Raw genomic sequence first — 60,948 nt, 5'->3', positions numbered from 1 at the left:
ATGGTTTGATCCCTTCTGAAATCTGTCTAATTTCCTTGATACTGGTAGTCTATATCTATACGAGTAATCTATCATGAGTATATCTGCTGTTATATCGTTGATAAGCTTACTTCACTAGTGAGAAGTTTGTAGTAACCTGAAAGAGTAAATACATTTTTGGATGTTGCTGTTACATTAGTTGTTGTTATACAATTGATGGTTTCTATTATTGATTGCTGATAGCAATATATAATAACTTGATAGCTACACATATTCACTTCATTAACTTACTACTGGTGATTTCTGTGATAGTATGTTTGCTAGTGGTGACTTCTGTGGCATTTCTAGTAATCTGTAATAAAGCAGAGAAATTTAAAGGACAAAAGCTTATGTATTTTTGTTTGTTACAGACTCTGGCCAAACCACAACAACAATCTTGAAACACCCACTGTTCAGATAACCCTTGAGGTCATGACATTAATATGATAAAAGGAACAGAACAGTTAGCTGTCTGAGAACTACAGTTTTGACCTGTATCAGTTTTTATGTTTACTGTTTTCAATTTTTTATTCACAACTTCGAAGATCAGAATCCTTTTTTTTCTTTCCATCAGAATCTGAGATGGTGGATTTATCGTGTATTCCTGGACCTGATGGCCAAAGCTTCAGGCTTATGATGTACTCATATCCCAGCTCTGGCAATCTCTTATGCTTGTACACATCTTTTCTACAGGAATACATTTTATTGTATTTTAGTAAGATTTATGACAGTGATTCTTTTCACAGAGCTTCTAATCCTCCATACTTACTCTCAGTATAGGAAGGTGAAGGTAGAATAAAAGAAAACAAGAAAATGGCTTTAAACACTCATTTTGATAAAATGCACTTACCCTCTATATTTTTAAAATAACATATGCAATGTGTTACATGTGCTAAAATAACAAAAGTAAAATAATATGTAAACCTAATTTACTATCTATGTGTAATAATGGAAGAGTAATGCACTGCTAAGTTCCTTCCCAGACCTTAGTCATAACCTCACAGTGGTCAAGAGACATCTGACATAACCCAGCACACTCTGCCATCCAAGAAACTCCTGCCAAGTGTGAGTAAATAAATGAGAGCTGTTTCTGTAGAGTTTACAGAACATTTTACTGTCACATGCTGCAGAAAAAACTGTCAAGGTCGTGAGGTCTGTATTTCCGCTGTTATGATAAAAAGGACATATTTGAACAACACACAAACATACATGAACAATAGGCAACAGTTGTCTGTTTCAAACAAAAAATTCATTTTGTGTTTCAAATTAAAATCTTATGATGCATACATAGACTCTGAATAACAAGGAATGAAAATTCAGAGTATTATGATTCTGCTTAGAAAACAAATCATCTCATCAAAATTAATTCACAAAGAAATATCAGATCAGTTTAAAATGTATACTGACATTCGTACTTAAAATAAAATCTGGCACTGACGACTGAAATTAAGTTTCTTTCTCACCACATTGAACATCAACAGAGATGCAATGAAAACCTAAACAGCAGTTCTTAATCATGGATCTGGTAAACCAAGCAAAGAAATCAGTTTCAGAACTATAGCCTCTTGTTTGACTCTTTAACTTCTCAAACAACTGAACTGCAAATGTCGATGTTTTCTCATTATACACTTGAAGGAAAAATCCCAATCAATTTGTTAAAATGAGCAGTTGCCTGCACAAACATTGCACTTCAAAGTATTCTTCTTTGGACTTCGCAACAAATTAGCCCTTATTAAGTGCTTTGCAATTCATTTTTCAAAGCCTTTGAGGAAGTTGTTTCGTTACTGTGATTGTTCTAGAATTAATAATCAGTGTAATGCAACAGCTGTCATGTTTATATTATTTATTTTGGCACATTAGATTAATACACTGATTTAATCCACAGACAATTTAAAAGGAAAACTAAAGTCAGTACTACAAATGCTATTGTTAAGTAATATTTAATATTCTGGGCACATACAGATACCCTTTCCAAAGCTTTCATGAATGTGAAGTTGAATTAAAATTAAGTCTCTGACTGAAAGGAATAGTTGCTATTTTTCTGTACTTCCATACTGTTATTGTGTAGAACTTGCAAAATAATGGCTTTGACAGAGAACGCTAAGTGTGAATTTTTTTCTCAAAAAATTAAGTCTAACAAGACAGAGTAAACACAGGCAATGTGAATCTGTTTACTACAAAATACGATCATGAGCATGATTGTAGAATAGGAGATACTGTTACATGATGCCTGAAGTGCATGAGGTGCCTTAGTACCTTAGCCTTGGTAATGCTAAGAGAATGCTACTTGAAGCTCTGTAACCTTTCACCTATGCTGCTGTAGAAGTGCTTTACTGGAGCTTCTGTGGTTTTATTTTTCTTTTTGTTCCCACACTGTCGCTCTCATGGACTTGCAGCTGCCAATCCTGATAGTGTTGGTATAGTGGCTAGCACCAGCATGACGATCACTCCTCTTTACACCCCTATTCTTTCCTCTTATTTTGCAGATTTTAAGTATTTAAGGATTTTTATCCAGTTTTCTCTACTATTGATAGAACCAAACAGCACATGATAAAAAAGACAATAGTCCTTTAAATGCTTGACCAGCATTACCCTATAATACATGTGCACAGAAACTTAACAGGCAATCAATCACTGGTGAGAACCTCACTCAGAGGAGGATGTTCACCTGGCACCCTGCAGCTGCTCTTCCAGAGCAGCCACTGGTAAGAGTCTGCATTTTCCCTTACTCTTGCTCATTTTCTTCTGATTTCCTCTATTACTTCCCTGAAAATAGCTTTCACTATTAGAGCTGTTAAATGTTACCAGCTGTTGCCCCTGCTAATATATTTGTACTTGTGAACCTGCCTCTATTGTTTTGCACGTGTTGTGTTCAAGAATGCTTGGCTGAATTTGGTGAAAGTGTACGGCAAAATCCCACAGATCCCGAATCAAGTACAGGAAGCTGTTCTGTGGAGAGTGTTAATAGTCCTTGCTGGGTTCCTGCTTCTTAATACCTATTTAACTTTGCATTCTTGCTCTCTAGCCCTCTCCTCAGAAATATGTGATGTCCCTTTGGCAGTATACCTCTGAAAAACCAGTCTGCAAATAAAGAAGAAACTTCATAAACAGAATAAACAGATTAACTTAAAGCATGTGACCTGGGGCTACTGAAATCTTAAATTGTTCTTGAGACATTGACTTTGAAATCAGTGGGCTGCTCAAAGAAAGAAAATAACACTACCAAATCTTCCTTTAAATGTCTTTTATTTAAATCTTTCATTATCATGCTGACTTTGATAAAAACTCTTGGTTACTATTTATTTGAACAATAATAAATTTAGTGTTGAAGACTACAGTAATAGAATATTTTTTTGCCATAATACACACCAGAATTATAAGTTTCCCTTTGCTAATACTTAAAAGCATCCAAACCAGGGAAATTTTAGTTTCTCTTAAAAATGGTTTCTTGACAAATTAAATATCACTATTTGTATGTTCTGAGTCATTGTTTTCTGTTTTATTCATTTTTAAGGTCATTATTAGGTCAGGTCAAATCCCGAGATTATTTTCCATGGTTAAAAAGGGTAAAAAAAATTATGTTGGTCAGTTCCCGTTGTAAACACAATCACTCAAAGAAAATGTAAAGATAACTTTCATGTTATCATATGGAGGATTGTCTGGAGAAAGCTCTCAACCCTTGTTCACAGCAGGAGTATTTGGCCAGGTGCCATTTCTGCCTCTTCACTTCATTCCCTTTGTGTACTGCAGGGATACAATATAATAATGTAGGAGGTCCTGGCCCACTTTTTCTAACAGCAAAAGCACATAGCCTCAGTGACCAAAAAAAACATGAGAAAAAAATCAGTGTTATCCTGTTAAATTTGAAAATTGGTGTACTTTGGCTCTAATGAATAACTAATATATGCATGTAAATTAATACCAGGCTATATAAATAATTAAATAATAAAGACATGAAGGATGAGAAAGTGATGAGGAGTTGTCTTTCTGGACTGGACACATCAAAAATGTTCACTTGTTCAATATTTGAGGCATAGTTCTAGATTTGTGTGCATCCTGAGATGTTATCTAATCACAGATTATTCATGAGCTGGAAGAGGGGAACATTGCATGACCAAATTCTATTAACCTTTGGAGGCAGACTTCTTACTTCCTACATTTTAATGTAAGAAGGGAGTCTGTATGACCAAGAATTTAAATACCAAAGTGTTGAGCACTGCCACAGCATTGATCTGCACATGATATGGACTACCACAGAGAACACCTGTCGTGTAAGTGGCACAATTAAACAAAGGAATAAATGTAAATTACCTCCCATATCAAGAAAGGAGCACTGGGGTTAATAAGATGGAAAAATGTATGAAGTCCATCCAAATTAAAGGCGTTCTAAAATTAGAATATTTCCTGCTGCATTATTCATTATAAAAGAATTAATGAGGAAGAAATGCAGATTTCTTTAGATGAAAAAAATATTTTCTTTCATTTCTGTATCCATATAAATTATGTGACTTACGAATGTAGCTCATAATGTGTTTCTTATCATAGCAGTCATGACATTATTCCAGTGTCAGGGCCCTGAGGGAATGACAGGCCCTGCCTATTGATGTCCAGTTGTCTGCTGGGGCCCTCCCCTACCCTGTCTACAGCCCAGTTCTTGAGCATGAAACACCTAGTGACTCGGTATTACCCCAAATTGATCTGTTCTGACTTGCATTCCTTCTTTCTGCAGCACATGAAGGACTTCAGTGCTCTTACCATTGCACTTAAAGACAATTCTTTACAACATCTATTTATCTTAATGAAGGCTCCGACTGCTTTTGTATTTAGGTGTTTCTTCAGTAGCAATGCTTAGTGTGTATTACTGAATCACAGAATCACAGAATGTTAGGGATTGGAAAGGACCTTGAAAGATCATCTAGTCCAATCCCGCTGCTGGAGCAGGAACACCTAGATGAGGTTACACAGGAAATGTCTCCAAAGAAGGAGACTCCACAACCTCCCTGGGCAGCCTGTTCCAGTGCTCTGGCACCCTCACTGAGAAGAAGTTTCTTCTCATATTTAAGTGGAACTTCCTGTATTCCACTTTATATCCATTGCACCTTGTCCTATCGTTGGTTGTGACCAAGAAGAGCCCAGCTCCATCCTCATGACACTCACCCTTTACATATTTATAAACATTAATGAGGTCACCTTTCAGTCTCCTCCAAGCTAAAGAGACCCAGCTCCCTCAGCCTTTCCTCATAAGGGAGATGCTCCACTCCCTTAATCATATTTGTTGCCCTATGCTGGACTCTCTCCAGCAGTTCCCTGTCCTTCTTGAATGGAGGGGCCCAGAACTGTATACAATATTCCAGATGTGGTCTCACCAGGGCAGAGTAGAGGGGAAGGAGAACCTCTCTCAACCTACTAACCACCCCCCTTCTGGTACACCCTGGGATGCCATTGGCCTTCTTGGCCCCAAGGGCACAGTGCTGGCTCACGGTCATCCTCCTGTCCACCAGGACACCGATGTCCCTTTCCCCTATACTGCTCTCTAATAGGTCATTCCCCAACTTATACTAGAACCTGGGTTTGTTCCTGCCCAGATGCAAGACTCTACACTTTCCCTTGTTATATTTCATTAAAGTTTTCCCCGCCCAACTCTCCAGCTTGTCCAGGTCTCGCTGGATGGCAGCACAGCCTTCTGGTGTGTCAGCCACTCCTCCCAGCTTGGTGTCATCAGCAAACTTGCTGACAGTGCAAAGATATTCTGGAGGATAAATCTTAATTTTATAATTTCAGTTATGTACATTACAGAACAAAACTTGAAAATGCAAACACTTATGAATAGCCATACGTTTTTCAAACACAATGGGAGGGACTACAGGGTCTATCTTTGCTTTTGTGAAGGTTTCATTCTGAGTGCAGAATCACTGAATAACTGTAAAGTAATACATTTTTCTATACTGTCAATAGAGAAAGACTGATAACTTGCCTAGGCTCTCTGAATTGCTCCCTGGAGGTACCTAATTTTCCTTACTGAGTGTATAGGCCACATTACTGCCTACTAAGAGAACTTCGACTTGGCCAAGTAGAATAGAGTCTGCTGCCTGTGAATTGTAATACATCAGTTAGGCACCCAAAATAGAGCATCTGACTCCAGTTCAAAATAAATAACAGTACTCAGCCTGAGCTTTCTGACCAGGAAAAAATAAATTTTTTAAAAAAATCCATACTTAGTATTTTACAGTTCAAGTTCTACATCATCAACCTGCAGAAATTTTCCAGTCATCTGGTGAACAAATAGTGTTGCTTTGGAAGATACATAAATTTCAAATGTAGTCTTTAATGTGTTAAAAAAAAAAAAAAAGTAAAAATAAAAAAGAAAAAAAATCCTGTTTCTTCACAGAATCACAGAATGTTAGGGATTGGAAGGGACCTCGAAAGATCATCTAGTCCAATCCCCCTGCCGGAGCAGGAACACCTACATTTCTATTCATTTGAAAAGGAGATGGAAAAAAAAATATTAACAAACTCTGAATTTATGGGAAGTTGTGGCAGTTGCGCATTTCCCCCACCCCCACGTTTTCCTTTGATGTGGAAGGTGCATGCACATCTCCCTCTCCCTCAACACACCCCCCCTCTCCTTCAGTGGGGGAGTTAATAGCTCCTTTGTTTGACCTTCGTGTCTGTTAGCCAGGAGAGGAGGAGAGGCGCTGAGAAGTCGGGAAGATTCTGGGGCACCCATAGCCAGAGTGTGGGGTGCAGAGAAGCTGAGAAGCTTCTGGAATTCCCACAGCCAGATCTGACAAGACTATAAAAATGGGGTGCCTGCCAAGGATCCCCTTTGTGTGGTCCTCTCGGAGCCATGGGTCTGCTGCAGCTGATGAGCTTAGGCCAGAACTTAGGCCTCCCCTTAGGCCAAAACGCCACCTAAGGTAATGCCCCGGGACCGCCTCACCTCCACGTGTGTGTGAGTGATAAGTTATTAGATACATACTTGAATAATTCCTCACTGCGTAAGTGAGTGTAGGTCCTTGCTGAAATCAGGCAAGTGTATTTTCCTTGCTAAATAAGCAAGTGTATTTTCCTTGCTGGACAGACAGGTGTATTTCCTCACTAGACAAGTGAGTGCAGTATCCTGGAGTCAGACAGCTCTGGCGTTGCTTCTTGTGAGTGCGGGTATGCACGCTGTGGTTCTCCATTATTCTTATTTGCTGTACCCCAATAATTTCCTCAATTGATATCTGAACCTGTATTTGATGTTACCGGAGTGCTAACTGATTTTATAAACCCTGTTTCTAGTTGGTTATTTTGCCGGACTTTCCCAGACAGAATAAAAGTCTGTTTTGGACCTTGTTGTCACCTGAAACTGATTTTGGGGTGCCTCCGTGGCAGAAGTTCTTCCAAAAAATGATGAGAAAAAAACATTCTACAGTCTTGTGCTTGTACTGAGTGAAATATTGTTCAGGTTAACATTTTTTTTCAAGCATTGTGTAAGTGGAAGTGAATGTTACTTTACACCACAAATGTGCAAACTTCTGAACTGTGTCTCCATCACTGCAAGAGTGACCATAAATACTAAATAAATTATAGTGACCTCTCAAAACATAAAGAAAAATTCCCACAGCTGTCTTAGTATCATTTGGGAAAAGTATCACGGAAAACCTGAATATATAAAATATAAAATATATATAATATCCTATCATTATCTTCTCCACTGTTCCAGAGACTTAATAGATTTTTGGCATTCACTCCAGAGAAACTTTCATTTAATCATCCACATTAGCTAGATTAATTACAATTTTCAGTACCTGACACTCCCAGAACTCCAAACAGAATTATCTGGAAGTATTATTTGTACTGGGATCTTAGTATTCAGAAGAAGCTGTGTAATTTCTACCAGACTCCTGAGATTCAATAGCTATAATGTCTTTTGTCTGACTTCCATTTTCTTTCATAAAGAAAGTGAAGGAGTATTTTCTTGAGATGTATAAATCTATCAAAATGGATAACATCTGAGCAACAGAGGACTGGTACTAAAAAAAGTCAGAGGCTGTGTGATCAAAAATCTGGTAGGTATTAGTCAGTCATGCACATTACTTGTTGCAGAAATGTATATCAGGGTTAATAATTATTTCTGTTTATAAGCCTGGGACATTACATTGCAATATTCTTTAAGTTATTGACTCTAACTCTGAGATAACGCAGATGCCTTCAATATTAACATTTACAGGAGACAAATAAGTATCTGTGTTTGAAATGCTGGCACTGAAACAACAATTTAATAATTATCTTTTTCACTAAAGAAATTCTTACTGTTCAATTCTTTGTAGAATGGAATAGCATGATATTTAAACTGTGGAGTCTTCCATGCTGTGGATATTTCCAGATGGAGTGTTGCAATGAAAACTTTCAGAGTTACCGTGTCTTAGAGGAATACCTGGAGAGTTGGGTCATTCACCATACTTAAATGGTTAATGTGAGACTGCAGGTAGGGCAGTAAAAACAATAATATCTCCTAAAAATCTCCACTGCATTAGCTGGGAAAAATTGTATCGCTCAATTTTCAGACTTCCTGCATATTGACTGAGTTTCCCACTATTAACATTCACTTTCCCATATGTGTTCTTACCATTTTACAGCTCAGTCCACATTTTATGAAATAATTAAACAGTCCTCCATAACTTTATTGGAGACACCTAAAGCTTAGCCATAATATATCATTTAATGGCTGAACAAAGGGTTGCAAATTGCTTATGTGATACTGCAGGTGTTGTAAGATCCTCTTTTCAGATGTTCAGAAGATATTTAGGTAATATAATTTATTTTCCTTTGTGGTTAACTTTTAAACTGTTCTGTACATCCTTGATATGTTACATGGGGATTGCAACACAAGGTGACAGGCTGGGAAGGAAATCTGATCCTCTGTCAAGAAGGAATGCAGATTTTCAAAGCAGAGATTAGTCTTGGATTTAGGCCATCCTTCTTGAGTAATGAAGTGAGTCAGGGGCGTTGATGAGAATGACGTTGGTAATTTGTCAGCACAAGTCTGATATATGTTTACATAACTTTGTATGTGCTCTAAACTGGAGATACATAAACAATTGCTTTTATTTTTTCAATGTTTTCGGAATTAACTTTTTGTTGTCCTGCTTTCCTGGAGAAGATGTGTCATAGGTGAGTAGAGAACAAACATCAAATAAATTATGGAAATGACATGTGGGTTTGTAGGACATGGAAATGGTATTTACTTATTTAGCTAGTTTTATAGATGTCTGGTATCACTTATTCTGAATGTTGTAGAGCCACAGCTTCAGTATGTTGTATTTTTAACACTCAATATTTTGGAAAAATCAACATCCAAGTGCCATGAAGAAACTGAAGTTCTTAATGTAAATCTGGACAACTATAACTGAAATAAATATTAAAATACATTCGATAAGTTTTTAAAATTAAATTATTTTGGTTTTTGACACCTCCAAAATGTTATGAAGTGTTGCAGTGAAATTTTTATCTCAGAAGAAGACATTTGAAGATCAGCATTTTTTTTCTTCCTGTTTATATTTCTGTGAGCATTTATCTTGGACTGCACAAAAAGAATGAACACATGAAGTAAGTGCTAGATTTGAAGCAGTTTATCACCTTGGCCTTTTTCTTTTAAGGTTCATGTGATTTCTTCAAGTGAACTCACTGTCTAAAATGTAAGATTCTATAGGGACATTGTACTGTATAGCTAAAAGTAGTGTAGTTGCCCACTCTTTTGAGCATCACTTTTATTTGGAAGAAAAAAGAGAAGTATGCATCTGAAACATGAAAGGAAAATTTCCGTACCATTGTGCTTATGCTGTGATGCAGTGTAATCAAACATATTATCGGTTTGATAAGCATTGCATTCCATCTTCATTTTGCATGCTTTCATTTTCCTCCCACATACAAACTAATTCTGACAATTAGATGTCCTCTTTGTTGAAAGTTTTTGTCATATCTGAAGTCATTTGAAGAGCTGTCGTAAGTTTCATTTTAATGAACAGTGACCTTCTGGAAATTTTTGAGGACACTGTAGGAGCAATAGAAGGAATTTCCCATTTTCAAGCTCCCTAGCTATTGTATTGTTGTGATTCCTTTCACAGACACTACCTTGTTAACTCTGTGTATAATTATCACAGTTTCTGCCTTATGTAACAAGAATACAACTTTTCACAACATAGGAATTTAAAAGTCTCCAGTTTATATTAACGTCCAAGTACTTTTCTATATGTTTGTTTTGTTTATTGGCAAAAAAGGAAATAAAGTAAAAAAAAAAAAAAAAAAAAGAAAAGAAAAAAAACTGTCTTTACAAAACATTAAAACAGACTGAGCTTGTTTTATACACTGAAAGGCAATAATTATTTCCATTTGAGAAAATTTAGCACTGACTGCAATTAAAAGAAATACATATATTTAGAAATCATAATATTATACTTAAAATAAATTTTACAACATATAGAAATTCCTTAATTCAATTCATTTAAGTTCTGAACAATGGCTGTGATAGAAAACATAGGAAGTGTATCACATCTTCGGTTATATTTGTTTTTAACATAAAATCTGTGCATGAATGAGGATTAAATATACAGTGGAAATTAACATCTTATTCTAAAGAAAAGTAAGTCTAGCTTAGTTAAAGTGAGAGCATTTAGTAAAAAAATTAGACTCAAAATTAGCAATCAATCATCTAAGAGAAAGAGATTGAAAATGAATAAATTGAGTTTCACCAAGATTACTTATATTACATTTAGCATAAATAAAAACTGCAAAATGTTTAATTTTAAATTTTCTTCAATAGCTGCTCTGTTTGTTTTGTGAAAGAAACATAATTTATTTTAATCTATTTTTGACACTATTTTATTTCACACGCTGACTTGTATAATAGTATCAAGCATTCATTCTGCTGTATTTCTCTAATCTTTCACAGAGAAAGAATATCAAGCTATGAAATTCCCAAAGCAGATCTTTTATTAGTGGTCCTTTATTAAATAAAGGGTTTTTAAAAACTTTAATCTGTTTTCCCTTAATTAAACTAGATGAGAGAGCATTCTCTTGCTAGATTTCCCCCAAAATATTCCTTTAAATCTCTGTGATATCAAGTTGTCATTGTATTTAAACTGGTAAGCAGTTTAAGTAATTTGAAAGTCATTTGTCAAAGGTTTATGTTCACCTGGAAAAGTCCAAAGACTGGTCTCCAATTTTTACTCCAATATTTATGTCATCAGGCTGAGGCCATTGATTGAAATGGTTATTCAGAATTCATTCTGATGTAATTCAAATTCATAGTTGAATTTATTTATAATTATTTCCTCAACATAGGATTATTAATTCAATTTGTATAGTTTATCCATTTGCAAGTACTGAATTTTGATATATTTCCTGACATTGAATAAGACTTTAGTCCACAAATAGTCTTTCTGATGTTAATGCCACTGTTTAAACTGTAAATATTACTTAAGCTTAGTAAAATGATTGGCCACTCCAAAATTCAACTGTAACTGATCAGAGAAACAAATAAAACAAAAACTTCCTGCAAATTATCTGTTTTCCCAGGGGAAGGAGAGTGTGGAAATGGTATTCATTTTCCTGGATAGGTCGAGCCAAACTAATAACCTCTTATTAATCAAGAGACCTAGCAACATCTGAAGACTTTGATTGACTTAGGCCTGTCCCACCCTCACAATTTAAGCAAAGTGTGCTTAAAATCTGAGCTCAGTTATTTCAGTTTTCACTGTGACAAAAAACTGAGTACCCCTGAAGATCAGCCCAATCTTCCTGAGGTCTGAACCGCCCTTTGGAAGTGCTTTCTTTCCTCCATGGAGGGTCCATGGGTACACACTTCTGTGAAGTGCAGGTTAGCTGTTTCTTTGTTTAAAGTGCTACAGGACAATCACTCAGATTAGGCAGCATTAAACAGGGTCTTACTTTTTTTTTTTTTTTTTTATAAAATTAGATTTACTCACCTAATTTGCTGGGAAGAGATTAGCAGATTATTAAAAGTGATCGCTAGCATACTACATGAGAAAAACAAAAGTCTATGTGCAGATCACTGTACAGTTTTTAAATGTAACAACTCACATAATTTCAGCATTTTAGTTCTATGAATGTCCACCTATTTTACTTAATTGTATTCAGATTCACATTTCATTGACTGGCTGTTTTTCATATGTGTCTATCATGTTCACAAATCTGTTTAGATACATGCAAATTATATGCCAAAAAGAAAAGCAGAAAGGACAAGACAAGGGAAGGGCTGGGGTTTTTTGAATGGAAGAATGTATAAAATTGTAAAATACATAAAACTGAAAGCCAAAATTCCATTTAAAAGTTGATTTGGGATTTTGAAAGAATTACTTTGCTTTCTGATCTTTTTGGTTTAAAGGGAAGGCATATTGTAATATGTTCTGATCTATTTCATGTTCCGACATTTCTGGTGTATATTATTGGTCTTTATGTACGAGAAAACAAGGCATAAGTAAACAATGGACAAAAACAAATTAAGATTAAGATAAATAATTTCTACTTCAGCACAAGAAATATGTTATTGGAAGACATTCAACCTTGCAAACAGACTGTGCGAATGTGTTCAGAGTCAGCAAAGAAAAATGTACAGGTCATGTCAAACTACATTAAATTGTTTGTTATGAGCTAAATGAATGACGAAAAACACTTTAGAACCTCTAACACTTGAACAGCTTACATCTGACTTCTTTCTTACTATTCTGTTTGGCAAAATGACAGCCTAGCTCATTACCTTCTTCCTCATCACCTTTGTCTTGTGATGTGAGACCAAGCTACTTAATAAAGGTCAAACAAACTAAAAAGTATGGACTTAGGTCAAAGATTTATTTGACAAATTTGTAAAATAATTCTACGGTGGGGTTTTCATTGGTAAATTATCAACCCTTAAAAATCCCATAATTTGTGACATTCTTCAACAATTAGCATTGGAGTAGCTGGTTTTAGAAGACCTCGTACTACCAGCAGTTTATTTAAATGAGTGAAAAGTGGCCTAGGCAGACTGCACCTCTGGGTCTTCATTTAAGAAATGTACTTTAATTGTATCTGTTACATAGCCTCTTAAACAGACGTTGACACTTCAAACAGAATGTTGAAGCTGTTGAATTATCCTTCTTACATTATTCTTCTTTGCAGATTCAACCTTGTAGGATTGTACTCTTTATATGGGAGTCTCTGTGTGTGTCACAGCTGGATATTGCCCACAGAACATCTCCATTAAGACCACTTAAGTCCATGTTGGATGTAGGCACAAGCAAAGTTACCTAGGGCCAGTGTTCTGTACCACAGCACTGCTGATTTCTTCATCTCTGACAGGGCCTGTCTTGTTACTGCTGCAGGAACTGCTTGGGCGACATGGCTTTACACAAACTTCATTCTCCATTACTGCTTCTGCCATTCCTTTAAGACAGCCTCAGAAGTTCAGATGGGCCTTCATGACTCTGTCATCCCCTTTCCAGCCAAGATGCTTTGTCAAACCCTGCTTTTCTTTTGTGTAATGTGCACAGCTTACACTATGGGAAGGCAAATTTCAGTTTTGCCTGTGCTGCTGAAAATTCTTGAGCTGAATCTGCATAGCTCCTGTTTCATCTAAGATGCTTGTCTCTGTGGTTTCACAACAGACTTCATCCATGTTGGAGATTCACTGATTGTCTCTGTAAAAGCGAATATCACAGACTATTTGCAGTTACCATACAAAAAATGCTTCCACCTGCCAGATACTCCCAGCCTTCTTGCTATCAGAAGTGCTGTTAAATTCAACTACTGATTTAAGAATACACTTAGTAAAACATTAGCACTCAAGGAGTGTGTTAAGCTAAATGTTCATTACACCCCCTGATTCCCTATAAACATTATGTATTTTCTTAATAAACCATTCACCATTCTTATTCACTATCATGTACAAGCCAATGTTGGTTTCATAATATTGAGCAGCTGTGCTGTGCACTCTGAATGAGTTTAAGACCTTGTTGAATCAGCTAGCATATGCTCAATCCTGAGTTTTATATTTCTCAGTCATTTTAAGAGAAATTTCTCTAAGTACTGGTACTCCTCCCAGTGACTGATATTTTGCTGATTGTTGATATGCAATGTTTTCCATTGCTTAGAAACAATCATGCAAAACTAGATTCCTGAGTATTTGCAAACCTTATATTTAAGCAATGTCTCACAGTTTATTGATGAAAGCTGGACTGTGTCAATGATTACCTGAATAGTATACTGTGTCTTTTGTTAAATGATTCATTAAATCGAGGTAGGTAACTGTACCCCTCACTATGTTCTCTCCAAATTCCACTCAAAGAAACCAATTCCATTCTTCACTTCTCTTTTTATTTAATGTTTAGTGTATTTTTAAGGTGTCTATTCCTGTAGATATCTCAACAAATCATTTTGAATGTTGGTGTAATCAAGAATTTCCCAGCCATGGAAACCGTTTAAGTGCTGTCTATTCATTTAAAGGTAAATTTGAGATGGTGTCTCATGTAGATTCTTTAGAAATATTGTTAAAAGCCAAGAATTGTACATTACAGGGATGTACTGACTTCTTTGGAAATGTTCCCGGTATTATTCATGGTTATACCATTGGCCTTACTCCAGGAACCACACCAAAAAAAGAAAAAAAGTCTCAGGTTATCCAGGAAGATACTTTCATGTTAAGGAAAAAAGTGAGGTTACAAATGATCAGACATATTTTTCAGTTCCACATCTGGATGATCTGATGGAAGCACCACCACATGGCATGGAATGGAGAGGAATTTTGACACCGGAGTTCAGAATAAAAGACGTCTGCTCTTGACCAGTGAAGCAGTTCTTGATGGCAACTTATTTCCTTTATAACATGTGGGGTTTATTCTGGAAAGTTGTCATGTTGATGTGCAAGATCTTTGTTAGCTTATCCTGATTGTTGAATGATGTTATACAATGGCTGAGGCATGCACTTCATGAAAGAATCTGTTGTCACTGGTAGCTGATGATTGCCATGTCAAATGAAAAACAAAACAAATTGCTTATATTTGTTGTCATCTTCATAAAAATCCACAAAGTCAAAAAGAAGTCTTCTTAATTCTGACAGATTGTGACCTTTCCCACTAATTGGGAGCATACAGGCACAGTTGGATTTTTATTGGCAGGCAAAAGCCTGAAAAACTTTCTGGTTTGGCAGAAAATAAATAGATAAATAGTGTATACATCATCTGCTCCTGCTCTGCCTACGCATGAAATCCTTGACAATCATAGAATCATAGAATAGTTTGGGTTGGAAAGGTCATTCAAAGGTCATCCAGTCCAATCCCCCTGCAATGAGCAGGGACATTTTCAACTAGATCAGGTTGCTCAGAGCCCCATCCAGCCCGGCCCTGAATGTTTCCAGGGATGGGGCATCTACCACCTCTCTGCACAACCTGTTCGAGTGTTTCACCACCCTTGTTGTAAAAAATTTCTTCCTCACATCTAGCCTGAATCTCTCCTCTTTTATTTTAAAACCATTGCCCCTTGTCATATTGCAACAGGCAGTACTAAAAAGTCTGTCCCCATCTTATAAACCCCTTTTAAGTACTGAAAGGCTGCAATGATAGATGCTTTTACAGAAGGATTTTCTTGAAGCATCTGTGTAGCATTGTATATCTGTATCCTAAAGAAAAGCATTGTAAAAAGCTTTAAAAAGGTCTACAGATGACAGAGGGTACTAGAAAACTGCAGACACGTGATAAAAGAAAATGAATCAACTAGAAGACAGGGACTGTAGACATATTTTGTAGTACATGATTAGCTGGCTTTTGGGGCTGTACAGATGTTTTTGTTTTAGAAATTCAGGGAATTGTTCATGATGTGTATTGATATATCACCAAGAATATTATGCTTCAAAATAATGAGATCAACAATTATGAAATTGTAGAATATGCTCTTTTAAGAAATTAAGATTTGTCATTCCAGCAGAGTAGTTTAAAGAATTCTTTAAGAAGCTTGTGTAGAGCAGACATTCAAAACTTACAAAAGATTATGGGGCTAAAAGAGGCATCTGGAATATGTATTTTAAACAATACATCTGTCATATATACTGTTTATAGGTGATGAATGGTCTCTAAGAAGTGAAAACAGTAACATAGGAATATAAGCTCAATGACCACACTGAGAATATGAGAATTTTACAATGATTTTTTCTTACGAAATATAATGCATGAAGTGTTGTAGCAATGTGGCAAATCATATCATAAAACTATGCCTTAAACCTTTTACTTGTATCTTAATGATCCTCAGTCCAGGTACTGACATTTTCATCTACATTGAAAGAAGTGTTGGGAAAGAAGCTCCTGGAAAATGAAGAAGTCCAGAGAACAGGAAGGAAGACATCACAGCCACAGAGTTTTTTTAGAAGAGGGAGGAAAAAACAATTGAAGTACTAAGGTCAGAGAGAATTAAAAAGCCTTTCACAGCAACAGAAAATGTCATGTACTGCAGAACTAAAGTTCTGGAAGAACACCATGAAAATTCCAGGTTTGGAATTTTTAATTATTGTTTCTATTTCCAGCTCCTTTCCAAACACACAATGAAATGTTTAATGGTTTGCTAGAAGGACAGGTTTTTTTGGAGGTAGAGGGAAAGAAGTAATTTCAGATATACTTAATGTTTACCATGAGACACTAAGGTAAAATATGACCTGGGGAACATTTACATCCACAAAGATAACCAGTCCAGATAGATTAATGTTTGATTACAGGTCAGTTTCTGTGACAGAGCAAGTTTGAACCTCAGGAGTTTAACTACTTTGGAAGCTAGTATTTTCAAGTGCCAGGAAAAAAGTGAAGCTTACTTTCAGCAAAAGGCAACCTAGTCCACAGTGTCTGGCGAATTTAGTTTATTAAAATACTAGTGCATCGATCAGTAATGTTTAGGAAACACTGATGAAGAGAATAATGCAGTCAATCATGTGAAGGAGAAAAAGGTGAATGGGAACAACCAACATAGTTTTATCATAAGTAAATACTCCTTAATAACCTGATTGTCTTCTAGCATGAAATGATTGTATCTGTAGGAAAGAGGAATACAGTGAATATTGTCAACTTTGGCTTTAACAATGTTTTCAACATGACTTACAACAAGATCTTTGTATGGATTTTATAGTCTAGATTTATATGATTGTGTTGGGATGTTATAATCTAGATGGCTAGACTACTAGGTTGGTAAAAAACTGGCAGGATTATCTATACAATCACTGCAGGCTGGGTAGTGGTTAAATGTGCATACTTTACCTAGGGGCCAATTTCAGGTACTTCAAGAGCCTAACCTGGAATCTCCCTTGCTTCATATCTTTAGTAGAGACCTGCAAGACGACAGGGAGTGAAACCTTATCAAGTTTGGGAGGGGGGGCTAGTCAATACACTTGGGGCCAGAGCTTCTATTCAGTCTAATTCAGACAGGGTGGAGGGATGTGGCAGAAGGAATTTGGTGACAATCAAGGAGAATTACAAAGTCCTGCACATGGGAAAGACTACTTCCCTGAATGGTGCAGGCTGGGGTCAGAAGAACAGGGAAGAAGCTCTGTGGGAAAGGCCCTGAACGTGGCAGGCAGTGAGTTGAATGTGAGCCCATGGTATGCCTCAGCAGTGATAAGGGTGAACGGTATTGTGGATATCCTGGGCTCAAGAACAGGAGCACAGGCAGCAGATGGAGCAAAGTGACTACTGCCTTTTTCTCAGCACTCATTAGACCACATTTGAAGTATCACATCCAGCTTTGGGCGCTGCAAACTTAGGTTATTGAGCCAAGTACAAATGGCATTCAGTGCAACCTCCAATATTGGTCTTTGGATGAATCTACCAGTATTTTGTACTATGTAGGATCTCAATGGCACTGTGTACTTATGTCTAGGTAGCTGAGGTGAGTCTTTAATCTTCACTAGATATAATATGAGTTTGGACACTTAGCTCTTACATAAATACTATGCTTAACTGTCTTGTTCAGGACCTGAGTCACATTCTAGACGCCTTTTGAATAGGTGGCATTGGACTGGGAGTTTTGAAGGCTGAAGAATCTAAAGCAGAAGACAGATAAAACCCATGTTCACATGGTGGAAGCAGTCACACATAGGGTGGGAGTATATATGTGAAAAATCGTCATGGGAAATCTATATGAAGACCTGAGAACACTTAAATATCAGACCACTTGGTCATGCTGTATTGAGGAGTAGAAGTTAAATGAGTTTGCAAATCTGGACCTTGCCACTGACAGAAGGGCTGAAATTTGATCTGAATTGTTCAATAATTTAGTGAACGTGTAGACAAAGAGGTGGCTAGCAGTATGCAACTGATACTAAACTGCAACAAAGTGAAAAGATCAATGTTGACTGAGAAAGATAGCCTGGAGAGGTAAAACAAATGTGTACATGGATATTAAGTTTCATCTGTTAAAATATATGTAATTTTTCTTCTGAGAAAATATGCAAAAATGCATTAATGCAATTTTGTGTGGGAGTAATTATAAATGACTCCTAATGGGCATACTGACATAATGTTAAAATGGACATAGAACAATTAAAAGCATAGTTTCCAATGATGATAAGTATATGCAAAACTACATAGTCATAAGGAAACTACAGACAGGAAGATAATTATGATTCATATGAACATGGAATATAACTGTAATTTCATATTACATGTTGCTGAAAGATAATTAGTCCAGTGAGAAATTTTAATATGGATTATATGTGCTGGAAGAATTGCCTCAAAAGTAGAGCATGAAGTCTGAGTACTTTCTGACCAAATCCCATTAATCTTTTGAGGATCAGTGGATATGGACATTTATTGTTGAAAAGCTCCTCTAAGAAATTCAGCCTAAATATGTCTTGGGTGTTTAAGTAAAGGCAAAAGAGGAACATACCTATAATCTGATAACCAGGACAGAGAAAAAAATGATTAACATCCACAAGTATAAAGAACTATTAAAGGATAAAGTTAAGGAAAGTAAGGTTTAATCTGAAAAACAAATGCTATTTCCAGATAGTATTTGTTGATAGCTGGGAAAGAAGAAAGGTTTTTAATCCTGCACCCTATTACACATTAACAATACAATTCCAGTAGGAAAAAAAAAAATCTTGCTGTAGCAATAAAATATCTTCAATACTGTAATAGGTCTTTCCTACCTCTAACCTTACACTCCTATGACTCAACACTATTTTAGGAATAACATTTTAGTTGTATTCATATGGTACTTACTCAGAAAATATCATGAAGATTTCTAACTGAATAAATGTGATAATATCAGATTACATATACAGTTACAATATTACTAAAAGAAAGGTGTCCACATTCCAATATATTTTATCCAAAAATTAAAAAAATGTGTTCTATTACTGATACTCTTACAGTCTATGTTTCTGCTATTGCTGAGATTCAAAGCTACAGTTATCATCATATATTCTGGCTATTTGCATGATTAAGGCCATGGAATAAATGTTCTGTCCCAGCTTCAAAGCATTGCTGCATTTTTAAACACCACAGTATCATGAACAGCCATGAACTGCAGCTAGTTAGGAATATGTAAAGAACTGGCTGTTTTAAGCATCACAGTAGTCAAGTTTGCAGTGTACGAGTAGAGAAATTCAGACTCTATAGGCCAAATCATAATTGATTGCTTCACTCTCCCCTTCTGCTTTTGAAGAACTGTGAGCCTTAAGGAATACAAGAGATAGCTATCTGTGTACCCTTCTAAGTACATAGTGTATATTAGTATGAGTATTCTTTCATTTTCTATAGGAATAGCTTCTAAAGGTTTTTCACCCAATAAACTTCTTTTATGTAAGAACTTTTTGCTGGCTCAATAGACCCAGAATATGTGATTGCTGTAAGAAGGTATACTACAACCATGGTAAACACAGTAACGTGTACAGTTACTGTGTACAGCACTAGTAATTTGTTAACACAAAAATTAAGTCTTTGCCCATGCTTATATTCAGAATATATAAGCCTATACTTTTTTGGTGGAACAATAATGATGAATCAATTTGGTTAAAGATTTTCCACATTCTTCTTGATTGTGCTACAAAAAAAACAAACCGAAACAAAACAAAAACTAGTAGGAAGTTTTTTACTGACAATATTATGTTGACAATGTATTGATATTACTTACTTTGCAGAATCCTTAAAATGAAAGCTGTTTTCTTTGTTTTTATTTTCCTTTGAATCACATCTCATTCATCTAATTTACCGACTGCATTAGATGCAAGCATTTCTGCTGAGACAAAGTTGTTACAAATAAACCTAGCCAGACAATCAAGTCATATTTCCAGTTACTTTCTATCATTAAGAGAGGATATAAGGCATTACAAGTAGGTCAAGTCAATTGTTGCTCAGCCCTACCACTGCTAAGAGCAGCATAGAAACTCAAGAAACAATCTTCAGAGAAGCTGATAAGCATGTGGAGGAGTCTGGGAAGGGCTCACCATGTGTCCTACAGTGCAAACATCCAGTTTTACCAAGGAAAAGCAGAAGACTGTGTGCCTCAGAAATGCAAGCAGTTCCTCCTAGAGTACATTGAGTCATAGAATCAAAGGGCAAAAGGGAACCACAATTTCCAATCTAATAATCTGTGTACTGTAGGCTGTTCCTTAGTTCTTCCTAGAAATAGAGAAGTTATAAAAATTTGTAGAGTACAAACTCTGTAAAAAGATACAACATGATGGTCAAAATTTGCTCTATCTTTGAATAAAACATAATCCAATAATCAGAAGTTATTTCTCTTCTACTGAAAATTTTACAGATAAAGTAATCATTGTGAACATTTATATCCATGTCAAATTAGCAGAAAATAAAAAAGAATTAAATACCTTTTCAGCTTGAAAAACACTGTGTGTTAGTGACATTCCTAGACAAAAGGTCAGTTCTGTTTTCTGTTGTGTTTTTCCTGAGGAAATAATGCTTCCATGCTCTGGCAATGAGATTTTTGTAACACAGGAGTGAAAGCTTTGGTGCTGCTGTCAACTCTGATGAAGGAGAATAAGGGATTTCACCTTGAAAAGCAAGACGCAGATGAATAGGTAGTGATAACCAGGATAAATGAGAAGCCAATGCAGTCATACAAACACTTGTCCTAAGAGGCCTGACAGAAGCTATTAGGATTCACCCCACAGTTCTCATTTTCACACTAACAGGGTGAGTGAGCGCCAAAGTCTCATGTAACAAGCTACCGATGCAGCTTTCAGACATGGGCTTCACCAGCAGCACATTGGGTGTTATGAATTACTACTGTGATGTCTTCAGTGTGAATTCCAATAAAGTGTATCATGGAGAATAAGTCAGGGAAGGCAGTGCATCTGCTCCCTATATTAATCCTATATATACACAGTCTGCTGTCAAGTATATCTCACAGCAATAAATAATTGACAAATTAGGTCATACAACATTGCCTCTCCTCAATTCTACATCACAATCCTCTATCAATATTACAAGAAAATGCATGGGGATATGCATTTTGGAGGCCAGCTCTCAGCAGTCAGTCATGCTAAATCAGCAGAAAGCTTGACCCTTTGTTCTTTATAAATATTCAACTAGGTTGCTTGGCTATCCCATGGTGAAGAGGGTGTGAAGTAGCAGTTCTCTTATTTGGCAAGATACAAATCCAAGAATGTGAAGCAAAACTCCATAGAATAAAGTTATATTATGGACAAGATCTCAGCCCCAGTGCCATCCTACCAGGCCATTCTCTTTTTTTTTCTTTTTCTCTTTTTCTTTTCTCTTTTTTTCTTTTTCTTTTTCTTTTTCTTTTTCTTTTTCTTTTTCTTTTTCTTTTTCTTTTTCTTTTTCTTTTTCTTTTTCTTTTTCTTTTTCTTTTTCTTTTTCTTTTTCTCTTCCTTTTTCTCTTCCTTTTTCTCTTCGTTTTTCTCTTTCTCTTCCTTTTTCTCTTCCTTTTTCTCTTCCTTTTCCTTTTCCTTTTCCTTTTCCTTTTCCTTTTCCTTTTCCTTTTCCTTTTCCTTTTCCTTTTCCTTTTCCTTTTCCTTTTCCTTTTCCTTTTCCTTTTCCTTTTCCTTTTCCTTTTCCTTTTCCTTTTCCCTTTTCTCACTATCAGGCTTATGTAATGAAAAAAAAAACCACAAGCCACAAAGAAAGTTCAGGCTTTGATTTTATTGTTAGCAAAATAACTGTACTTCTCATACTATATTTACTGTGAGGTCTGTTTCATCAGAAGTTTGACACACCATAGCTATTGTACACATGTAGGGTACTTTTGGAACCTGATTTAACAGTAAGACTCTGTCCTTTAAGCCCTGTTTGACACTAATGCAATGACCATTACAGAACAAGCAGTGTGGGTTCAGTTGCAATGGAGAGATGAAATGCAAGAAGTCATACACTAGTAAGAGTTTCCTTCCAAGTGCCTCAACTCACTTGTCTCTGTGTCTCACTGACTTTTCAAAGGAAGTTGCTGCATGATTAGACTCTTAACACTTTTCTCCAAAGCCTGAGACTGAGTTCTAAGCCGTCTTTCTTCTTCCAGAAGGACACTTGAACGAGATGTTATTAGGACTGAATTAAAAGAAACAGAGAACTGACACCTAACCCAAAAGCAGTTATACCAGAAGAAAATAAGCACACCAGGATTACTGGAACCACAGGCACTGCTGAACAACTTCAACAGTCTTTCCTAGAATAAAGTCCTTACTACTACTCTACATATCTTTCTCCCAGATGAGTCTGCTCATACAGGCTTGTGCAAAGACACTTCAAAATTAGTCATCTTCAAAGGTAACCTATTTGAGTTTTTCTCTGCAAATTTGTGAGGCCTTCCTTCCTTCTGGAAATTATGCAGTAGGATTTCAGTTTTACTCTTTAAATTTTTCAGAGTTTAAAAGTGCTTCCCCACACTATTCTACTGCCTAAAGGCTTTAAACTGACAAGATTTTTTTCCATTGTGAGACACTGGCATAAAGACAAAGGATCAATTTTCAGCCCTTTTTGCAACTGGAAAAAGTTCATACACAGAATAAGTTTACAAGGCATAAATATCCTCTCTCTTATGCAAGCGTCCTGGTTTTGTTTAAAACAAGACTAATTCTCTTTCAGTGAATTTTACTTCCAGCTAAGCTCTTCTAAGTAACTGTATTTTACTGAAGTTGGCTGCATGATTTTCAGACACTGTTCACTCTGGAGCTGACAATGGTAGGAATGGTATGCATAAGAGGTCCAGGTCTATCCTTGTTGCTATGGCAGTCAAGGTCACTGTCACAGAGCAACCCACAGGTCAATTTTAGGGACCACAAGGTCCAAAACCAACTTTTATTAGACCAGTGAGGCACAGGGTTTTAGCACTCCAAATGTGACTTAAATACAGGTACGGATATCAGTGGAGGAAATTATTGAGAGGGGCAGCCACTAATACAACAGGAGGTCCACAGAGTGCATGCACGCGGCTTCACCAAAACAATGCCGGGGCCGTCCCCGAGTCCCGGAGGAGTACACACTTGCCTAAGCAAGGTGTGGGATTATTTTTATAGAGATACACGTACTCGCAATGAGTACGGAAAGTGTGCACTCGCGATGTCGCGAGAGTAAATTTATAATACGTTCGCAGTCCTGCGAGAGTTATTTTACACGTGCAAATGTGCACGGAATCCTACACGTGCTTAAGTGGAAGCACGGGAGGAAAATATACTCGCGATTGTGCGAGGGGCTTTCGGCCGCCACTCGTGATTGTGCGAGGAAATAAAGTACTTGTGCAAATGTGCACGGAAAGAAAATATACTCGCAATCCTGCGAGAAGTTTTACTTACACCGTGGTGGCGAGGCAAGCGGAGTCTCCATCCCGGGGAGGGGGGGCTCTCCTGGCGGCAGTGGCAAGCTCGTGCTCCAAGAGACCGCGGCAATGGGCGGAGTCTCGACGAGAGTCCCGTTTTGTTATCAGACCTGACTGTAGGCATTGTATAAGCTTTTCTGCACCCCCCACACTGAGTGTGGGTGCCCCTGAAGCCCTCAAACATCCCCCACACTGGGCACGGCCCAGTGTGCCTTGGCACTCCCTTCTTCTAATGTCCCAGAAGCCAGGGTGCTCTGGGCCAGACAAAAGAAGCTGTTAGCCTCAAATAGCAGAGGAAGAGGGAGACGTGCAGTTCTGCAGGAGGGCGGGGGAATTGCAATCTGTCACAGTCACTGATAAATTTTGTAGTGAGAGGGGTGTACTCACAGGGAGGGGCAGACAGAACAAGTGACCAAAATTGACCAGCTAAGTGTTCCATGCCATCCACATCATACACCATATAAAACTGGGAGATCACAAGGGTCTTACTGTTTTTGTCCATGGCCAGCATTTGAGGAGGACCCTGCCTGTTCTGCTGCAGTCCTAGGACTGGTTCCAGGTCATGAACCCTTGAATCCAGTTTCTGTCTACTGCTGAGTCCAGCTCAAGATTTCCTGGTGCCTGCCCTGCAGCTGCTGGAGCGAAGCTAGTTCTGCTGTGGGCTGCCGCTGTGCTACACTGAGAAAGTCAATATTGGTTTTGTATATTTTGTGTTATTTTCTCTTAGTTTTAGCACCATTAGTAAAGTATTTTTAACTTCCCAATTTGTAAGTCTCTTTCTCTTTTCCTCCTATCCCACTTCCTTATTGGGGTGGGCGGGGGGTTAACAGAGAGCATCTGCCACTGTTTATTGTCACCCTGCAATAAATGGTGACAGTTCACAAAAGTGCAAAAAAATTTCCTCCAGTGAAGTCAGTGAAATTGTATTACTCTAAACGCAAATTAAATGCAACAAGTTTTTCACCCTCAGGTAGTGAAACCTTGATGAGAACTAGCAGTTCATCTTAGTTGTTTTTTTAGTTGTTTTGTTGTTGTTGTTGTTGTTTTTCATGTATTTAAGATATTGGTGTCTTCTTCTCTATGACCTGGGTTATCTAACAGGCTGTGAATAATGGTATATACACTTCTGGTTTTGTACCAAGTGATATATTTCATTAGTCAAATCTAATTATTTGCAAAACCAACCAGATATAACTGGGTGAATTTTAATGCAAGCTATCAGCTGATTCATTATTTTCACACTTCCATCTCTAGAAAATCACACTTGGAGGATAAAAAGGCTATGAGAGTCACATGCCTACAACGGATTCAGTTTCTTTTATGTTTACATGTAGGAACAATTACATAATGCAATTACATTTTAATAGTTTAACTATACAGATTGATGAAGTCTGTGATTTAAATATTCAATATATTTCCAATATTCTTGGAAACAGGCTTTGACTGAAAGCTCAAAGATATTTTCTTGATGCAAAATGAAAGACAGATATTTTTAATTGTTATTTTTTTGTCAAAATAGATCAGGTTTGGTATGGACTGTGCTACATTCAGCATGAAATGAAGCTCATCTTGAATTTCAGTTTCCAATTCTCAAGAATATTGTTATGGTATAAAACAAGAACAAATAATTTCCCTAAGCTTTGGCTTTTTACTACCATTGTTCTCAAGCCAACATGTTACATTTCCTGAGTATTATTCTAGACCTAAAACACCTTGCCAGACACAGATTGGATACACATGTTGTCACAGAGGCACCACAAGGTTAGTTTAAGGGACAACAGGGTCCAAAACAACTTTTATTAAACCAGTGAGAAACAGGATTTTAGCACTCCAAAAGTGACTTAAATACACTTTCGGATATCAGTTGTGGAAAATTATTAAGGGGCAGCAACTACTAATTCAGGAGGTCCACAGTTTGCATGCATGTGGCTTCACCCAAAACAATACTGGAGCTGTCCCTGAGTCAGACAAGAGTACACACTTGCCTGAACACAGTGTGGGACTATTTTAAAGGGATACATGTACTCGTATTTAGTACGGAAAGTATACATTCACAATCCCACAAGGGTAAATTTATAATACACTTGCAACCCCGTGAGGAGAGATACATGTGCAAATGTGCACGGAATATTACACGTGTTTATGTGCAAGCACAGGAGGAAAATACACTCGCGAGGATTAATTTTACACATGCTCGTATTGAGCACAGAAAGTACACATCATATGTGCAAGGAAAGTATAAATACACTTGTAAATGTGCACGCAAAGTAGATACACTCACAATCCTGCGAGGATTAATTTTATACGTGCTCATATTGAGCACGGAAAGTACTCGTGCATATGTGCATGGAAAGTAAATACACTCACAATCCTGCAAGGGTTAATTTTACGCACACAAGTGACGGCAAGGCCTCGACAGCAGCGTCTCGCTTGTGCTCCAACAGATTCATGACAAGGGGCGGAGTCTCAACGAGAGTCCCGTTTTTTTATAGGTTGATCAGATCTGACTGTAGGCATTCCAGAAGCTTCTCTGCACCCCCACACTGGCTGTGGGGTGCCCCTGAAGCTTCCAAACATCCCCCACACTGGCCACGGGCGCCCAGCAGCTCCCTGGCCCCTCCGCACTCCCTTCTCCTTTCTCTTAATGGCCCTGGACAGAGGGTTCCTGAGGCCAAAAAAAAGAAGCTGTTAGCCTCAAGCAGCAGAGAGAGAGGGAGATGTGTCTACTCCTTCCATGATAAAGGAGGGAGGTGGAGAAAAAGGGGTTTGCGTCCTGCCACACATGTCTTCATAATGCATTCACAAAAATAGCTACATCTTAGCTGGAATTTGGATCACTTGACAATTCTTACAGTTTTGTAAAAACATAGGTGATCCGCTGCACCTGAAATGTTCCACCATCTATTCTAGAGGGAAATTTCCAACCATAACCTAGAGTTGCCCACTCACTAGATGCGGGGAGAAAATAAATTCTTGTTTATTTATGGTTTCACACTTTTGTCTTAAAGAAAGACGTCTGACACCACTTTCAGTCTAGGGTATCCGAAAGGCAGCCAACATTAATTTCTGTTCTCAAGAACATGCTATAGGAATAGTCTGCTTTCACTGAACTTTTCTCTTCATTGGTGCCTACAATACTTTACTGTTGTCAGCAGCCCTTTTTAATTAGGTGTTTAAGTGTGCTTCCACGTCATTTACATAACTATGTGTAAATAGTTACAACTATTTATCACTCACATTTCCTCCAACACTTCAAGAGTTAGTGAGAAAGAATCTTTTAAATAAAGCATTAAAGTAAGCCCATGGTTTCCAGGCCTTTTCTTTCTGTGGTGGTTGCTCTAGTGAAGCGGGAAATTCAGATTTCCTCACAACACAGATGATGACAAATGTAGGCTTCTACCTGTTGAAAACCAGTATTTGAAGTCAAATATAGGTGAAAATTGTTTTCTTCTTTTATGTGAGAACATCCAATTTTTATTCACTCGTTCACCCAAATGCACATTAACAGATAGCACACACAGAGTACAATAAAAAGGAAAATAATCCAGTTTTTCCTTACCTATAGAGGGATTGTAGAATATTTTGGATAAGGGGGTTGGCACAGAAGTGTATATGCACAAGGGGAGTGGATAAGATCCTCATACTTTCTGTGAGAAGGCAGGTTGCCTAGGTGAACTACTGATACAAAATCACATAGATCCTAGGAAATAAATGGGATGAAATGGAGCAGGAGACTGTAAGTCTGTATGAAATCTCAGAGCCATGCAGAAGTCTCATATCCATGCATCCTTTGAATTAAAAATGTGATGGTATAGTTTGCATGACTGGAGATCTGCAACAGGGGGTTACAGATTCTTAAAGAAACAATGGCAAAGAAGATGAGGAGTGGAAATGCACTAAACACAAACATGAAGTTAAAATTCATACAGATCTGCTATGGAATGGGCAACAGTCCTGTGGAGGGTTTATCCGTCAGGATCAGCTAAGAAAGCAACAAAGGTGGCGGGGGGGTGGGTCACGCATGTTAGGCATCTGATACGGATGCCCAATCAAGAAGAGGAAGCAAACAAAGCCTTTTTCAATAAATTGGAGTGTCACAATTACTGTGCTTGGCTCCCACAGAGGACTTAAGTAACCATGACATCTGCTAGTAGGGCAAGATAGCATGGCACAAAACATCCAGAAGATTTCTGAAATGTTGTTCTTTTTTGACATAAATTTTGCATGAACAGATTAAAGGACAAGATCTTCCTTGTCTGATACCCAGAAATAAAGGAGAACTAGTTGAGAATGTGATAGTCGATGGCACCTGTGTCCAAAGCAGATGATGGATACTAAGATCCTGTGAAAAGTGAGGATAACAACAAGCAGACCAAGCTCCTCACCTTTCAGAAGACCCCAGCTTGTTCAAGAAACTTACAATCCTGTGCATCAGAGTCATAAGTCTACCAATAGGCTTTATCTGTCCATCTGCTTCAGAGTCTGGCTGCCCATGCTCAGGACAGTTCTGGACAACCCAGCTGAGGGTCATGGGATTACACAGCTTGGAAAGAGCTGGGGTAGTAAGAGCTGGTAGATAGCCCACAAGGCTCCCACTTTGCTTTGGAGCTTAAGTTTTCGTCCCACCCTTTATTCTTTCCTTAAGATACATTGCAGGAATACATTCTCCCACGAGGTATCTCACTAATCCTTACCCTGACCTGTTTACTCGACTTGGCTGGATCTCAGACCTCCCCTGTCAACGTGGCTTTGCCAGGTGATCTTTGGGCTCTGGACCTGCCTTCTTGCTTTGCCTGGCTTCATAATTTCTGGGCTATTGTAAGGTCCTGTCCTGGTCCTAGCCCCACTGGGGTGCTGTGGGAGGGTGCCCTGTCAGTGGTGGCACTGTCCTGCTAGCACAGTGGGTACCTGTGGCTCCCAGCTTGTCCTTCTCTGTGAAACAGCCCCCCTCTGGCTGATCCTCAACAGCTGAAGTGGTTCTGAGGGTGAGAGGGCATCAGTGGATTTTGTTTACTTTGACTTTAGCCAGACTCTCGACATGATTTACCTATAACATCCTTGTGAATTTGGAAATTTGTAGACTAGTTGAGTGGAAAACTGACTGAACCATCAGACTGAAAAAAGGTAGAGGTCAAGAGTGAAAAGGCCAGTGAGCCATTTGTTAGTAGAGGTCCTCAACTGGCTGATGCTGTTTAAAGGCATAATCAGTGATCAGAGTGATACACCAGAATGCACCCTCTGCAAGCTGGTGAAAAAAAGTGTGGTGCTGTCGCTCAGAGATACTTTGACAGGCTGTACAAATGGACCTACAGAAGCCTCATGAAGCTCAAAGGTAAATTCAAAGTTCTGCACTTGAAACATCAGAAACCGTGCTTCAATATCAGCTAGGGACTGCCTGGATAAGAAAGCATCTCTGTAGAAAAGGACCTGGGGTTCCCAGGGGACAGCATGTTGGAAATGAGTCAGCAGTGATGAGGGCTAACTGCATACCATTCTGTATATTGGTCTGCAAGGCTGAAACCGGAATACTGAGGAAAATTATTATCCCCCATCTCAGCACTGGTAAGGCTGCACCAGGGACATTGGTTTTCTCTGGTTTTGAATCCACAGTACTAAAGAGATTTTGACAGAACCAGGATAGTCTGTCAGAGGGCTGCTACGCTGGTTGGAGAACTGAAGCATATGACATACATAGGCTAAGGAAGTAAGATATGTTCAGGCTGAAGAAGAGAAACCCTCAGGGGAGTCTAACTGCAGTTTCCCACCACAGTACAAGGAGTTTATATAGAAGAGTTTTCTAAGAAATACCCTTGCGTTCAGGAGGAGCAAAAGATGAGATTCAACTTCAAAAAAAGTAAATTCATATTGGACATACAGAAGAGAACCATTTTTCCCAGTGAGGGTGGTTAAACATTAGAATGGATTGCCAAGAGATATTAAATATTTAGAGCTTCTCAGAACTGAATCCTGATTGAACTTTGAAGTCCTGTTTGGAACAGGGCCTTGGACTAGATGACCTCCAGACATCCCCTCCAACCCACGATTTTCTTTGATCATATGATCAAGGTCAAATTGTATTTATTGTAAGTACTCTTCCTTCACTTAATAGGAAAGATAATACTCCTGAGACCTAATGAGCTTGTTGCCATTTAGATCTCTTCAAATAAGAGATCTGGGTGTTTGGGTGAGCGCTATAAATGTCTGACAGCTTCAGTCTATCACTGTAGAAGAGAGACAAACTTTTGCATTTAATTTTGTAGACATACAGCTCAGTAGCAGAAGTCATTAGGGTAAATTGACCAGGAAGACTCTGATGTTTGTCTGAGAATTAGTAATAAAACAGAATCCTGTAAGCACTTTCTGTACTGGAAAAAACATGCCTGATTGCTTACATGCAGACAAGAAGCTATTCCGAGAATTTATCAGCAACACAAAAGGTGTAGATCAAATTTAGAACTGTACAAGTTTTTACGGTTAAAGCTTCAGCAAGCAACCCTGTAATTTAGAGGCAGATCCTGAATTTCTTTGTGTGTAAAGGACAATTAGTATTTTTGTAAGGATGTAAATGACTATTAATGCGTATGGTTCATTTACAGTAAAACCCAAGCAATTCAGCAGGATTTATACCAATGATGGAAATTTGGGAAGAATCATCAAGAAATAAAATTATTTTAAATTTCTGTCTTTTTTATTGTTGGTTACATTTTCTTCCTTCCTTTCTACAGAAAACAGTAGCAAAAAAGTGCCAACAGGTATAGTCTGAAGTTAAATAACATTTTTTTCAATCTATATATTTATGACTATTCATTTAACTCAGCCAAATTACGATAAGCGATCCCAGAACTGGTTCATACCCTAGTAAGCAGCAAATACATGAAGAATGAGATTTAAAGCCATGAAATAAACAGCTGCCGAAATCCAAATAAGTGAGAGAAAAAACCTAAATCCAACAAGGAAACAGCAAACTATGTATCTCTGTTCCATCATTCTGCAGCAATAATCAGTTTGACAGATGAGAAATGTTTCAAAGATAATGCAATGACAGCTTCTCAGTGGCAGCTTAAAGGAAAATGGTAATAAACTATAGCAATAATCTTAATGAGGTGATCGTTCAGAAAGGAACATGGCAGGAAATCAAACAATAAGTTGCATAGTTTTAAGAGCCTTTAAGTATGTAAAATTAACTTACATTTCTTAATATTGTAATGGCAACAGTATGAAGTGGCAAGAACTGACTCAAAAAGCTACAGCATTGCAGAGTTAATACACATAAAGGCATTACTTGTCACATTTTTTCAAAGCATTCAATTAATTTTTCAAATATATTCAGCTGTCTAATCTCTTGTAATGATTTAGAAATATATATGGCATTTACTGATTCCCAAGGAAATCAGTAGGAAATGTGTTCATTTTACTCTCTGGTTTTCCAGTGAGGCTCTGGATTACATACGTGCAAGGTGACAATAATAGCTTTGAATAATGCAACTGCACATTTGAAGATGCAAAACATTTTAAGTACAAGATAAATATTTAGTAGATAGAGGAGATGGTGCTATAAATGCCTACAGCCTTAGAATCACAAACTGACAATGCTCAATTTAATGTTTTTGTAGGGCTGATTAATTGCTTGTGTTGAAGAAGGAAGGAACAAAGGAAGAAACGAGGAAAGAATCCAAGAGGGAACAAAGAAAAGTGCATATTATACACACTTAGCAAAAATTACAATATTGAATTTGATTTATCTTAAATTATCAGCAGACTAGTAAGTACAGCCGTATCTAGACTGTGTTGTTATGAAGCCTTGGAGACATTTTTCATTTACTCTTCATGATATCTATCTTGCTTCTACAGAGTACATATGGAGTAATGAATTTGCCCTGGTTAAAATGCCAAAGGAAAAAAAAAAGCAGCTTTGAGCACTCTATATGACCCAATAGATGAGAGTTTCCTACTCAGAACAGATCAGTTCTATAATACCAGAAAAATAGTTGTGTTTGGAAGAGAATATGGTAGAAGATCCAACTTCTCCACCTTTCACCCATGACATGACTTCACAAGCTGTATGGCTTAGGCTGAATACTTAGCCTGATATGCTCAAAATCTTCATAAGGACAAAAGAGATATCCCTTAAATATAAAGCCAACAATTTATTATTTGCATAACTGAAATCTCAGGAGGCTAGTCAAAGAATGATTATTAGTCCAGATGTAATTATTGGAATAAAAAGAAACAAACAAATAAATAAATAACCTGAAGAAGAGAATACTAGTAAAGGGGAAAAAAAAAAAAAAAAAAAAAGATTAGTAATAAAAAGAACTGAGTTAAGATTGTTACACACGAATTCATATTATCTGCTAATTTTTCTGGTGTTATGCTCACCTTTCAGGTGCCCCTTTCAGTCCTGAGGCTGACAGTGACAGTCTTCCTTAGACAGCATAGAGATGGTTGAAGCAGGTGGTGAGTTTTCTAGGTTCTTCATTGTTTCTTCTTCCTTCTCTCCTTTCTCCTTTTTAGATAAGATTCACCAGGGTTTATTTGTATGTATTTTCTGAAGTGCTTTTAAATCTTGTTCTTCATTGATTTGGAATTCCATGTTACACCTAAATTTACTAGACATGATATGTGTTTGTGTTTGCTTGGTTTTGACTCGTAAAACTGTTTGTGTTCAACTTCCGGTTTGCATTTTCATAACTCACCTTGGTGAACTGTTGATAAACTTTAGTTTCATCCTGTGCTTTGTTCCTTACCTTCTCGTTGCTGCACTTCTATACACCACAGCCTTATGTCCTGACTTCTCAAGGTCTCTGCTGTCAAATAGGCTTGTATTTCCATAAGCTGAAGCATTATATTGCAGTAATAAATAAACAGGGGGAAAATGGTAAAAAGTAAAAAAAAAATAAAAAAAAATAAAATAAAAATAAAAAAAAAAAGGCCAACGTAGTCATTAGGAAAAAAAAAAAAAAAAAAAAAAAAAAGAAACCAACCAAAAAAAAGAAAAAACAAAAACAAAACATGACTGAAACAAAACTCCAGGCAGATCAAGAAAGACTTATACAACATAACCCTGAGAAGCTTAAGTCCTGAGGCCTGGCAGATTCACTTGTGTCCTGATAGCAGGAATAGCAATGTATGACTGGGCTAGAGAGGCATAAATTTCAGTGAGACATATTGTCTTAACCACCCTCCTGTTCTCTTCTGCAGGCTTTATGATTTGCTTGTCCCGATCCTTTTTCTTTCCATAGAAGATCCAGTTCCCAGTAAGAATTTTTATGCTGTTTAACTGAAGTTTTTCTCACTGTAAGAACGTTTCTTAGAGCATGTGCATTCTGCTTTCAAATGAACTGGTCAGCACAGGCAGAAGTTGTTGCTACTTGAACGTTAAGCAAGTTTCACACTAGAAATTCCTCTCTGATTAACCTAATAACCACATATGACTTCGTCCCATTTCTCAGTCCTACCTTTTTTTTTTTTTCTGTAGTAGGTTTGTTTGTTTGTTTGTTTTTACTTTCTCTTTTAATAATTTGACACCCTGCCTCCTGATATCCTGCACCTTGACCAATATTGGTAGCATAGACAGTCAACAACCTGCCCCCTTACTAACATCAGCAGCATGAACAGGATGCTACCCACAGTATACGAGTGAGGTCTGATGCCCTCAAGTCGCACTGTCATTGCTGGAGCCAAGGGGTGCCATGACTCTAACCTGTATTCCAAAGTCATTTACATGACTGGTTGTTGCCACCACGTGACCCTGACACCAAGTGTCCCTGGATGTCCACTGGAACGACGGCATGGTTCTTAATCTGTTAGTATTTCAATTATACTAACAGTGTGTCGATAAGATATGTTTCCTTTTTGCCTGTAAGAACACATCAAACATAGCAGACTATGGAACCCATGTCTCCTTTAAGCTCTGAATGGGTCTTATAATGGATTTGTTACTTAAAAGATGATGATGGCATCACCATGCGAGTCTTCATATCATAATAACACCTGTGTACTGAAATGTAAGGATGCATTTGAATTGGTTTATTCTAGCTTGATACATGTACCTCAGAATGTGGACCAGAATATGAAGTTCCTTCTCTGGAATGTTTCCATTTCACTTCCTACATCACATCAGACTTGTGAAAAATTGGTTCTGAAATAGTAGCTTTGCCTTTGTTGAAAAAAGGGAACTTTGGTTCCAAAGTACCCTTTTTAGCATAAAATATGAAAGGAAAGGTTGGCAGAGGCTAGACTTTGCAATAATCAAGTTCCTTTACCTTAAATTCTTGTGTTTTTCTGTATATAGACTATGCTAGCCTAAGGGAGTACTTGCTTGCCAGCAAAATTATTCCTAGTTTTGCATGTTTATTTCCCCATCTCATAGAAAAATGTAGTGAAAATGACTACTAAGTGGCAGTGATGAGTGTGAACAGAACATGAAGTAGACGCATTCTTGGGTTAATGTGACATGAAAGTCTTACCGTAACAGTAACTTTCTATCATGTCTTATCAGTCTTGTTCCATGTTGAGTTAGCTGGTATTCTTTAACATTATTTGAAAGTCAGTAATGGAATGAGACTTTTCTTTTACAATAACAAAACCAATGTAACACAATGGTGGTGTGACACAATGTAAAATTGTTGATAATAAACTTTACAGCCCCATTTGCTAACTGAAGACATTTTTGGTACAACTGAACCTTTACTTTTCCAAGATCATAGCTGTATGTTTCTCAATGTCAGGAAGAGAAATTATTTCCAGGGACACAGAATTGTTTTTCCTCTTCTGACTACCTTTGAAACTTATTTCATGTTTTCAGTGTTTTTCTTTTTATTTTTTAAGATTATTTTGAGAGGACAAGTGTAAGAAAAAACATTAATGAAACCAACCATCTTGTAAATTATATATAACTATTCGTTCTTGGCAAAATAAACACAATCTAAACACATGTTAAAAAAGAAAAGTCTTAAAGATAGATTCTCTTACATAGACTGGATTTATTAAAGTAATTTTTCAACCTCAAATGAAGCTTGAATTTTTAACTGAACAGTTCTTTAACATTTGTTTTTGTAAAGCTATTAAATTCCAGAAAAAGTTGTTATTGGTGTGGGGTACAAAACTTAAAATACGTTGAACAACAACAACAAAAAACATCTCACCACAAAGCCATAATTCTTTACAGCAGATTTTTTGCTAGAATTGTATAACTTATTACCATTTTAATACTATTATCATTATTATTATTACCTGACTGCAAAAACTTTAGAGTTTTTATGGAATGGAACCATCTAATGAGTTCCAGTGTAGGTACATTAATTAAAAAAGTCTTGAGCGGCAAATTTGATTAGAGCTTTTCCTGTACTTTGAGCACTTGATTTTGCACCCTTATTAGAGTTTCTGTAAGACCATTTTTGTGTGTATAATCCATCATTAATGACAAATTTTCTCCCAGTGTGAAAACCTTTTATGAGATGTATATGTATCCCAGTAAGAAGAGATAACATTTCATTTTATTTCCATTAATTTTGATTCTAGAAATAATTATTAACTTTTATAGCATAGTACTTGAAATATTAAATTTGTATGGCTTTTTCTGGGAGAACTCTCTTTCAGACATATTGGTTAATCAGCACCTTACCCATGGGATTTAAGATTGCATTTGAACTTTCAGAACTCATCTTGAATTTTCTTAAATTGAAACTAATTTCACGACTGTGATCACTTATTTGATTCACAAGCACCATGAACTGATCAGAGAATTCACAATGGCATTACCAATTTGTTTATCACCTAAATGAAGTCATTATCAAACACCATCCACTTCCAAGCAGCCAGACAAGGATAAAAAGAAGATATTTTAATTTCAGCTAAGAAGGGAACAATCAAAAATTGATAGAACATGGAAAACCAGGTGATAGAAATATTACAATGAAACACGTTAAATATTCTGTGAGATACATTCTCATAACTTGGCATTGTTTAAATATTTGCATTATTTTTACTCTTTATTTGTATGTTTGAGATTATTTACAGCAGCATTTCCCTGAAACAAATATGCAACCATAAATGGAAAATTTAACTAAAAGTGGAATGAACTAACTTCAGACAATTCAAGTTCTACTGATGCCTGATGCCCAATAATTAGTGCAAACCTAAGGAGTTTTAAGAATGAGATTATTCTGAGCCACCTGGTATGCAGGGCAAGCAACTTGTGTAAGGTATAGAGTCAGCACCACAGCTACAGCCCTCACACTTATTTGACCCATGGAAGAGCACTGGAAAGTCAATTTATTGAACTGCTGCTACTGAGGAGCAAGTGGTTGGGCTATTCTATATGAAGCAATGGTTAGAGCAGGAAACGGAGAAAAGAAATGAGACTGCTTGGGAAGGGAAGGCAAAATAAGCAGGAATCAGAGCAGAGAAAGAAGAGAGAAAAAAAGCAGAAGAAGAAAAGAAAAGAAGTAGTATCCACTTAAAAAACTTGAACAAACTGAGTGCTTTCAAGTTGCTTTTGACTAGCAGTACCTAAATAACAGCTAGACATCTAGTCTCTCAGACACAAAGACCTTCTGTAATTCTAACCTGTAAGCGGTTTTCAAACCTTTCACTTACCTTTATCTTTAGCTGCCTACACACCTTTATCACAGCACTCTAAGCCTCCTTTAATTGCTTCTCTGAGTTTCCTATCTCACAACCATGCTAACTAAATAAATGTATGGAGGATTTGAAGCAGTCTGATACCTTGGTAATGAGAGAAGTAGAATAGAGATATCACAAATTGACAGGCTAAAGAAAGCATTCCAAAGTGCTTAAATGAAGCTTCCTGATTTAGACCCCCAGCAGCTTTAGTCTACCAGAGATTTTCCAGTGTATTCTTGAGTGCAGTTACTAATTAATACTGATGAAGGATAGTTTAATTTGGAACAGAAGGTTTTGTGTGAATGATATAGCCCAAGGGAATTAGTTCTCCAGGATTTATATTATAAAGTATTTATCTTATTTATCTTTTAAATGTTTCCTGAAGAGTTTAATTGTACTCTATTACTATATATATTATATATATATATATACTATATATATATATATTACTATATTACTATATAAAATATACTAAAATACATTTTTCCTACTAAAAATAGGGTTTCAATATGAATTATAACAGAAAGAAAAAAAAAGATATTTCAACAGCCTCTGACCAGCTTTAATAATACTGACAAACCTAGAACTAGAAACACACGGCCAGCAAGTCACAAAAGACTTAAAAAATATGGTCTAGCTCAAGTAAAATTTGACATATATTAAAAGCCAGCCACAGCAACAGGAAAATTTTAGGACCTACAAGATTTGTCTGTCCTAAGGTGTCTAAATCTTTGATAGTCTCTTTAGGTTCTCTTTGTTAACTGTAGTAAGAAATAAGCATTCTTAAATAATGTTTTATCAAAACTATTTTGCCAGTTTACACAAGAATAAGATAAATTGCACTCTGGAATTTCTCCTTCACACCCTGATCTATTGGGGAGTCCAGGTCAAATGCAAAAACTGGAAGAAATGAAACCATCTACTCTTTCCAGATTGTTCTCCCACACTTGAGGCTCACCAGAATCTTGAACTTGTGGTAAACATAGAGGCATCCTAGATTGCACACACAGTCTCTTCAGCTGACTCTGAAAACCACAACTGGTCCAAAGATGCCTCTCTGAGTCTTTCTCAAAGAAAAGCAGAGCAGATGGAGTGAAGGTTTCTGTGGAAGCACATTCATCCACTCTGAAATCTCCTCCTGCAGAGAGCCATGGTACTGAGTTGGTGGGCAGACTGCTGTCCTTCCCAGAATAAAACAAGCTTCTTTACTGGAGTAGCTGAAGACACAGAAAATATAAGGACCTAAGCCTTGTTCACTCTGAGAAGATCAAAATGCCTCTTTCCTACTCTCTAAGAGTCTTTCCAAGACAGCCATCTACAGAATAGTCTGGGTTACGGTCAAGGCGGAGGGTAGGTGCATTGTGTCTTTTAGAATGACCCAGGTCACTCTGCAGCCAAGAATCTGAAACTAATAAACCCAGACAGAGAACAAGCAGAGAGGAATGAGACTACTTCTCACTGGAAAGTCCTCTTCTTGAATTTATTTCCTTTCTCAATCACTTCGATGTGAAAACAGTCCAAGGAGCAGAGGTTGGCGCCCAGGACTCCTGCTGTTAGCTTTGTATTCTAGTCTGCCAGCTGCAAAAGCACAGCTTCTCCTAATAGGCACACAAATAGTTCTTTCAAGGCTAAAAACATATTAATTCAATATTTCATTCCAGTCTCAATAACAATTTTCTCTTTTCTCTTTCATCTTCTCCCATTTTTTCTTTTCGTTGTTGTTGTTTTTGATTTTTCCTCAATAGTTCCACTGAAAAGCAAAATACAGAGGTTGAAATACAGTTATAGAAGTAACATACATTTATAGCAAGACCTACATCTGTTTAAAATACAAGCTTTTCCTTTTCTAGGAAAATTTTTAAAAGGCATGTTTAAAGAAAGGGTTCTATTTTTTTGCCTGTAACACATGCATTTTTTGACTACAAAAACTTCTGTAGTAAGGAAGTCAGTTTTCACCTTTAGAAAAGGCTTGTGTAATATTCTAAGACTATAAAGTAAATGAAGAAAGATTTCAAACAATATTCCAAGGTTACTACTAAGATATAAGATCTTGCTGCTATGTTTGATGTTGGCTAGAAGACTCCGTTATTTCTCTTTTACTGCCTTACCACTAACATATCACCAATCCATTCAAGTAAAATGTCAAGAAAAGAGACAACACTATTATTTCTATATTACTATATTGATACTATGAATATATAGGTTGTAGCTTACTTTGGGAAGAATTTTACAAGTGATAGAATTTGGTTCTGAGCAGAAAATTAAGAGATGCTTATGTGATTCTTCCTATCTTCACAGCAGGTCTAGAATGACTCCAGTAAAAACATAGCTAATGTGATTCGCAAATATAATTTTCTAAAAATCCTTTTTAATAATTTTGCACATACGTGAATCCCTGCAAGGTACAGGACAAAGCAGTTTAACCCTTTTGGTAGACACTCAAAGAAAAATAGTTCTCAAAGGATGAATACTCTTCTGAGAACAAAATAGAAAATGTTTAGCTAATCTACCATCTATATGCTTTGAATCTCCCATATTACCTTGCAGGAAATGCTTATATATTTGTCTTTTGTTGACGTCGCTCCCACCACTTTCGTTCTTTCTTTCACTCTCTCACTCTCTCTTCTACATGCCTTTCCTTTGTTTCATTTTGTAAAAGTGAGAACTCCTTAAACATGAACATTTATGTGAGAGTGCATTGCTGTTTAAGTCATATGCATCTGTTCAGGCTCAGCACCTGCAAGAGGTCAAATATGTGAAGACCCCAAGAAGGTACTTCTACCCCGTTTTATGTAGCCCTGTAAGTGTCCCTGCACTGTTACATCTTTTAAATTATTTTTCTGTGGCTTCTTTATCTTTGAAAATCTTCAGAAGTTGTTTCTTCTTGATGTAATATAAGATTTTTTTTAGATCTCAGAATGTTTCACTTGCTGCAGCAGTCAACAATGACCTCCAGGTACACATTATTTTCTATTTCTAGCATTCTTTCAATACCTTTATTCATCTGTTTAATGACTAGTGTGGCTGCAGCAGATCTCATGAAAAATATTTTTCACAGACTGCTAGAGCCTTCAAGTATGTATGGAGTACATTCAGCATCTACAGAAATCAAATACAACATCAGCTCCCATATCTTATTTTTATCATTCCCAGGTCTCAGACTAGAAAAGTATTTTCTGGCATACAGAATATGTGAGATGATTAAATCTCAGAAAAAAACTTGTGAGGATGTAAAAGGAAACTTCCTTGAATTTAATATTACCATTCTGACTGTAAAAGAACAGTGGTAAAACATCTTCACAAGAATGTTGCCATGATCTGATAAAGGAAACCTGTGACTCTGTAATTACACAGCCATGGAGAAAACAATTTACAGATACCAAAAGCTAAGATCACATTTGAGACTGATGATAAATATTTTGTTCCAGCCTGAAGGAATAATAACATTCTACTGTCTTTTAATAGGACTAGACCTGCTGAATTTTTTTCACATGAGGTCTTGCTGTGAGTTTGCACACAGCCATTTTGAGGAGTTATGCTTAGTTGTGTGACAGTGATGGAAAACTTGCATGCAGGTGATTGGAAAACAAGGTATTAACTCTGGGTAAATGAAATCTGAACACTTTAATCAATTATTAAATTTGTTTATTCTTTATCTTCATGTTACCCTATTTTGGGGACCCTCAAAGCAAAAAATTAAGAAAAATTGAGTTCTTTAATGCAAACTGTATTATACATTCAGCACTGTCACATTTAGAAATAAGGAAAATAGAAAAATATTTTGAAAGTTTTTTTCTGTATCTTTTCAACTAGATGTGATTCTACTGATTTGGGGAATAGTACAAAGCCCTCAAAAGTCCCCTAGTACAGGCCTGAGATCTCAGTTTTTTGGAAAACGGGACAATATCCATAGCTCTTATTTTGTTATCTTTTTCACTCTCTGCAGCTAGTATTTAGCAGAAAGTAGAAATGTTCTCTAAATAAGAATTCTTAACACTCATGAAGTAGTGTTTGCTTTTGTTAAAAAGCATTTAAATTACAAGGATTATTAAGTTTTGTAGGTATGGAAAATGAAGTTACAAAAGCTTTCTCTGAACAGATGCTTAACAGCTTATACAAACACAGTACAGAACTGGTAGAAAAAGGCCTGTGTCCTAAATACACAGGCTGAATGCAATGGGTTCAAACGTTCATTACTCATGAAGTACACCTGTTCCCATATACACACTGTTTACCTCCCTTTCAATAGTGACCTTTGTCTGTGAAGATTTCTGAACCTTCTGAAAAAGAAGAAACACAAGACAGACTATTGTCATGTTCAAAATACATGAAAATACATCGCTTTTCAAGGAAACTGTGGAAAACACTTCTTTTTTTTTTTTTTTTTTTTAATGTGTGTGTGTGTCCTCAGAGAGTCCTCTGCTTGACAGCTAGAAAACTAAGATTTTTCAAATAATCACTTTGCACAATAGGCACTAAGGGAGCTACTTTCAAGTGGAATTGCTTTCCTAGAGGGTTTTGTATGCCATTGCATATTTCATTTTGATTTCTCATTGGGACTAGTTCACACATATATTGTATAAGTACTTTATGCCTGTTAGTTTGGGTGAAGGTACCCCTCTCCTGACAGAAAGGAATGATAGGCATGTACTATAACTGGTACAAGCTCATTGCTACAGATTGTGCAAAAGCAGAACTGAGCCACAGGAGAGGCCTAGCAACATGACTCTTAAGGCATGGTAAAAAAGAAATATTTTTTTTCCATTGGGTAAGACCAGGATGGTTTACAGAAATGCACAATGTAGATTTTCAGATTCCAGATGTCCAATAGGTGTGTGGATTACTGAGAGAATGTTAATGAAATGCATAAACAGCTTCCTCATATATTCTTGTGGAGATGTCAATCTGTAATACAGACAGTATGAGAGAGAATGAGTCTTTCTGGCAGCCATGAACCATTGTCAATATATTTCAAATATTCTGTTTCAGGGATTAGTTTTTAAAGCAATTCAAAGTTTTTCTAAAATTATCTGACTACTGAGGTCAAAAGAAACAGAATCATTTGCATTCACATAGTGATGCCTTTCTTATGCAGGCAACATTTATGTCTTGCAATAAAGCATTACAGACTGACTACTGTGATTTTTTTCCCAGAAACTTAAACTGAAAATTGTAGACAGAACACTGCTGGGGATTATCAGTGGGATGGATGTGTCTAGCATGAGTGTTATTCTTGGTTTGGCTTCATTAAATGAGCCATTACCAAGAAAGACAAGTTGTTGTATACTTTTATTGCCTTACACTGTTTCCTCTATCAAATCAATAAGACTGTTTTGTAACTTTGGTTCTAACACTGGTTCTAACTCCATTTCATGACTATTGGAAATCGTTCATTACCTTTTAAAATGACAAGGAAGAAAAGCTCTCTTGAGCTGCAGAAGTGGACTGTTGTTGTTTTAGAATTCTGAATATCCTCTGTGTCATGATATATAAGTAAAGGTCAGTAAATTAAAAACAAAACAAAACAATTCTATTGTATAGCATTGTTCAAAGTCTTCAGATTGAAACAAAACAAAACAAAGGCAAACAAAAAAAAGCACAAACCAGTAAACCAAGATTACAGTCTACAGAGTGGTCTATACATTAAATTTTTTGGAATCTCTCATTTTCCCAGTGATTTATTCTTATGTTCGTAATTAGCATGTCACAGTTCACTATCAAGTAATGTGAATCCATAGGAAGAGATGTTTCATGTTTATAAAATGTCTCAGAAAAAACTATTAGATTAATATGATTTCCCATTTTCCTTGGCACTTAAGCTGCTGGTTTTCATAGATGTCTTTAACAAGGTGCTAAAGAGGAACTATGTCTCTCCTCTCCTTATGCACAAACACCATTTTGAAGAACCCACTGTGTGACAGAAGAGAGAACATGCTGTCCCTCTACCTCCTGCCAGAGCAGACATCTCTGACAGATAGCATCAGTAATACATTAGTAGGATTTAGTTCATGAGTGAATAATTTGAAATACTATTCAGTATTTTTTTTCAAATCATGTCCTGAAATTTGCTTATGATAAAAGAATATTTTTAATGTAACTCAGTTGTAAATAACTAAGTGGTTCTTAGATCTTGATAGCAATTCTCCTTTCTTTAGATCTTATTTAAACTAAAAAAATTTTTTTTTTTTTCATTTGAGATCTTCATGGAATCATACAATCATGAAAGTTTGGGTTGGAAGACACTTTAAAGATCATCTAGTTCCAACCCCCGTCCTGTGGGAAGGGACACCTCCCACTAAACCAGGTTGCTCAAAGCCTCATCCTACCTGGCCTTGAACATTTCCAGGGATGTGGCATCCACATCTTCTCTGGGCAGCCTGTTCCAGTGTCTTGCCACCCACAAAGTGAAGAATTTCTTTCTTGTATCCAATTTAAATATAACCTCTCTCAGTTTAAAACCTTTAGCCCTTGTCCTATCCTACAGGACCTTGTATAAAGTCCCTCTCCATCCTCATTTGTTAGGGACTCTAGAGCCAGATACAGTACTCTAAGTAGAGTCTCACAACACTGGAACAGAAAGGGACAATCATTTTCCTCAGCCTGCTGGTCATGCTGGTGTTGATGTAACATAGGATATGGTTGGCTTTCTGGGCTGCAAGCACATATTGCTGGCACATGTTGAGCTTCTCACCAACCAACACCCCCAAGTCCTTCTCCTCAGGGCTGATCTTTATCCATTCTCCACCCAGCCTGTATTTGTTCTTGTGCTTTGCACAAGTCCAGCTAGATGATGTCAGTTGCTCTTCCCTTATCCACCAATGCTGTAACTCCATTTCAGAAGATTAACAAATTGGTCAGGCACAATTTGCCCCTAGTGAAGCCATGTTGACTGTCACTAATCACCTCCTTATTTTCCATGTGTCTTAGCATAGTTTCCAGGAGGATTTGCTCTATGATTTTGCCAGGCAGAGAGGTGAGACTGACTGACCTCAGTTCCCCAGTTTTCTCATGTTTTAACATCTTCAAACAGCTGGAAAAAAAGTATTTCACTAAACCAACAGAATATGCCCACAATTTGAAAAAAATGAACAAAAGAAAACAACCAAAAAGCAAACAAAAAAACCCCACTTTTTTTTTTCCTGATTATTTGTCAAAATATTTTTAGTATTTTCCAGGTCTAAAATATCTCTGTATACATGGTATAATGCAATAAAATATATTTTTATCACTGCAGGAATGGCAAGGAAAGCTCATACCAGGCTTATTTAGACAAGACATTTGAAATATTTTCTATCTCCTCAGCATGGTACTGTGTTCTACTTTAATACCATATAAACAATAAAACATCTCAATAAAATGAGAATGGATGTTTCCAAACTCTTCTTTTGTTGAAGATTAAGTTTTGTTTTTACATTGTTTAAGCTGGCACACAATAGACAGTTGTTTTGTCAGATTCTTTGGCTTTGATACTCATTGCCATTAAAGATGAATTTGTCATAACTGATAGCAGGGTGACTGTGAAACTGATGCTATTAGTGTTTTACAGGATTCCTTACTCATAAATTTATCAGAATTCAGTCATTTACACTAAAAAAAATTATTGTGGCCTAACTAAATTTCTGATAGTGTAGATGCTATCCTAATAATAAATCAACATGACATTAAAAATGATCTTTTGATGTCCCTTCCAATCCCAAACATAATGTGATACTGTGATACTGTGATACAGTTAAACCTCTAAGCAGACTGAACAAATGACACACACTTTTTTTTTTTTTTTAAACTTACTGTGCATGACATTAACAAAGCAACAAATTTTGCCGATGAGACATCAATCTGACGGTTGGGTAATAATGACTACTGCCAGTTACCTGAGAAATTGATATACAAGTATTCCATTCATAATAATAATTAGATGATCCCAAAGTATATCTCTTACTAAGGTTGTATAGCCTACCTTGTGAATCAGTCAAAACTTAATATTCTCTAGTAATATTTCAATCCAGAGGAAAAAAAAGAGTAACTCAGCAAAACAAACAAACAAACACACACAACCTACCCAAAAAACCCCAAAACATTCAAAGAAAAATGCTCTCCAAAGCTCTCCTCCCATGTGTTGGACAAATCCAATACCATAAACAGTTTTCATATGTCAGGCGATGTAGATTTTACTGGAATAATTTATAATGCCAACTTAAAAAAGCAGTCTCGCATCACGGTTGAATGACACTTCTCATTTGTTTAAAAATGTATTGAACAATTATCTTACCTGATTAATTTATTATTTTTGGAAACAGAAAACTTTATTAAATATTTTAAGTAGAAAGAAGCAAACTCAAGATCTCAGCCAAAACCTCATGTCCTAAGTGTTATCAGTCAATGAAAAACAGGGCCCTATAACAAAAAAAAAAAAGGCTTATTCTGGGTGTGAACTCCTGATTCTTGAATGAATTTAATTAGGTTACATTGCAGTATCTGATCAGTCAGTTTTGTAGCCAATTACTTTGATGAGCCTTGAGTGTCCAACTCACCAGGCTCCTCAAATAAGCAGACAAAAGTCAAAAGGGAATTTTTAGTAGATGCCAGTCAGAACATTACTCATATTTGAGCAGAATGATTGTCTAGGTCATAATACAAAAAGTATCAGACTTCTTTATTATAAGGATATTTTTTTGTTAAAATTTAGTCTTTGAAATTGTGCTCCCCCTTTTTCTGTAATTAAGAAAAGTCATAATGAGTGTAGGCAATGAAATGGAGTAAAGAAGCATATTTTCCTAGCATATCGAGCAATATAAATAAATTATTTAAGCAACAGAGATTTGATGAAAATGTTATTATAGTGTTATTATATTTTAATTGTTCTTGTTATTACAGCTTGTATTTATATTTCAGGAATGCTAAAGAGTTGCATTCATGGGACTGATTGTGCCAGCTGCTCTCCTGATGCAGCCAGAAATCATGGTAACTGCTTCAAGGAGTTTTAAACGTAGGTATAAAACCAGAAGAACAGAAAGAAAGGAAAGGCAATGCCTGATATGTAGATGCCTGATGGATAACATTTTCTGTAAGGTGTCAATTTAATTGTTTTCAAATATAAATATGATGGGCTGAGTACGCGAAGGAATAAAGATGTTGGATGAGAAATCTGCTGAGGACGTGAAAGAAGACGGGACTCTGGGCTGTCTGAGGGGAATGTTAATCCCTCATTGATGAATGAAAGATAATAGAGGAGGAGTAGTCTATGAAACTGAAAACACATAAGTAGTGGTTGATCTGGGAGAAAGAGAGAGGCAAAATAATTAAACTGATAAGCCAACAGGAAGACCTGCAAAGTAATACTGTGAATGGAAATGAAAGGGACAAGGCTGCATTTTTGAGAATGAGAATAGTGAAGTTACATTGAGTAAGATATGGCAATATGGTTCAATCTTTAGTGAACTTTCTGGGGATTTGATCCTTTAACCAAGCCTTTAATGATCAGATTTGAATGCCACTTCAAGTTTCAGGCAGTATTCACACCATTTATCTTTGGTAATTTTTTCAGGGTTTTTTTTGAATTTTAAAAATTCTTATTTGAGGAACAATTTAGATCTGTAAGCAGGTGTCTATTTGTTTCTTACACAGCCCAGATCTGCTGCCACAGGTTTTTCAGAAGTTTTATAGGAAGTCTAGTTCCTGTCTCAGATGCTATAACGGTGCCCTTTAAACAGGCTCCTTTCTGTTCCTTGTTTTAGGATTCCAAAATTTCTGGCTTGAGGAACATAGGTGACCATAACAGAATCTTTGGATCCCTTACAGGTGGTCACTGATGTACATTAAAAACATGAGACCCAAGAAAATATTTCAGAAGTTAAAAAGTAAGGAATATTTTTTTTAGGATGATAAAAATGCCTTCTAACTACCAGAACCCACAACAACAAACTCGCTAACTGAAAACTGCTCCTCTGACTTCTCAGAACTGTGTAGTAGCACTTTAAAGAGTCACAGGCCTGTGGAAGAGCTTATGGTATGCTTTATTTCAGCATAATTTTAGCATAATTCAGGAAGTCAATATGTATAAAGCTAATCTTAGAATGTCTGAGTTTTTCTAGGAAATTTATTTACTTGACCCCCATCTGTTTCCATATTCTTCTACATGTTATTGTGGAAATGCAACTTGCAAAAGAGCAAAAAGCCCTAAATTGCACTTCTTTTTGTTTTGTTTTGTTTTGTTTGTTTGTTTGTTTTTGGTTTTTTTGTTTGTTTTCTTTTTGTTTTGGTTTTTTTTTTGTGTGTGTGTTTTTTTGTTTTTTGTTTTGTAGTTTGGCAAATATAATGGTGCTCCTATGTAAATGCTGTGGTCTTCCTGACAGAGCACACAGAGTTTTGTCATTGATACATCAATCACACAAATTGCTGAGCTGTTTATGGCTTCAGAAAGCAATGTTCTATTAATGCTGTTAAATTGTCATCTGTTCATTAACATTACATTTCCAGTAGAGGGTAGAACCCAAAATGTTGTCAGGGGACTATAAAAAGTTCTATGATTACACTGATGCTCTCTAACATATTATTGGAATAAAATAATAAAGTGTATTAAAGACATTGATAGTTTACAGTGTTCTTATATTTACATTTTCATAGGACTGCATAGTTTAAATCCAGTGCATGCTGAATAAGAAAGTTGAATCTTTAATGCTAAAGGAAAGTAAAATAATATTATAAACTAAATAAAATAACTAAAATACATAGGTAAGCATTTTGAAATGAAATCTTCAAGTGGAGATGTAACCCTGCTTGACTAAAAAGTCATCTCTTTTATGTCCAGTAAAGTAATTTTCTATAGGAAATCAGTTCTATATTGGCTAAGAGATTAAAAAGATGAACTATAAAATGCAAGTGTTTCTCAATGTCATAGCTGTGGTGTCAGCTCACGATGTGACTTTTAATGACATTTTAGCTTTTATTGTCATAGAGCAGACTTCAAGTTCCAGAACTTTGCTTTATTTCAAAATATAAAGCTGTATTCAATCAGAAATCTTGCTAGGTTTGAAAGACAATATCAATTATTTTGATTGCTAACTTCAATAGATAAGGAAAAAAGAAATCTATTTAATCAGATTATATGAGTTAAGCATGGAATTCCAATCAACGTCTTAAAAAATAAAAATAGTAAAAATCCAAAAATCTGAGAAGACAGCTCCTTTATCACTGAAGGTTGCTATTTTTTGCTAACAGCAACAAGAAAAACTGTTTCATGGGATTATTGCCAGAGAAGAAGATATTATTTATTTAGGCTCCCAGAGGCATTTTCAAGGCAATGGGCGGGGGTGTGATCAGCCTTGCCGTGGTAACGCCCACTCCACATCAGCTGCTCTCACAAGGGCTGCCGGGAGCTTCTGGTTCTCAAGTACGAGAACGAAGTGCCCAAATCAGAGAGAAAAAAAAAAATAAAAAAAATGGCTTTCCTGTACCTCGAAGATTTCGCTTAATTGGGACCCGCCAAGCTGGCTCCGTTCAGCTCATCTCAGGACCTGAAATAATTTCATCTTATATATTGGATTGTCTATAAGTACAAGCATTTTGGCTTGGCAGACTGGAAGTAGTTTAAAGATATATGGAAAGTGGCTCACGGTAATTAAATTAGTTCCTTTCAGAGGAAAAGAAATCCTACATAAAACTGAATTTTATCCTTTCTAACTCTCAGTTTTCTGAAATCAAAAACGTTCTGGAAGACATGACCATATAGTTACCGTGGGCAAAACTGTAAGTTTTATGTAGACTCCGAGGTTTTTCACCATGGCTATAGAAAGCCTCCAGCTTTCATCAACAACATTTTTGTAAGTCACACACTACTTATTTTGTTTAGCCTTGGAAAATATGGTTAAACTGTTGGGGAGAGTGGAAAAGAGGGACAAGAGAATGGGTATGTAGGCAGGTGGTATAGGCCATGAATATTATTAGTAGTACTGAGACTCACGCGCTTAAATTTCAAAGACTTGTGTCAGTAAGTTGGTCTGAAAGAGGAAAACTTCCTCCTACTCAGTTTGCTAGCAATATGTCTTCCCAATGTGGTCTTACTGAAGGGAAGTCGAGCTCTCCCTGAAGATTCAAAGACCTTTCAGGAAGAGCTGATTTCAGCTACCTTTGGATAAACAGTTCTTTCTCCCACTGGTAGAAAGCCTTCATTTTTCACAAAACTACTCTCTCCTGGCATGCCAAGGCAGCTTTGTTTATGCCAGGAGTATGCATACATTATTATGACTGACTGGCAGTGTTTAGCTTTCAAAGAGACTGAATGCAGCATATGAATGTCTGTAATAAGTTGTTCCAGAAACATGTGTTATGTCTGTTGTATTGCAGTCATGGTATTGGAGAAGAATAATTGTTTGTTTATTTTTTATCAGTTCTTCATCTGTTTTGTTCTCTATGGAAATGTTCAGTTCAGAACACATGTGGTTGTGTATACATTATAGACTCTCTGAAAATTTTTGATCTGTCACAAGAATCAAGGAAGATTCATTAGAAATGTTCCGGAGCCAATGATCTAACAGAAAGCATTTACTTCTCTCACCTTTTACTCACCGTTTCAGATCTTCAGCTGATATAATCTGGCAAGAGCTCCATTGAAGTTGGTGCTGAGGATAAGTCCTATTAAGTACTACTCTGTGCTGTGAATTTTTCTTATCAATTTCAGCAACTCTGCATACTTAATATAGGTCAGACTGTGAGTATTTTATTCCGATGTCAAGATTTTTTTTTTTTTTTACACAGATAATCTCATACTGATGAGAGATAAGTCTCTTCTACAGCTTACTCAGCAGTATGTATTGGAACACCACAAGTATGGCTCAGACTAATAAATAGATAATAACTCAAGCAGAACAAGGATATAATTAAATTTTTAACTTACAGTGAGTGAGATCAGAATCTGGATAAGAATACGAAATATTGAATGCCTGATGTGTAAATTAAGATTTCATAACAGTGAAAAAGCACATTATAATCTTTCTTTATAAACAGCGTAGCAAGGAACTTAATTAAATACAAAACCCCACAATGTTAATCAATATTTTTTAAAAATGTAAGTGGGTAAAAAGACAGAAGGCAAACTAGAAAATAAAATGAAAGATTATTTTGCTAAATAAAAACATATACTATCTTAAAAAAATCCTTGCAAAGGAGGAATACAGTACTTGTTAATGTTTGCTGAAATAATATTTAAACCGTTCCTAGTTTGCTATATTTAATAATGAGCTATTGAATAGGTTAACGAGTTAAAAGTCATTGACAGGAAATTGTCCTAAATTACAGACTTATCAAAAACGTTTGATGGGTGTGAGTTTGTGGAAGTATAATGGATTTTCTTGTTTATGCCTTTGTTTCTGCATTAGGGTTCTGATTTAGTAGAATTTTAATGATTTTTTTTTCTAATAAGACATATTTATCACTATCATTATTTGTAAGAAAGACCTTTGTGCCCGTATCAAAGCTCAAACACTGAAAAACATTGGACGAAAGGTGATCTGTTTGTTTTATAACATCTGCCTTTCAAAGAAGCATGTAGCCAATAGCCTCTTTGCAGGAAAGGAAGATAAGATTTTGCTCGTATAATGTACTAGTTGTGTAAATTTTTAATGCAATACAAAAGACTGAGTGTGTTGTCTAGTATTAATAATTTATAAAGAATCCTTTTAGCCATTCACAAATTGATTGCAGACAGAAACACAGGAATGGCCCCTCATACATCTGTGTGGATAAACTTTTCTAATTCCAGCTTCTTAGGAGATCTCTGTAGTCAGTAGACTTTTTATTGGATGTTACATCTTACTTTCCTTTGATTTATAGACAATTATTCTGTTCCAAGTTAAATCAGCATGGTCTGGGATCAGGTAAAGCAGTGGTTTACTATAGCTTGAAGAGGCATGAGATGTGTCCCTGGAGACAGGAGATATTTCAGTCTAATATGCAGTAAATCGTTCAATCTTTTGGAAATAGAAAGATTTAAAAAATTGTTACCAGAAGCTTCAATCTTCCCTTGATTCCTGTCAGTTTGTTTTAAGATGTGTGACTGAGCAAAGAAGAGCTCCTCTTCCCCACACCTCTCTCAGGCTTGTACTGGAAGTCTTTGTTCTACCCTGTGCATGTGAACCTTTTACCCAGAAAACCCCACTGAGTTTGCTGCTTGAAACATCCTTGTCATCTGCCCCATACTGCCAAGTGCTTTAATACTGTTCTGACGAAACACTCATATCCAGAAATCTTAGGATATGTTATGGGAGTTGCGGTGCTCCTCAAGGCAGAATAGGTTAGAAAAGCTGCTTTGTGCTATGCCCACTTATGTCAGGGCTTTGGCTAACACTGGAAACCAGACAAATTAATTCTTTTGTGAGAGGCTACTCTTAAAAACAGACTGACTTCTCCATACTTTTCTCTACTTGTATGGTTTCTTTGCCTTATACTTAATCACAGATTCTTTCTGATTTCTGTTTTCCTCTTTTAGACTTGTAGAGCTTTTCCTCTGCTGTTATAAATAGTCTTCAAAGAGCAGGTGAGACAGGAATAGGTTCCATTATGTCTAATTTTGCCTTTTGTATGTTGAATGTTCAGTACCATGTACTCATCATCTATTTGCCCCTTCTAGTGGTACGTTTACCAATTCTGAGGACAATGTTATGAAGTGAAAATATGAATGAAGTGACCTGGCATTAAGTCGCAAATACGACAGAAGGTGCAAGAAAATAGTGAAAGCAGGTTCGAACAGGAACATGATTTCTTTCTCTGTACCAACAGCCATACTAGCCCTGTGATACTAGTAGTCTAGGAATCTTGGCTTCAGCTGCCTGGACCTCCTCAGCTCTGACACGTAAGTTGTATATTTCCTGTAGTCACTGAAGAATACACAAGAAGCAGTGACCATATATATAAGGATGTTCAAAGCCTTTCCTTGCAAGGCAACTAAAAAATTTGGAGAGAGAGCAGCAACACAAGTCATGTGAAATATCCTTATAGTCTCTATGTGGGAATAGCTCAAGTATGGCAAGAAGGAGAATTGTAAATACCCTCAAGTGACTGCAGCTGAGGTCTATAAAAACACATAAATCACAAGCAGAACCTCTGTGTTTAGGTAACAGACCAGTGAAAAAAGTCATAAAGTCACCATATAATTCATCCTTGCAACTTCTGCAGGCAAAGTTCAGAGCAGTATGGTAAACTGTACCTGCATGAATCCCTATATACACACTGAAATGAGCAGGCTTATTGATCTTCATCAAGAGCTGAATTCTGCAGTGCCTTTGTCTCTGTTTGTGTGATCTCTGCCCAGGAGCTTAAGTCCTGTTTCGGAGATTCCCCCGTTAGAGAGATAACAAAATTAAGTTTGTTCTTTGCATTGTATCTGTGGCTTCTCGTCATTCTTGTGACTGGCCTGCATTGGTTTAGAGAGTCTCTACACGTCATATGACATTCTTGACATCTACAAGAATAACTGGGGAAAATTCATTCATTCTTTAGTTATTTTTTCCCTGGGAACAACGTAAATACAGAAAATACCAGTGAGAATTTCTTTAGCTCTGTCTGGTTGAGAGTTTTGTAGGCTGTGAGGCTACTAGCAGACCTTGTAAAGGAGAGTTGCTCCTTTCTTGTGAGTCCAAACACACACAGTCCTAGAACATGTGGAGGAGATGTGTACATGTAATTGTCTCAGCTATCAACTTGTTGACTCAAATGGAGCCTTGCTTAGAAAGTTTTCTTACATGACATCATGTATAAAGTCTACAGGGCCTGAAAGTAAGAATAATTTCCTGTGACACTCTTGGAGTCCATCTAAATTAGGACTGAAAAATATAATTAGTTACTGGTTTAGATTCAGATCTTTTGTTATTTAGTGGAAGCAGAAAATGTGAAGAGAATGGTTTGGCCCTTTTCAGAATGACAGAGGAGTGACAGAATCATACTGTCCTTCTTTAGCCTTCTATTTTAGTTCTGTTTAGCAGTTGCGCATATCCTTTATTTGTGTAGATGAAAAAAGAATTAGGGAGAAAGACAGACACATACGGTACAATGCTCAGTCTCTCAGAAATGTTAATGAGGCCCATGTTAGCTCATGTCAGCTTTGAGGCAGAAGATTTGTTTATGTGCTCACCTACCTATACAAGCACAAGCCTTTTTCAGACTCCTGACTGAGCACTTCACGTTATCCTGGACTGGTTGAAAGTCAAGGCCTTGTGGTGACACTGGCTCAGTAGCTCTAATTTTCTTTAGAGAATTTTTTGCTCAGCACATTGGCAGTCTTGCTGTTAAAGAATAGAGCTATTAGCAAGATAAAGGATCAGCATATCCAGTCTATTCAAGCAATGTCAGAGACCAGGCCCCCGTGAGGTTTCTGGTTTAGTACATTCTCTCACTCGAAAGAGAGCATAGTATAAAATGTGAACAGCATTTTCTCTGTGACATTCGGGCCCAACACTGGCCTTGCTCACAAGTTTATATTCTGCTGCACATCATATAGACTTGCAGAAACAAAGTCTTATTTGTGTTTTCGTGTCTGAGAGTGAGAGCAAGTCTGCTCAGTCTCATAGAAGCTGAAAAAAGCTTAAAGACTGTGAACGCCTTAGGGTGAGAATTCCTCTCTGTTCTATTCTGCACACTGCCTAGGGAAATAGGATGCTGATCTAGGACAGTGGTTTTCAATCTATGGGAATCAGATAGAAGATGTCCACAGAAGGTGAACAGAATAGGAAGCATTCTTTATACCAGCTAATGAACACCAATTTGATTAAGGGATCCCCACTGATATTTATTTTGTGCATCCAAAACTGAAGTAGGCTTTAAATCCACTGATTGATGCTTGGCATCTGCGAATGTGATCTCAATACTGAAAAATAATGACATCTTGGAGACAATACATTTTGTGTTTTGCAAGGTATATTCCTCTAGAAAGTCAGTCATCAGATAAATTAACTATCTGATCATCAGTTAAGGTAGACAGATTTTAGACTGTTTTATTACTTCACTAGACTGTAAGAAAAACAGGAAAATTACCTGCATTCTAAAGAGGAATCTGTAGTGTTCATTGTGACAATGGCGCTGCACATTAATGAGCTGAAATGCCTGTTATATCAACTTTCCTCAAATAAGTTTGTAAGGATGACTTTACAGATTAATTCTAGCACTGACGTCTTAGATAAATTTCACTGCTTAGAGTAGCCCTTCAGGGCTATCTAAAGAGTCACTGCTACAGAGATACTACTTTTTTAAATTTTTTATTTTTATTTTTATTTTTATTTTTATTTTTATTTTTATTTTTTTCTTCTTAGAATAAATACTAAAACACTTTATTGAACTACTGCAGAACAGTTACGTACTATAACATTTTTTAATGAACCGAGATTGTGCAGCCTTCTGATTGGTGAAAATACTTCTGCAGTTGTATAGTAAAAGTTTCTTGGCTCTGAAATTGTCTAAAATTTTATATATGGAGACGAAAGCATTAGATATACAGTATATTCCTACACCATTCGGCATAAATGAAGACAGACAATAAGGGCTTTCCTATAGTCAAAATGAATCCTTAAACAACTTTGAAATAATTCCTTGAAATAGAAAATTATTGTTCTTCTTCTTTGTGCATAAAATATATATTGATCTAGATACAGAAACTAATGAAAGATCATCATAGCTATAGATTTATTCACCTGATAGGTACTATACAGCCATCTTCACTCATATTGCAGACTTCCGACTCTGGAGTTAGTGCTATAGATATGCTTTATAACCATTAATTTAGGATATATCCTTTCTATTTATGGAAATTTTTTCACTTTTTATTTGTCTTATCTTCCTTATGAGGACAAGCTAAAAGACTTCAAGGGAGACTTGTGTTTGGAAACACTTCAGGTTTCCACTTACAGAGCAGTGTTCTGCAAGTTCTGTTTTACAGTTCCTGCAATATCACATGATGTCTTTATGTTTGGATGTTATGTGAAGTGCAAAATGTCCAAGATTATGAGATAGCACCAACAGTAAGATGATTCAAAGACAGCAAACAGGAAATATATATGAAAACTCAGCCAGCTTGCCTATACACCCTGGCTGTTTAACAAAATAATCTGTTTCCCATCTTTCTCCTAGAGACAAAACTGCAAAATTTATTTTCAGGACTTCGTTTTTTTGTTTTGTTTTTTTTTTTTTGAAGATAAATCGACTATTTTAAAAAAATGACTTAGAACATCTCTTCCTTTTTTCTACTGTCCTTGAAACTGCGTATTGGCTATTTGCTTTCTGAAAGAAAACAAACTGCACCTAGCTTAATTCTGAGTTATAATGTCTGGTATTTTCAGAAAATACCCCATGTATTTTAGTAAAATTTTGTACTAGCTGCTGTGGTAGTAAAGGTCAGTCAGTTCCTGATATGGCTTCATTTTGTAAAATGAAGCTTAAAACGATAATTAATGAACAGAAATGTACTTGCATGTAGTAAACGTAATGATTGAAAGTGATTAACAATATTATGATGTCCGATCATTTTTTGTATATATTACACATATATCAAAATAGTGCAGACCTCAAGAGTTGCCTTGTTATAATTTTGTTATGCAGCATTTTTCTTTAGTAATGCTTTTGTGTTGTCTTCACCTTAAACAGCACTACAGTGTATAAACCACTTGAGAATACAGTCCATAGTTTTTATCCTGTGCTGACTCCCCATGATGAGTGACTCTTTTTTCCCATTGCTAGCATGTTCTAATTACTGGAATGAATGAATTTTATAACAGTATTTCAAAACCCTCTCAAATATTGTAAGCCCAAGTATGCTTATATACTTAAGTCTTTTATTTTATTTTATTGTTTTTAATAACTGAGCAACATCAATACTTCCAAGGTGATTGGGACAAGAACCACTTGGGATGAAGAAATATAACTCAAAGGCATTCAGTACATTTCAGGTACTTCTAGGAACAGATGAGGAGAAGGGGAAAAAATATGGACACTAATTAAAGATTAATTTAAAGTAGAAATGCCACAAGCTCTTTTGTGGAAGAAAAAAGATGTTGGCATGAAGGAAAGGCAGGCTGCCTGAGGCAGAAGGCTACACTTTGAAACTTCAATTGATAGCAGCTTTTAATACTTAACATCATTCACAGTATCACCCCCACCTGCTTAAAAGTGAGCAGACGCTTCTCTGCAGAAAAGTAATTATCCTCAAGCTCATGCTATGTTTGTGGTGAGCCAACTGTTCAATTCACATGAACCCAAGGTTTTGTATTTTGCACAGCTTTATTTAATCACATCCTGTGCTCAAATTCAGTGATAAATTATGGCTGCAGAAAAGGCCTTTATTTTCTAAGAGTCTGATCATTTTTACTAGCACCAGGGAGAAGAAATGAACAGAAGCGGTTCTCTGACATCAAGAAATCTGTCTGTCTCTCTAATCTACCTAATCTCTTTTATAACTCTATACTTTTATCATCATGGTATCCAAAGAATATCATAAAAATAACAAAAGATTCTTCAACCATATAAATAGCAAAGAGAAAAAAAGATGGAGAATGAAATACTAATAAAAGATAAAGGTGGCTTCCAAATTAAATTAATACTTTGCCTTATTTTCTGATAAAGGTGATGATAGTGAAGGTGGGAGAAAGGCAGGAAGGCTCATGATAACAGGGGCAAAGAAGCAGAAATCACAACAGAGGTGGAAACGAAGATTATATTGCTTAGCACGCTCAGGGCAGAGAGCCCTGATAAGCTCTGCACCACAGCTGAAAAACAAAACCTCAGGCCTGATAGCAGTTTTTTTCAATAAATCTATCAACTGTAGGGTGATACTTCACAAATGGAAGTAGGAAGTGCTGCAGTTCTTTATTTAAAGAGGGAAAGGTAGGAGGGGGAAGGGAAAGAATGAAACAAAACGTAGTAGCATGATGTCAAGGCTATACAAATATGAAATAGGAGGCAGGAATGAGAGTAAAGAACAGCAAAAGACATTTCTGTAAATGGAAAAGGAGCTTCAAAACAAGATGGACTTACACAGGTTACACTGAAAAAAAACAGATGTCTTCTTCTGATAAAGTGAAGGATTTTATAGAAGAGGGAAATATTATAAATATTATGTGCCCCAAGTTCACCAAAATATTCCATTAAAGTATTTGATATGGTGCTATTACAGAAACTTACTTATAAAGCCAAAAAGGGAATTAGCACAGAAACAGAAAACACTTTTAGGAATTGGTCCAGGTGGAAGGAGTAGCAAGTAACAATGAAAAGGGAAATATTGTATCTATGAAAGGATAGGTTACTCAAGGATCATTCTGTTTTCTTTTTTTGTATTATATAAAGTCAAAAAGGATTCTTAATTGAAGAAGATCAGAAAGAACTGGATGACCTTGAGGACTGGAATTCTAAAACTGGGAAGAAATACACCCATTAAAAGTAAAAGATGGTACATCTGTAATACAATTTTTTGTTATAACCTGAGCGCTCATCTGCTGAAAATGGCTGAGGAAGAGAAAGGTCAAACTGGACAAATCCATCATAAACAAACAAAAACAAAACACATGAGACATCAGTGTAGTGTAGCTACAAAAAACTCACTTTTCATCCCAGAGCAAAGATTTTCTGGAAGAGACTGAAAAGCACTAGCCAGTGTTCAAGGCACTGATTTTGTCTCAACTGTCCATAACCAAGAAAAAAGATATCAAGGTGAAACAGTCAAAGAAAAGCTTTACTAAGATAATTAAGGAATGGTACATTAATGTAGCTGCATACAAGGTCTGCATATAGCCAGATCTGAGAGTATATTCACCCGTTTCAGTGAGAAACCATGTAGCTGTATTTATTTCTGTTTCATACCTCAGAGGTAGCCTGGAACTGGGTTATACCCACTGTCTCAGTGCTTGTGGAGCTAGCATGTTACTGCAAAGATCTATTTTTGTAGATGTGCTTTCAAAATTATTGACATCAAAAGAGGAAATACTTCTGCTTAGTAGCCTTCTCCCAACTCAGAAATCACAAAATAGAGCCAAGAGAAAGAAAACTGGCAATAGCGATAGGAAGAAGTAACAGAACTGTAGTGGTCATTTCACAGTAGCAGAAAAAGGAGGAAGAAGAGGTTTTGATGCTATTTGCAATAAATACTATTGCTGTGGGCTTTACTGAAGAAGCACCTTTTGGTCCTCCCTTCCATCCATCCCTTCAACATGGCAGAATAAAAGCAAGCAGTCTGTGTCTCATGGAAACACTTGGAGAAATAACGTGAAAATAATTTAGGCATGTACTGTCATTCCAGGAGTCTAATAAATCTCTTGCTGTCATGAGAAGAGAGTTCAAAAAGGTTAGGAATTGGAATAAATTGCACACATGCGTTTTAAAAAAAGAAAAAAAATAGGCTTTGACAGCCTGTTTCTGGGAAACACCAAACTATTTGCATGCTTTTTTTTTCTCGTACTGTAACTGGCTATGCTTCTTCTGTATCTTAATATTTCCTAGTGTTATCTGAATGCATTTTAATTCAAACCTGGCATTTGTTTCCTGCAAAGAGTTATGAAATATTTATGGAATTATACCTGTATGTTTCAGCTGTGATACAGGGATTTAAGAACAGGTTGGCAAATGGATGTCCTATGTTGTCCAGTGAAAGGTCAGTGTCAAGCAAAATGCATCTGATTTATGCCATCTGTTTCCCTCTCACAACCAGAAAAAAATAGCAATTACATTTTCATCTGTTAAATAAATCAAAGTGCTGCAAAAATGCTGCTAGCCAGTGTAATTTCCTCAGAAGATTATATCACTCAAGGAATATATATTTTTTGTTATTTAAATCTGTTTGGTTAGCTTTATTGTTTTGCTTTCCACAAAGTAAGATTCAGTATCACAGCCTGAAATAAAACAGAAAATCATTTACTTTTATCTGTTGTCATGCAACCTCATTTGGACTTTAAAATCTTCCCAAGACTTAACCTTCAATTTTCTTGTTCAGTTCAATCCGTCACTTCAACTACTACATTATAATCTTTACATTTGCAAAGATGGGGATATGACTGCATTGGTGAGTTGCCTTGGTCTGTAAAAAGGAAACTCAAAACAATAGTTTTGTCAAATGCACAACCATGTTGTTGTTAATGTTCCTTATAGGCCATCACTTCAGTAAATTAATAATAGTTAGAAACACTCTAACCAAACCAATCCAAAAACCACAACCATCTCTCTGGCAAATGTGCATCTCTACAGATCTAGAATGAAGAGGAAACTTATTTCTAAGCATTAAGTGGAATTCATCAGTTTTCTGTTTTGTGGTTTTTGTTGTTGTTGATTTGTTTGGTTGGTTAGTTGGTTGGTTGGGTTTTTTATGTGTGTTTTTTGTTTGTTTGGTTTGGGTTTTTGTGTTTTTTTGTTTGTTTGGTTGGTTGGTTGGTTGTTTTTTGTGTTTTTTGTTGTTGTTGTTGTTTGTTTTATTTTGTTTTTTGTTTGTTTTTTTTCCCCTGTGGCTTTTGGGACACTATTCCCTTTTGGGGTAAAGAAGGATGAACTACTACTGTGTTATTCACCCATGCCAGAAACAGCTGAAATGTGAAAGAAAAAATTGATTCCACAGGCCCAATCTATTTCCAGTAAAATTTAGATAGAGGAAGGGGAAAATTTAGATAGAGGAAGGGGAAATAATTCCTTCCTTTAAAGGTATGTTATGATCAACTGACTTTTTTCTAATTGTGGCTAAGAAATACGTAAAAATCATCCCTTTTCCTCCTTTCCACTCATCAGTCAGTAGAGGGGAAGCAAAATTATACACTTATTGTAAAACTTCCTGATATAGCTCCTGAGACAGGAAGAGTCATACACAAAAGGAAACAGTATTCTTTGGATTCTATGAGGGTTGAACAGTAATTTAGATATTACTATCTAGACATGAAAAATATGAGGCTGAGTAGAACAGCAGGGATACTGCCAAGATGGATTGCAAAGAGAGTGAGCTATTTTTCATTAATTCTGTCCATCAGACTAATGCCAACCCTTTGGATAATGTTAATAATATATGAGCTGAGAAACTGCAACTTAACAAGGAGGAAATGTTGAGTGAAAAGGAGAACTGAGCACTAGCACAGAAGGTAGAAGCTTTGATTGTAATTCAATAAATATCTGGTTAGCTGTTAAAGAGTGCTTTTTTATATTTGGTCCTTTCACCTTTCTAGCCAAAAGTGGAAGATGAAGTCCTCCAAACCTATTCCCAGATAAGGCTATTACCAATCCAGCCAGACTGGTTTATAAATAACCTGAAAGTTAATGTCTTAGACAAGGAAGAGTTTATGTAAATTCAGAGTTTATAGAAAGGTATAATTTAAAACTTCCAGTCACCACACAAACATTTGCAACCGATTTTGTCAGTTGTTTCACTTAATAAATAAAAACAAACAAACAAAAAAACAACCAACCAAACAAACAAAAGGGCAAAATTTACCATAATTAATATTTTTTACATTTGCAAGTAATTGGGTAGAAACTTTCAGGTTTGTCGAGGGTTAAGATTGCGGGGTGACAATAAAACCCTGGCAGATGTATTGTTAACCCCCTCTCCCCTCCCCCACTTCCCCTTTTTTGCCCCTCCCTCTCCCCCCTTCCCACTCAGGACAGGTGATTGGGAGGGAAAGAAGGACAGAGAGAAGAGTGTTGGAAAAATTAACAATGTTTTACTAATGCTACTAATAAGAATAGAGAAAATAATACAAAATATACAAAACCAATCTTGAAAGTCTCAGCAACTGCAGAGCCGGCAACCAAAGTCCTGGATTAGACTCTGCAGCCAATCGGAGCTGGATTCAGTCTCTCACTAGGCCTCAGTTCGCAGGGACGACTAGCAAGGTCCTCTCCTAATGTCGGCCATAAGGAAAAAAGGGAAAAGGGACGAGATCCTCGTGATCTCGCACTTTTATATGAAGTATTCACGTGAATGGAATGTTATACACAGTTGGTCAGTTTCTTGGTCACTTGTTTCTCGTCGCCCCTCTCACGAGATGTCCACCCGTGCTTATCAATAAGTTTGCATTCCATTGCTAGGTTTACCAAAACATGTGTCTGGTTCTCCAGGAAAATGCAATTAATATGAAGGCTTTAGCTGACAGGCAAATTCACTAAAAGAGAAACTTGTTTTTAGCAAAACCAGGACAAGGTTTTAAAAAAAAAAAAAAAAAAAGTTTGTTATATGCTCTAAAAACTGGTTGTCTGAGGAAAGATGTCAGGTATAGTGCACACCACTAGAATTTCTTACTTAAGTGCTCTTACAGCCTTCCATCCTCATTAAACTACTCAGTGTGTGCTCTCAGTTGGACAGCAACTTTACAACTTTAAAGTACGTCAAGTGGAGCTCATACTAGGCACAAAATGCTGTGGTTTCAAAGAAAAAAAAAAAAAAAGAAAAAGGAGTCCAGGGAAATACAGTCACAGTTGCTCAAAATCAGGACACTGAATGTCATTTGCTTCAATTCTCATTTGAGCTTGGTTGGAAGGTCTTTGCATTCT

At 36.5% G+C, this 60,948-nt stretch overlaps 1 long non-coding RNA gene across 1 annotated transcript; it reads left to right on the top strand.

Moving 5' to 3' along the window:
• The first annotated feature begins 8,985 nt into the window (after positions 1–8,985).
• On the top strand, positions 8,986–32,840 carry LOC135580247 (uncharacterized). The gene is made up of 3 exons (XR_010474720.1): positions 8,986–9,177; positions 16,303–16,539; positions 32,216–32,840. It is a non-coding gene; the product is annotated as an uncharacterized LOC135580247 (long non-coding RNA).
• The last annotated feature ends 28,108 nt before the right edge of the window (positions 32,841–60,948 follow it).

Source organism: Columba livia, chromosome 1 (genome assembly GCF_036013475.1).
Source record: "Columba livia isolate bColLiv1 breed racing homer chromosome 1, bColLiv1.pat.W.v2, whole genome shotgun sequence".
NCBI classification, from domain to species: Eukaryota; Metazoa; Chordata; class Aves; order Columbiformes; family Columbidae; genus Columba; species Columba livia.
The sequence above is the reverse complement of the archived record's forward strand: the minus strand, read 5'-3'. Positions and strand labels throughout refer to the sequence as shown.